The following is a 72,089-nucleotide window of genomic DNA, read 5'->3' on the forward strand; positions in this document are numbered from 1 at the left end:
CCTTTTGAATTAGTGACTGGATGGACTATGCAGATGCCACAGGTATGGTAGTGGAGGGGGGGGGGGGGAGCAGAGACATGTGGTAGTGGGAGGCTGGAGATGTGCAGTGACAACGATAGGGTTAAACCATTTGTGAAAGAACTTGCAAAGCAGCTGCATGAGCTGAGAGAATCCGAGACTGGGAAAGGGAACATGGAAATATCCGAGCTGACATTCCAAGTCCTGAAGTTCAGGTCAGGGGGAAGATATTACTGGAACGTATGAAGTAAACACATCAAAATGCTGGACTTATCTGGGGGAGCCAGAGACAGCCCTCTCCCATCATGTATTAGTAAGGACCTCTGATTAAACGTTGGTCATGCTGCTCAACACAGTACTCAAGGCTCCTCTTTGATATTTCTCCCAGCAACAGTTGTGCAGGGGCATGTTGCTGGCTTGAGGTCTATGGCTAGTGCTGTTCCACAAGAATCAGAACTGAGACATCTGTTGCTTGTAATGTATATAAACGAAAAGTTTGAAAATGTAAACGATTTAATTAGCAAGTTTGTAGATGGCACAAACTGTTGAAGTTGTGAATCGTGAAGAATGATGTCAAAGGATACAGCAAGAAAGAGATGAGTCAGAAAGTTTTGTGGAGAAATTGCAGATATATTTTAATTCAGACAAATGTGAGGTGATGGGTTTTGGAAGACACATAGCAAGAGGAATGTATACAATAAACGGAAGGGTCCTGAGCAGCACTGATATACAGAGGGATCTTCAGTTGCAAGCTGAAAGATCCCTGAAAGTGGTGAAGGAGGTGAATGGCAGGATTGCCTTCTTCTGTCAGGGGAGTGAATATAAAACTATAATCAGGCCACCTTTGGGGTATTGTGTGCCGTTTTGATCTAAATATTATAGGTAGAATGTGAAGGCTTTTGGGAAGGTGGAAACAGGTTTACCAGGATGTTGCCTGGATTGGGAGAGGTTGGAAAATCTTGGATTGTTGTCTTTGGAAAGGCAATGACTGTGGGGTGACCCAACTGGCACAAACAGAGTTTGTAAACCATGGTTTACTACAGAAATTGCATCTCTTGTTAAGGAGAAGAAAGAGGCTTATGTGTTCATGAGGCAAAATGGTACAGATGAAGCAATAGAGAGTTATATATCAGCTAGGAAGGATTTAAAGAGAGAGCTAAGAAAAGCAAAGGGAGGACACGAGCAGTCTTTAGCAAACAGAATAAAGGATAAGCCTGAAATTTCTATAGGTATGTGAAGAATAAAAGAATGATTAGGGTAGGAATAGGGCTAATCAAAGACAGAAGTGGGAAGTTGGGTGTGGACCCTGCAGAGATCGGAGAAGTGTTAAATGAACATTTCTCATCGGTGTTTACACAGGAAAAGGAGAATATTGTAGTGGACAAAAATGTGGTACGAGATATTAGACTAGAAAGGATTGAGGTTAGTTAAGCACAGGTGTTATCAATTCTAGAAGGAGTGAAAGTAGACAAGTCCCCAGGTCGGATGGGGTTTATCCGTGGATTCTCTGGGAAGCTAAGGAGGAGATAGCAGAGCCTTTGACTTTGATATTTGAGTCATCATTGTCTATGGGTTTAGTATCTGAGGACTGGAGGATAGCAAATGTTGTGCCCTTGTTCAAGAAGGGCAGCAGAGATGACCCAGCTAATTATAGACCAGTGAGCCTTACTTCCATTGAAGGAAAGGTTTTGGAAAGGATCATAAATGATAATAGTTATAATCATCTAAAAAGCAACAATTTGATTTCAGATAGTCAACATGGTTTCGTCAAGGGCAGGTCGTGTCTCACAAACCTCATTGAGAGTTTTGAGAAGGTGACCAAGCATTTAGATGAGACGAGGGCAGTTGACGTGATATACATGGACTTCAGTAAAGCCTTTGATAAGGTTCCACATGGTAGGTTGATGGAGAAAATGCAGAGGCATGGAGTTGAGGGTGATTTAGCTGTTTGGATTAGAAACTGGCTTTCTGAAAGAAGGCAGCGAGTGGTGGTTGATGGAAAATATTCAGTCTGGAGCCCAATTACTTGTGGTGTTTCACAAAGATCTGTTTTGGAACCACTGCTGTTTGTCATTTTTATAAATGACTTAGACGCAGGCATAGGTGGATGGATTAGTAAATTTGCAGATGACACTAAAGTATGTGGAGTAGTAGACAGTTTGGGAAAATGTTGCAGGTTGCAGGGGGATTTAGATAAACTGCAGAATTGGGCTGAGAGGTGCAAGTGGAGTTCAATGCAACTAAATGTGAGGTGATGCCCTTTGGGAAGAATAATAGGAAGGCAGAGTACTGGGTCAATGAAAAGATTCTTGGTAGTGTGGATGTGCAGAGGGATATCGGAGTCCATGTACATAGATCCCTGAAAGTTGCCACCCAGGTGGATAGTGCTGTTAAGGCGGCATACGGCGTGTTAGGTTTCATTGGTAGAAGGATTTAGTTCTGGACCCGCAATATCATGCTGCAACTATACAAATGCTGGTGCGGCCACAGTTTTAACATTGTGAACAGTTCTGGTCGCCCCATTACAAAAAGGATGCAGAAACATTGGAAAAGGTGCAGAGGAGATTTATCAGGATGGTGCCTGGTCTGGAGGGAAGGTCTTATGAGGAAAGGCTGAGAGACTTGGATCTGTTCTCATTGGAAAGAAGGCGGCTAAGGGGGGATTTGATAGAGACATACACGATGATCAGAGGATTAGATATGGTAGACAGTGAAAGTATTTTTCTTAGGATGATGACGACAGCTTGTACGAGAGGGCACAACTACAAATTGAGGGGTGATAGATTTAAGACAGATGTCAGAGGCAAATTCTTTACACAAAGAGATTGGTAAGTGTGTAGAATTCTCTACCAGCTAAGGTAGTCAACTCAGCCACATTAGGGAGTTTTAAACAATCCTTAGATAAGCTCATGGATGATTTTGGGATAGTGTCGGGGGACGAGTTGAGAAAATTCCACAGGTCGGCGCAACATTGACGGCCGAAGGGCTTGTTGTGCACTGTATTGTTTAATGTTCTATGTTCTATAATCTGAATCTTTTTCCAAGGTAGAAATGACAAATTCTAGAGGCCATAGATTTCAGGGGACAGAGGGAAATTTAATGAAAATAAAAACCGAGAGAACAGCAGATGCTGCAAAGCAGAAACAAAAACAGAAGCTTCTGGAAATGCTTAACAAGTCTGGAAGCATCTGTAAAGAGAAATCAGAGTTCACGTTTCTGAGGAAGGACCCGAAACATTAACAGATTTTTATTTTATCAGATGCTGCAAGACCTGCTGAGTATTTTCAACAACATGTGAAAGTTTAAAGGGAGTTATGTCAGGCAAGGTTCTTAAGCAAAAGGTGGTAGATGACTAAAATGTACTCTCCTGGGAGGTGGTAAAAGCAGAAACAATCACAATGCTTTAAGAGGCATTTGGGCAGGCGCATACGCTGGCAGGGATTGGCAGTTTTATGGATCATGTCCGGGCAGGTGGAATTAGTTTGGAATGGCATCATGGTCCGCACAGACATATTGGGCCAATTATTCCAGTGCTGCACTGTTCTGTTTTCCAGGGGGTAGAATGTGTGGAGCGAGAGATAATATTTTGAGTGGAATATGCCTCTTCTTTCGAACACACAGTAAGTTGATGCATTTTGAAGAGAAGCAATGTAGAAAGGGAATATATATTTGAATGGCACAGACACAGAGAGCAGGACAGCATGAATAGAGGACAATGTCTACCAATCCTTAAAGGAGAGAAAACATAAAGTGTTTTGAGTAAAACAAATGGGATACTGGGCTTCATTAATGGGGGGAATGATAACAAACTCACGGAAAAGACGCTGACCCTTGACAAAGCTCTCGTTAGGTCACAGTCAATCATTGCATTCAATTCTGATCAACTGGTCAGATTCGTGGTCAGAACGAGGAAGTTAAGATACCATAGAGGGACCAGATCCATACCTTCTGCTTCTCTTTCAGGGCACCGTGGGGTCTCAAGGGTTAAACATTCTCCTGCCAAAGTCCTTATTTCATCAACTCTTAGAATACAGACAGAACATCTCAGAATGGGGGAGGCTGACAGTATCTCAAAATAGAACCTCTTACAGCCACACATGTGGATTGCCCCGTAACCCCAGACAGAGGAATTTGCCCTTTCCAGACAAGACTGAGAGCACTGGGCACAACCCTGATAAACTGTCTCCCACTCCCATTATCTTACCTCCCCTCCATATGAGCATAGGTAAGTGAATCCCCCATTTACTGAAGGAAGAACCCTTCTGCCTTAATCTTTTCCCATCAACACATAATCATGAACAATATGATAATCAATTTCTGTAATCCATTCACACGTTATCACAGGACATCGTCATTCATCAAGCTTTGTAAGGTCATAATTATCTACTTTAAACTATCTGTTGACAATCGCCCATGTGACTGATATGCCTTTGTCTAATTCCTATTAAATATACTGTCTCTGTGGGCAGAGATTCGTGAAGAAGAGTCTCTACAAGTAGACACTCGGCTACTTTAGAGACGCTTTGAAACTCTCGCCGGCTGTCCAATAATAAAGCTACTGCTGTTGTGCAGAAAACTTGCATCGTCTGGCTTTGTGGAACAAAATAGGCATCAACAATGAAGGATATGAGTGATCTTCAGTCTGTGGCATACAGACTTACTGGAGTGGTTCACTGATGAAGAAAATGCAGTCACTGGATTGATTTGAAGAAATTGCGATTTTCTTTGAAGTGAAGAAGTTGGATATATTTTGGTAGAGCTGTATAAGATTATAACAGACCTAGATATAGCAGACAAAAATATCTGTATTTGACAGGTGATGGCAGAAGAGTTAAGGTCAGATGTAAGGTTTTGAGACAGCGGGAGATGAGCAAGTGTTTCTGCTAACTGTATCGGCTGGAAATCTGCAGAACGTGTTTCCTATTATGGTGGTGCAAGTAGAGAAGATCAATGATTGATAAAAACAATTAGATCAGTTCTGAGGGAAATAAACTTGCAGAGTTTGGGGTACGGAGGGGGAATGAGAATATTGGATTCTGCTACAGAGAGCCAGCTTGGATTTGATGGACCTCTTTCTGTGCTATAATGCATTTTGTTTGGACTTGCTTAACTTGCTCTGGTCACTGCACTGATTAAGTTGTCATTTAGGTAAATCTGCTCAGTGTTCCTACTCAGACCAATACAGACTGTCCCTCCACAGCAGGAGATAATGTTTACTGTTTTATACTGGGTTCTTTGGGGGGGCGGGGGAGAGGGTGAGGGCTAACGGTGTGCGTAACAGTCTGCTAGCATTTATCTGATATGGCAAAACACCAGTGCAGCCACACTCGGGACCGACTCTGGAAATGTGGGGAATGCCAGAAGGGAATTCTTTACCCATCCCACCTGGAAACTGGCCAAACCAGTCAGACTGGGGAGCTGTTCACCTGCCCTGTGTCTGTGTGTGTGTGTGTTGGGGGTTGCGGGGGGGGGGGGGGGGGCGGGGGGGTGGCGGTGCTAAGAGATTCACTCAGGCATCCTTCCTGCTGAGACACCAGTCAATTTACTGATAGCCACAGTTGAAGGATTTTTTTCTCTTTTTCATGCCAAGTAATGAACAATAGTTTTGGCAGCTCATAAAGTTGTGCACATAGAGATCTTAGCTGTGGAAATGTTCACAACATCGTTGAACATGCACAGATTCACACTGGGTACAGACTTTTATTTTCCTTTATTCATTCAGAGGATGGGGGTGTCGCTGGCCCGGCAGCATTTCCTGCCCATCCCTAATTGCCCAGAGGGCAGGTAAGAGTCCACCACAGTGCTGTGAGTCAGAAGTCACAATGTAGGCCAGACCAGGTAAGGATGGCAACTTTCTTCCTGAAAGGGCATTAGTGAACCAGATGGGATTTTCTAACAATCGATTAATGGTCATCATTAGACTCGAAATTCACAAGTTTTTTTTATTGAATTCAAATTCCCCCATCTGCTGCAGCAGGCTTTGAACCCAGGTCTCCAGAACACTATCTGGGGTTTTAGATTAATTGTCTCGCGACAATACCACTCGGCCAATACTTCCCCACATCGCTGTCCATCTGCCCAGAGTGAACAGTGATTTTCTGGTTCATCAGAACTGGGTAATCACGCATACGTTTGCTCAATGATTGCAGGAGTTGGATGTTGATTGGCAATTGACATCCATCTCGGAACCATGGATCCTGGGGTTTGTTTCTGGTGATGATTGGAAGCACCACCAGTCTTGTTATCATTTGGGGATAAACAGTTTCAGTTAGCTTTCTGTGAAATGCATCACAATCAAGCCGATCCCATAACGCTCAGGCAGATTAGTTTCTTTTGAAGGACTCTCCATCTCCCCAACCTCCTCCACCTAACCTCCAACAATACAATAATCTCACAGAGTCTCTTTGTGACTATGAATGAGACAATCTGATCAGCTGCTTCTTCCCCAACTCGTTTGTCAAGTTGGATCTTAATCTCCTCTTGCTGCAGTTGTGATCCTGCATCATTGTACAGTGTTGCTTGTATTTCATGTGTTGGCCTAATAGAGTTCATGATACTGCATGTAGCATCTTGTGTATGGGGCCAACAGTGTAAGTGTTTAGCTCTTTCCTTCCACCAACAGCAGTAGAATTGTACTCCAACAAAACTCACAGAATCACGGCCCCGCATATTCCCCAACTTACCTCTTACCATCAAACCAGAGGATCAATCCTCGTTCAACTGAGAGAGTTCAGGAGGGCATGCCAGTAACAGCAGCATGAATACCTAAAAATGAGGTGTTAACCTGATGAAGTTACCAAAGAAGACTACTTGTGTGCCAAACAGCATAAGCAGCAAGTGATAGACAGAGTGAAGCAATCCGAGAAACAACAGAACAGATCTAAGATCTGCAGTCCAACCAAATCCAGTTGTGAATGAAGTCAGAACACAGCTGGAGTTCTGAGGACAGTTCTCTTCAAGATATTAACCAACAAGAATGTCAGACTGGATTAATTATCATAAAACTCAAGTCCGTTTGATATTTATATATTTACAATCAGTGTTCAATTCACCAAATGTAGCTGAAGGTAAAGATAAAGTTAGGAACATGGCATCAATTTCCAAGGAGGGTGTCTGTAAACAGGAAAGTGGCTTGAAGTGTGTATACTTCAATGCAAGAAGTATACGAAATAAGGTAGGTGAACTTGCAGCGTGGGTTGGTACCTGGGACTTCGATGTTGTGGCTATTACGGAGACATGGCTAGAACAGGGACAGGATTGGCTGTTGCAGGTTCCAGGATTTAAATGTTTTAGTAGGGTCAGAGGTGGGGGTAAAAGAGGGGGAGGTGTGGCATTGCTTGTCAAAGATAGTATTACAGTGGTGGAAAGGACGATGGATGAGGACTTGCCATCTGAGGTAGTTTGGGCTGAGGTTAGGAATAGGAAAGGTGAGGTCACCCTGTTAGGAGTCTTTTACAGGCCTCCTAATAGTCCTAGAATCATTGAAGAAAGGATAGGGAAGGTGATTCAGGAGATGAGTGACAGTAATAGGGTGGTTGTTATGGGGGACTTTAACTTTCCTGATATTGATTGGGAAAGCTATAGCTCAAGTTCGTTAGATGGGTCAGTGTTTGTTGAATGTGTGCAGGAGAGTTTCCTGACACAATATGTAGACAGGCCAACAAGAGGTGAGGCCATACTGGATTTGGTTCTGGGTAACGAACCAGGCCAGGTGTTAGAATTAGAGGTAGGTGAGCACTTCGGGGATAGTGACCATAATTCGGTGATTTTTACTCACGTGATGGAGAGGGATAAGTGTGTACTACAGGGCAAGAGTTATAGCTGGGGTCAGGAGAATTATGATGCGGTGAGGCATGACTTAGGATGTGTGGCTTGGAAAAGCAGACTCCAAGGCAGGAGTGTAAATGATAAGTGGAGCTTGTTCAAGGAGCAACTATTGAGTGTCCTTGATAATTATGTACCTGTCAGGCAGGGAGGAAAGGGTCGTGCGAGGGAGCCATGGTTTAATAAGGAATTGGAATCCCTTGTTAAATGGAAGAGGGCGGCCTATCTCAAGATGAGACGTGAAGGTTCAATTGGGGCGATTGAGAGTTATAGGGTAGCCAGGAAGGACCTGAAGAGAGAGCTAAGAGCAGCAAGGAGGGGACATGAAAGGTCCTTAGTCGGTAGGATTAGGGAAAACCCTAAGGCTTTCTATAGGTATGTTAGGAATAAAAGAATGACTAGGGTAGGAATAGGTCCAGTCAAGGATAGTAGTGGGAAGTTGCGTGTGGAGGCGGAAGAGATTGGGGAGACACTGAATGAATACTTTACTTCAGTATTTACTCAGGAACAGGGCATTGTCGTCGATGTGAATACTGAGTCACAAATAAGTAGAATGGATGGCTTTGAGGTATGTAGAGAAGAGGTGTTGGAAATCCTGGAAAAGGTGAAAATAGATAAGTCCCCTGGGCCTGATGGCATTTATCCTAGGATTCTCTGGGAAGCAAGGGAGGAGATTGCAGAGCCATTGGCCTTGATTTTTATGTCCTCGTTGTCTACAGGAGTAGTGCCAGAAGACTGGAGGATAGCAAATGTGGTTCCCTTGTTCAAAAAGGGGAGTAGGGATAACCCTAATAACTATAGGCCAGTGAGTCTCACTTCTGTTGTGGGCAAAGTCTTAGAGAGAATTGTAAGGGATAGGATTTATGCACATCTGGATAGGAATAATGTGATCAAGGATAGTCAGCATGGTTTTGTGAAGGGCAGGTCGTGCCTCACAAGCCTTATTGAATTCTTTGAAAAGGTGACGAAGGAGGTTGATGAGGGGAAAGCGGTAGATGTGTTATATATGGATTTTAGTAAGGCGTTTGATAAGGTTCCCCATGGTAGGCTACTGCAGAAAATACGGAGATATGGCATTGAGGGTGAGTTGGAGGTTTGGATTAGGAATTGGCTGGATGGAAGAAGACAGAGGGTAGTAGTTGATGGCAAAGTTTCTTCATGGAGTGCCGTCACTAGCGGTGTTCCGCAAGGATCTGTTTTGGGACCATTGCTGTTTGTCATTTTTATAAATGACCTGGAAGAGGGGTTAGAAGGTTGGGTGAGCAAGTTTGCGGATGATACGAAAGTCGGAGGAGTTGTTGACAGTGAGGAAGGATGTGGCAGGTTACAGCAGGATATAGAGAAGCTGCAGAGCTGGGCAGAAAGGTGGCAAATGGAATTCAATGTAGCTAAGTGTGAGGTGATTCACTTTGGGAAGAATAACAAAAAGATGGAGTACTGGGTAATGGTCGGATACTTGGTAGTGTGGATGAGCAGAGGGATCTTGGTGTCCATGTACACAGATCTCTGAAAGTTGCCACCCAGGTAAATAGTGCGGTGAGGAAGGCATATGGCGTACTGGCTTTTATTGGTAGAGGAATTGAGTTCCGGAGTCCTGAGGTCATGATGCAGTTGTATAAGACTCTGGTGCGGCCGCATCTGGAATATTGTGTGCAGTTTTGGTCGCCATACTATAGGAAGGATGTGGAGGCACTGGAACGGGTGCAGAGGAGGTTTACCAGGATGTTGCCTGGTATGGAAGGAAGATCGTATGAGGAAAGACTGAGACACTTGGGGCTGTTTTCATTAGAGAAAAGAAGGTTTAGGGGTGACTTGATTGAGGTGTACAAGATGATTAGGGGGTTAGATAGGGTTGACAGTGTGAACCTTTTTCCGCGTATGGAGTCGGGTATTACAAGGGGGCATAGCTTTAAATTAAGGGGGGGGGTAGATATAGGACTGAAGTTAGGGGTAGTTTCTTCACTCAGCGAGTCGTAAGTTCATGGAATGCCCTGCCAGTAGCAGTGGTGGACTCTCCCTCTTTTTGGGCATTTAAGCGGGCATTGGATAGGTATATGGAGGATAGTGGGTTAGTATAGGTTAGGTGGGCTTGGATCGGCGCAACATCGAGGGCCAAAGGGCCTGTACTGCGCTGTATTCTTCTATGTTCTATGTTCTATAATCTTCAAGTGATTGTAACAGTGGAGACATCTGAATACTTGTTCATCAAATTAAAGCCTATTGTGTTTAGATAGTAATAATTTTAAAGATATTTTTAAAAAGTTAGGTGCTTGAGTATTATGGAAGAAGTTGATTGGTGGGTAGCTGATAATCTTGTTTTAATCTGAAGTTAATTCAGGATTAATTAACAAATAAACATATGGTAGGAAATCCCAGCCCCATGGAGTGCACATCCAGTTCCATGTGCGAAAACCAGGATATTTCTTGTGTAAGCGACACCCACACAAGAAATGACACGGGAAATGTCAGGAACACTCGTTTGATCGTGGTTAAAGTACTGCACACACTTCTGATCCCCACATTCCAGGGTTGATGTGATCACACCAGAGAGGGTACAGAGGAGATTGATCAGAATGTTTCTACAATTGGAAAATTTCTGCTCTGGGGAAAGGTTGGATAGGCTGGGGATAACTTTCGAGGAGGATGAGCTGAGATTTAATTGAGGTGATAAAATTTTGAGGAATCCAGATCGAGTGGATAGGAAGGAGATATTCATTAACTGAGAGCTCAGAAACTGGAGGTTTTAGATTGAAACCAATTCCCAGAAAGAAGGGGAAGGGAGAATTCATTTTACGGAGATGGTGGGGAGCTGGAACTCACTGATGGGGTGGCAGAGGCAGTAACCAGCATCACATTAGAATAAAAGGACATAGAGGTAACTGAAATGCTGGTACATGCAGGGCAATGGACTAAAGTCTGCAGAATGGGATCAATGTGATTTATTTGACATTTCTCCAGAATATTAAATTCAAGTTTAATTTGAGAATTTATGAGCATCATCAGTCTTGATATCCAAATGTCGGAATAAATTTATCAGAAAGTTGCAGCACAAATATAGACCACTTGGCCCATCCTCTATGTGTTGGCTGTAATAGAACTATCCAGGCTTTCTGTACTCACCAGTTGCCGCAAGAATTTCAGACTCTGAACTCGGCCCTTTGTGTTATGATCTTTTTTTTTCATTGACAGCTGCGCACCTTGTTTCCTTGTATCTTTTCCAGCCCTAGCTCCATTCCCATGGACTTGAGGGACTACCATTTCTGCTGTTTAATCTCTCGTGCCTTCCCCCGTGTGACACACTGTCTTTTTGTCCTTGTCTGACCCCAACCTTCCTCACAATCTGTTACATTTCTGATGTTTCCCAGGCCTCTGTGACTTCACTGTGTCCCCTGGGTCAGTGGCACGAGTTTTGAATTCTCTTCCTCCAGAGATAATTGGAAATCTTCCTGGTTGCAGTTCCCGCAGATTTTATTTTTAAAAACAGAGCATTTGTGTCAGAGTCAAATATTCGTGAGCCTTCATCCACAATTCCGAGCATTTGGATGTAATCTGTGACCCTCCCACAGATGTGCAGGTTTGCTCTATTGGCCGTGCTAACATGGCCTGTAGTGTGCAGGTTCAGCGGGTTTGGTAAGCCATGGTAAATATGGGGATATGGAGGTCGGGTGGGAAAGCAGGTCATTGCAGGCTCGATGGACCGAATAGCCTCTTTCTGCACCTATGGGATTCAGTAATCCTAACTAATTGTGATTGTCATCACGTTTTCCTAATGCCAAGTTCATTCAGCTCAGGTACATACGCTGCCTTTGTGTTTCTGTTGGTTCTCACTCAATCCTTTCCTTCTGTTTTACAGCAATTTCACACTGCACGTGAGGGTGAGCATGAATTTGTAAATACAAATACTCCAACCGAAATCCGCACAGTTCAGGAACTGTTTCTGCTCCTGACATCACTCAAAAGGAACAGAAAAATAATAAAAGGATCATCACAAATCTTACAGGAACATAGAGATTATAATCACCAGGAAAGGCTTAACAGCTCAAAATGTTTTTTTCTCAAGGAAAGAGGAGGCTGAGGGACAACCTGGCATAAGCAGGAAGCTTTGTTTGTGTGGGTTCAGAGATTTGAGGTTGGAATCATTGGTTCTGAAGCATGGTTCATTACCCCAGATCAAAGTTGCTATCTAAATGTGTATCTTTCTTTTGTCTTTCTGTCTGAGTTAACAATCAGATGGGTAGGTCAGTGTCTGAGCGATTTCCCAAATCCCTGATTGAATCAGCCTCCTCCACAATCTCAGGTGCCTCACCACTCACTGGGTCACGGAGAAACTCTACCGTTACAATGAGAGCTTTATTTGCTGTCAACACTCCTCTTGCTTCCGCCTAATCCCAACTTCCCTTCATTAAATCCCAGCTGTCTTTAGCCCACCCACATGGGCATGTTGAAGAGCATGACAGGAGAATGGATTGAAACCGAGAGTTCAATAGCCAGAATGAGAGAGGAAGGAGGAAATAAACAGGGTTTGTGGATTGCAGGGGATACAGACTCCAGGATTAGTACTTGTGGGAATTCCCGCAGTAATACGAGACAACATTCCATGATGAGAGTTAAACCCGGGTGGCAAGACAGGGAGCCACTGAACATGAGCAGGTTTAGTTCAAACACAGGAGGTTTGTTCAGTCAGTAACAGTGTGTTAGACATGGATATGAAGTGAACAGTGAGGGGAAATGTTGCCAAAAGCTGCAGATGGATAACTTTCATTGGAAAAGGAGGAGACCATTCAGCCCCTCAACCCTGCTCTGCCATTCAATGGATCATGGCTGATTTTTGGCTTAACTTGCAATTTTCAAAACCCGCTAAATTAATCAATAAACTCCTCTGCAACACACAAGATGAATATTGAAAAACTAACCATCTGCAAATGCTGGGCAATCAGAAACGAAAACAAACATTGCTGAAAAAATTCAACAGATATGACAGCATCTGTGGAGAGTGAACCAGTGACTGGTCAGGTCACCAGCTGCAGCTGACCATTCTGCCTTTTCTGTAACACTCTTTGGAACAGGTTCTGGTGCGAGGGAAATGAGACTGTCAATAATAACTGAGAGAAACAGGAGGACGTGCTCAATCAGAATAAAACCCATTTTGGTCTTGCACTTTTAATTCAACTTCAAACATTATTCATTACTATTTCCAAAATAGGATAATAGACCAGAAATCGGCTCTTCATGTCATTGGGCCTGTGAAACTGTTAATTCTGACCTTAACCAGTCTACATGCGAATCCAGACCCTGAATAACGTGGTTGACTCTGACCCATCTCCTGGGCAGTCAGAATGGATGACAAATGCTGCCCCGGCAAGTGATGCTGTGATACCACGAACAAACAAAACAAATCCAATCGCTGTGGTTACTTGTGAACTCGCCGGTGTTTCATCAAGCTGGATATCTGAGTGAATTGCTTCCCACACTCAGAGCAGGTGAATGGCCTCTCCCCAGTGAGTGTTCACTGGAGTACAGTGAGGTTGGATGGTGTACTGAACCCAGTCCTACAGTGAGAGCACCTGAATGGTCTCGCACTGGTCTCCTGTGACAGGAAGAGATGACACTCACCAACCCGGGGGATGGTGGGTACAGATACCTCCAAGAGGGATCCAGTGAGAGTAGATCAGGACAAACTGTTTGCATGCATGGTAGAATCAATAATGAGGAGGCACCGATGTAAAGGGATTGACAAAGGAAGCGCATGTGACATGAGACAAAACAATTTCATGCAGAGAAAGTTTATGGTCAGGAATGCGCTGCCAAAGAGTGTGGTGAGTCAGGGACAATGAAGAGAATCGAATTGAACAGTTATTGGAAGAGGACGAATGGGAAGGTTTATGGGGTGAAGGTAAAGAATGGCATTCAGTGAGGTGATGAGCCAATCAGCCTCCTTTTGTCCTTCTGTGAACTTTTCATTCTGAGCCCCCTAAGGAAATATCAGAGCAGGGATTGTGAAGGGGTCAGATTGAATGACGGTCTCGGTGAACAAAAGTGAGACACCGACACAGAGGGGTTTTGGGATGGATTGAATCAAATGTTATCAATTTGTATGGCCCCCAACACTACAGCAGTTACAAACGGGAGTGATCAAGACAGTGGAATTAGAGCAGCAAATACATCTTAAACATTACACAGCTAAAGAGGACGCTGCGTAAAGATACCACAGTTAGTGCTGACTTCATTCCAGATACACCAGCCAGGGAGCACATCCTTCCTGTATCTATCGAGCTCTTGAAGAATTTTGTTCATTTAAAGTGTTTCTTAGATACACCAGAGAAGACAGTTTCATGCTCTTCAATCCCTCCTGCCAGGGAAATGCTGTCGTAAGAATTCAAGTCACTGGTGCATGTAACTGGCTGCTTCATGGACTGGAAATGACAATTGAGATTGTAAGGTTACTGTATAAAATATCTTCAATTGTATTGCCAGATTGCCAGATGCATGAGGGGCTTTAAGAAAAAAAAAACACAACTTACGGGCATTGAGTATTAGAGCACTTCCTGTTGTGGGACATCCTGTCCAGGTACAATTTATTGATAACTGTTAGAATTGACCTGCACTGGCTCCGTAGAAGTGGTCAGAGCATTATAACTGTCATTGGAGCAGGTAATAAATTTCTCATGGGTTAAAACGTTTAAATGATAGAATAGGTGTGGGTTCTTCTGGTAAAGTGTGCAAAGTTATTCAAAATGGTCCTAATTTCCTTTCAGAAACAAATGAGAGAAAGGCACATTACTGAGGTCATTGCATTCGTCCAAATTTAGAAGTTCAGGAGAACTGAAGGGAGAGCTGGTGTTGGGAGGTGTAATAATGATTGGGAAAAATCGTTTTACAGAGAGAGAGAGAGTTCCCAGATGGGAAACTCAGCTTTAACATCACAGCAACTGCAGAGTCATCCAATTCCGCAGGTCCTGATCCTTATTGTTAATAAGGAAGGGAAAAGCGGCATTCCCAGCCCAGAGAAATCATTCCCAATTTCGCATGTGGTCGAATATTTAACTGGTCATGTGATCTGGGAAGACACCATTATGACGGGACCAGGGCGAGGGTATGCAAACATGAGGATTGTGGGAAGGAAATTACCTACTCCTCCCAGTGGACACTCACTGACACACTCACACTGTGGAGAGGCTGCTCACCTGCCTCATGTACGGGAAAGGGTTTACTCGATCTTACAATCTGCTGAGGCACAAGAGATGGCACATGGATTTAGACCCCACACCTGCTCAATGTGTGAGAAAGTATTCATTCAAATCTCCCATCTGCGGAGGCATCAGTGCACTCCTATCGGGGAGAGGTCATTCACCTGCTCAGGGAAAGGATTCACTCAGAGACCTGCTGAAATACCAGCGAGCTCATTCTGGGGAAAGGCCATTCACTTGCTCCCAGTGTGTGGGGAGAGATTCACTCAAATGTATCACCTGCTGAGCCCCCAGTGTGAGAGACGATTTCGGTACAAATAGTTAAGATGTGCATGACCTCAGAGTCTAAGGGGAATAGAGCCGTGGGGGTAGGGTAAAACATGCTTCTCTATAATAAAGGACGAGACAGAGTAGAAAAACAAGTCCTTGATTGATAAGACCACTAACTCTGACAGAGAAGAATAAGTCCTTGACTGATAAGACTGCAGGCTAGAAAAACAACTAGGGAGACATATACTGCAGACTTTGTGATAAGGGTCCAGAATGGAAAAATAATGAATGTTCAGAATGTGAACCTCGTGACTCTTTAGAGCTATAGAAGGGAGGAGCTTGAACTGTATTTAATCGAAAACTTTGTTAGCCTGGCGCGCTTTTCTCAGAAGAGTGCCCAACTCTGCAGACTTGCTAATAAAACTTTGTTTTCCTGAATTTGTCTAGAGTGGAGAGGCTGCTCACCTGCCTCATGTACGGGAAAGGGTTTACTCGATCTTACAATCTGCTGAGGCACAAGAGATGGCACATGGATTTAGACCCCACACCTGCTCAATGTGTGAGAAAGTATTCATTCAAATCTCCCATCTGCGGAGGCATCAGCGCACTCCTATCGGGGAGAGGTCATTCACCTGCTCAGGGAAAGGATTCACTCAGAGACCTGCTGAAACACCAGCGAGCTCATTCTGGGGAAAGGCCATTCACTTGCTCCCAGTGTGTGGGGAGAGATTCACTCAAATGTATCACCTGCTGAGCCCCCAGTGAGCCCACACAGGAGGAGAGGCCATTCAGATGGTCAGAGTGTGAGAGAGGATTCAGTGATTCATCCTGCCCCACTGAGACCCCAGCAAGCCCACACAGGGGAGAGGCCATTCAGATGCTCAGTGTGTGAGGGGGTTTAAGTGATTCATCCTGCCCCCTGAGACCCCAGCAAGCCCATACAGGGGAGAGGCCATTCAGATGCTCAGTGTATGAGAAGGGATTCAGTGATTCATCCTGCCCCCTGAGACCCCAGCAAGCCAATACAGGGGAGAGGCCATTCAGATGCTTAGTGTATGAGAAGGGATTCAGTGATTCATCCTGACCCCTGAGATTCCAGTGAGCCCACACAGGGGTAGAGACCATTCAGATGGATGTGTGTGAGAGGGGATTCAGTGATTCATCCTGCCCCCTGAGTCCCCAGTGAGCCCACAGAGGGGGAGAGGCCATTCAAATGCTCAGTGGTGGGAAGGGATTCAGTGATTCTTCCCACCCCCTGAGACCCCAGCGGGTTCACACTGGGCATGAAGTGTTCAGCTCTTTGTGTTACAAGGGATTTGTTGAGTCTTCAAGACAACTGAAATTCCAGTAAGTGGTCATCCACCTGCTCCGTGTGGGGTAGAGTTCACACATCACTGCAGGACTCTGATTCTGACGTGACTGTTCATCAGAGTCAGGACTGTTCATGATGACACTGCTGGAGTACTGATGTTGTGGTTGTTAATCACATTAACTGGGCTGGAGTTGACAGAATTTATATTGCCACTTTCTGAACCTCAGGGTGTCTCTCTGGGCAGTAAGTCTCTACAAACAGCAATGTGACAATAAGCAATGCTCATCTGTTTTGATTTGAATTATGATCGTAGCACTGCTGCTTCACAGAACCATGTACAAGGTTGGAGACCAGCCTTGGTCAATGTGGAGTTCCCACATTCTCCACATGATAATGTGGTCCCCTCCAGGTGCTCTGGTTTCCTCCAACAGCCCAAAGATGTGCAGGTTAGGCAGACCAGTCGTGCTAAATTGTTCACAGTGTCCAGGATTGTGCAGACTAGGTGGATCAGCCATGGGAAATACAGTGTTACAGGGATGGAGTGCTCTGGGCGTGATGTTCTTCAGATGGTCGGTGGGATTTGATGGGCCAATGCTCTCCTTCCACACTGTTGGGATTCTATTCTATGATTGAGCATAAAGGCTTCACAGCAGGGTGTCCTTGCAGAAGGAGCATGTGGTCTGTATCAATGCGCTCGATGCCTTCAGATAGAGGTGGGCACCGCAGGGGATACAGTGCTTTATCTCTGTCGCTGCCCCCTCACACCCAACTCTACTTTGATTTAGTCCCTTCTCACTCTTCCACTTGTAATGGTTTGCTTTGCCAGTCATGGGCCTTGTTTATAAATATTCAATTGGTTACACGGGTGGTTTACTGCGGGAGATTAACCAAAAGCAAAATGGGGTAATGATGATTTTGATGTTGGGAAGGTTGTTCAGCTGTGTGTGATAACACTTCTGGGTAGGAGAAATGGGGGGAAAAGAACGCTTCACAGCTCACAGAATGAGAACTGAAAAGCAGTTAAATCAAACCAAAGGCTCAGACAGCGAGGGAATATTTCCCTGGAGTTTGAGTAACTGGAAAGTGATGGTGTCCGGGAATAGACATGATTTTGTCCTAAAGGGCACTTGAAATTTTAAAAACTGTTATGTTCAGATAGTTTCAATTCTTTTACTTTTATTTATTGTGGAATAATTTTTAACACAAGGTTTGCAAATTTGTTTTTTTTTTTAAACGTAAAAGACAATAGTTAAATAAAATCCATTAAACCAACCCTCACTGAAAACTATTGTGGAGGTGCAATCTCCTGGAGAATCCCTGCCCACTTCTTCCTACCCGGGCACCATGGCTATATATATACCTGGGAGATAGCAGCAGCAGGAGACCATTCGGTCTTTCAATCCTGCTCCACCATTCAATGGGAAACAGCTGACCATCCAGCTTAGTCTCCTGTTGCTGCTGTGCTCCAATCCCCTTTCATGGCTTTACCTCGAAGAACTATAATTAAGTCCTCCTTTGGTTTCACTGCCTTTTGTTCCAGTGACGTTGCAGTGTTACTGTGTGGGTGTAGGCAGGGGTAATGTGATGGTGCCTCCTCCTGGAGGATGCACGCAGCATCCCTCATCATCCTGCAGTCACATCAACTGGGGTTCAGCAACTAGAGATAGAAACCGTTTCCAGGATATGGGCATCACTGGCTCAGCCAGCATTTATTCCCATCTCTGATTACCCTTGAGAAGATGGTAGTAAGCTGCTGTCTTGTACCATTCACGGTCCATTTGGTGCAGATAGACTGACAATGCTGTGAGGAGAGTTTACAGGATTTTGGCCGAGTGTTTCTCTATCTTTGGTTCTTCAAATGCTGGTTAACTTAATCACGATCGGCACATGATTTTGAGATTTCAGTCTGCAAATCTTCACCATCTAGCACCCTGTATAAAGGAATATGTGCAGGTTAGAAATTCAGAACAGACAATTCTAGTTGCTCTGGAATATTTTTTCCCTTTCTTCCCCAAAAGCTGTAACCCTCCAGCCCACTTATTCTCTCCCATCATTCTAACTCTGCTACCACCTAACGTACACCCTCCATATTCTCATGGAGTAACTGATAAACAGATCCATGCCACCACTTCCCGTCCCTGGTGAGACTCTGCACCCATTCTGGGTTCACTTCCTTTCCTTTCAGTTGCTGCAAGTCAATAATGTAACAGCAGAATGAAACAAAAGGAAACAGAAAGGGAGGTGTCAGATCCTGGACAGAAGAGGAACCTTCAGTCTGGGAGAATGGGTCAGATCCTTCTTTGTTTCCTATTAGTTGATTCCCACCATTACAATGAATTGGGGATGGAGAGTGGTCCGCCATGTGTTTATTGACACTTTGACCCCCTCCCCCAACAGATCAATACTATAAGCAGATGCATTACTCCTCCAGCCAATCGCAGTGTGAAAAACTTTCCTCAAAGTATTCTTTCCCAAAGCACAAGCTCGAAAACCTGCTCACATTGTGTACATGTACAGTGCCGGATTTCCCCACACACGTGTGGTCCCTGCCTCAGGGATTGTGGGAGTTGTAGTCCCTATGAAGCCACTGGAGCCCTGTCTCTGGAGAGTGATTGAAAAGTGTGGACTGAGGGTGTTGTGTATAGGATCCCCATACAGACACACAGAATATATGGACTGTCACAGAGTTTTACTGAGACATCTGCTTCCACAACCTGATTTTCTGATATAAGGAATATAGATTCCGCCAACTGGGGTGTGGGGTGGTTAATAGGAGGAGCAGATTTTAAGCAGAGGAGGCTCAATGGTGAGCATTGCTGACTCACAGCATCAGGGACCTGGATTTGATTCAGCATTAGGTGACTGTGTGGAGTTTACACATTCTCCCCGTGTCTGTGCGGGTTTCCTCTGGGTGCTCCAGTTTCATCCCACAGTCCAAAGATGTGCAGGTTAAGTGGATTGGTTATGCGAAATTCCCAGCGTCCATGTCTGTGCAGGTTAAGCCATTAACCATGGGAAATACAGGGAATGGGTGAGTCTGAATGGGATGCATTATAGGGATGGTGTGGACTCCATGGACGATTACCCTGTTTCTGCACTGTAGGGATTCTATTCCATTCTAATTAAGAAGAATGTACTTATCTCAATGTGCTGTGAATGTGTGGAATTCCCTATTCAAAATGCGGTGGATGCCAGGACAATGAACAAATTTACTGAAGAGGTACAGATGTTGAATTTGCAATGAGTTGAAGCGTGAAAGCGAGCAGGCAGGAAAATCCAGCTGAGACCGAGGTGAGCTCAATCATCATGGTATTAAATGGTGGAGCTGGTTCGAAGGGCTGCATTGCCTCCCCTGTGCCCAGTGCTTATCTTCTTACGGTAATAACTGGAAAGCTGAATCCAAAACTCACCACCTTCACCAAAGGAGATTATCGGAAACAGCAGGATAGTCAGGTGGATTAGCAATTCAAACTTAGATAGTGAGGAAGCATGTGGGAGATAATGATTTTTCAATTTTAAACTGAGGTGAGTTAAATAGGTTATAGTCCAACAGATTTAATTGGATCATGATGAAGGAGCAACGCTCCGAAATCTAGTGTGCTTCCAATTAAACCTGATGGACTATAACCTGGTGTTGTGAGATTTTTAACTTTATACACCCCAGTCCAACACCGGCATCTCCAAATCATGTAAACTGAGGGGAGACAGATATTTATGGTTTTAGACTGTGTAGTACATTCACATTGTTTAGAATACTCTGTTGAGAATATCTATCCTGTACTTTATTACAAAGCCAAGGTCTCTGACGATGAAAACCAAAACACGCAGGTAACATCGCCTCACCTCGTAATCTGATAAAAGACTTGTGATAAGAATTTAGAATACAGTTGGAAAGCGGGAAGATTAAATCCAATCCCAAGGTCCTGTGCTTAAGCAAAGGAGACTACAATAGGATGAGGCAGGAGTTGGCTAATGTAGACTGGAAGCAAAGACTTTAGGGTGGGACAGTTGACAGACAGTGGAGGACTAACAAATATTTTTTTCAAACTGCTCAGCAAAAGTATATATCAGTGAAAAGGAAGGACTGTAGGAAAAGGAGGAATCTGCCATGGGTGTCTAAGGAAATAAGGGATTCTATCAAATTGAAATTGAAAGCACACAAATTAGCAAAGACCAAGGAGAAACTAGGAGATTAGAAAAAGTTTAAAGATCAACAGAAAGCTAGATGGGATTGGGGGAGAAAAGCAATTAGTAGCTGTCCCCAGGGCCAGAATAGCAGTTCACACTTCGAGAGGGGAACAATTGTGTGGGGAACATATGGCCTCTGTAATTGTTGAAGCACTTAACTGTTACCATATAGATAATCCAGATCAAGTTAAAACTCACAGCACACTCCTAAAGCCTGTTCTTCCAAATGAACCTGTTGGACTATAACCTGGTGATGTGTGGTTTTTAACTTTGCCTACCCCAGTCCAACAACCAGTACTTCCACATCAGAATCCTGACAGACAGCCCCACTGACACTGAAGTGCCTGTCAGATACCTGAGCCACAGGGGTGTGGCGGAGGGGTATGTGGTTTAACCACAAAGTGTTGACCTGAACTGTACTTTTTCACTGCCTTTGCCATGGAGATAATACTGACAGACAGCGTCAATTCAAAGTCCCAAACCACAAAGTTATAAGAATGGGAGCCATACATCGGACAGGCGGGGAGTTACCTGATGCAGCCTGGAGGTGTTCTGCATGTACACTATCCAGGTAACTGCCATGTCTCATCAATAAAAGACTCAAAGAAGACGTCTCAGACTTCTGTGCCCAGTTATTCCTATTCAGCAGGGTTTACGAATATGTGTACACAGCAGTCAGACTTCACAGTGGAGAACACGAAGAAAATGCCAGTAATTGACAAGGAGACTGAGGAAGGTGAGGACCAAGAAATAACTGTTATCACGAGAGAGTTAGAGCTGGGCAAGCTAATGGAGCTAAAGGTGGACAAGTCTCTTTGCCCTGATGGAATACATCCCAGGGTACTACCAGAGATAGCGGGAGAAATAGTAAATATACTTGGAGTCAGAGTCCTACAGCAGAGACAGGCCCTTTGGCCCAAACTGGCCCATACTGACCAGAATGTGCATCCACGCTAACCCCATTTCCCTGAACTTGGCCCATCTGCTTCTGAACCTTTGCTATCCATGTATTTTTCCAAATGTCTTTTACATGTTGTTAATGTACCCACCTCAACCACTTCCACTGGCAGCTCAGTCCATATACATACCTCCCTCTGTGTAAAACAGGTGCCCCTCAGGTTCCCTTTCATAATTTCTCCTCTAACCTTGATTCCCTGGGAAAAAGACTGAGTGCATTCTCCTTAACCAAGCCTCTCATGGTCTTATACACTTCCAGAAACCATCACACCCCCCCCCCCCCCCCCCCCCCCCCCGCCGCCCCACTATGTTTCCTCTGCTCTAAACAAAAAAAAATCCTCGCTTGTCCAACCTCTCCCTATAACTCAGACCCCTGAGCCCTGGCATCATACTTGTAAATTTCTTCTGCACCTTTTACAGTTTAATAACTGAAACCTACATTACATTCATCATATTTCCAGTGTTTTCCCATGGCATTGGAACTGACGTGACAACGCCAATGAATTACAAACCATGATCGAGAATTAACTCCTTTTCAACAATCCAGTTTTCATAGCATTTTCCATACTGCAGGTATCCTTGTGTCTTTCTGGTTGCATGATTAATTTAAAACTTGTCCTCATACAAAACAAATCTGTAGCTTAATTGTTCCTGGGAAATGTGCCATGTTTTTTCAGACTTTTAACAACAAATCAACTCTCTCTCCACAGTCACCATGCTAACATGGAGTTGGCTGCGTCTTTGTACTTTTTCCAGTCACAGTGACATTTGAAATATTCGCCCACGGACAGAATACACACCTTTCCTTCCATATGAAAAGGCCAATGATATTCAGATCGGCACAGATCAAGTAACCATCAAAACGGAACAGGAAGTTCAATTTGAATTTCTCATCCACAAATCCGCCCTTTCAGAACCCTACAACAGAGAAAACAGGTCACCACCGTTAACACAGAATAGAAATTCATAAGACAGTGATAGTATTAAATTGTAGTTTCTTTGTTTCCCCCAAACCTTTAAATCTCAGTCTCACAATTGCTCTCTTCTGTGAACTGAAATCCAAACCAAACTCCTCACTCCTTCCCTCCACACCTAGTTCGAACACTCTCTCCTCTCTTTGAATTCAGTTTCCTCGCTCCTGTCTGCAGACTAATAACCAAAAAAAGGGCGGCACGATGGCACAGTAGTTAGCACTACTGCCTCACAGCACTAGGGTCCCAGATTCGATTCCAGCCTCGGGCTCATTCTCTCCGTGTCTGCGTGGGTTTCCTCCGGGTGCTCCAGTTTCCTCCCAAAGTCCAACGTCTGACAGTGCAGGTCAGGTGAATTGGCCATGCTAAATTGCCCATAGTGTTAGGTGCTTTAATCAGAGGGAAATGAGTCTGGGTGGGTTGCTCTTCGGAGGGTTGGTGTGGACTGGTTGGGCCGAAGGGCCTGTTTCCACACTGTAGGAAATCTAATCTAATCAATGACTCTGACTCTGAGCCTCCGGGGTGTTGATAAATCCTCTCCCCACCTACCAAGCTTTCCTTCCTGGTCAGACCCGCATTGTTTATTTTCCCCAATCTGGAACCTTTTATTTATTTACCCCACTCCGACCTCTGATGAGAACCATCCTGCACACACTGGCCAAATCATATCTGGGTGAACTAAAATGAAACAGATTAGAACTCTAATTACAGCCCCACCCCTGTCCCTCTCCATAACATTCCTGAATCTTCACAAGAGTTCTGATAACTTTCTTCAAAATGCTTCCCCATTGATACTTTGACCACTCGTCAGGATACCAGGCGAGGGGCCATTCTCCTGGGTCCTGCTTTCAGAGGGAGGAACTGCCAATGACAGATTAATCCCACACACCTACAGCCTCCCTGGCACTGACCCATACTGCACATACGCCAACAATTGCCCAGCAGTGCGGCTGTGCACTGGTCTCCCCTCCTACAGTACATGGTCCAGATCACGCAGAAGCCTGGGTGATTGATAGCAGCTGCTGCCCAATAGGGTGGAAGGGGCGGGGCTGGAGGACTGGGACAATGGGATTGTAAACAATGAACGAATGTGGAGGACCCTGGGGGATGGACAGGTCAGTGAGGGACAGGAGCAGTGCAGCAGCAGGAGGGGCTCCTGGACAAACTAAGCAATGGGAGAGTCTGACAGGAGAGAAACTACAGGAAGGTTCTGCTGAGGCTCAGGCAGGGACAGGTGGGAGACAGTATGGACTGGTGGCTTGGGCATGTTTTCCAATCAGCCTCTTCAAAGATGGTGTTACTCAACTCTGAACCCGATCCTCCTGGTCCAGAGGTAAGGACACTACCACCATTTCTTGGTGGGCTTGTGGAAAGAAGGGATGATGTTCTCAATCTCACTCGCATGGAAACACCATGAGCTCCTCCCACTTACTGTCTACGGTGGGGATGGAGGAGACAGAGCAGGTGGGATGGGGTTAGGGATATAGGGACTGCGTTTCAAAAGGAACTCACCGGCATTGGTGTTATTAACAAGACTCAATACACAGTCACTAACACAAAGTTGGTGTCTGTGAACTTTATCCAGAATTTTAGCATCTATAACTGTGCGACGCAGAGTTACTGAGTTAAGGCCTGGATATTATTAACAGCTTTGTGTGTGAGACATCACATCTCATGAACTTGAGTCAGTTTTTTGAAGAAGTAACAAAAAGGATTGATGAGGGCAGAGCAGTGGTCATGATCTGCATGGACTTCAGTTAGGCGTTTGACAAGGTTCCCCATGGGAGACTGGTTAGCAAGGTTAGATCTCATGGAATACAGGGAGAACTAGCCATTTGGATACAGAACTGGCTCAAAGGTCGACGACAGAGGGTGGTGGTTGAGCGGTGCTTTTCAGGCTGGAGGCCTGTGACCAGTGGAGTGTCACAAGGATCGGTGCTGGATCGACTACTTTTCGTCATTTATATCATTGACTTGGATGTGAACATAAGAGGTATTGTTCGTAAGTTTGCAGATGACACCAAAATTGGAGTTAGAGTGGACAGTGAAAAAGATTACCTCAGAGTACAAGGCATCCGGATCACATGGGCAAATGGACTGAGGAGTTCAGTTCAGAAAAATGTGAGGTGCTGCATTTTGGAAAAGCAAACATTAGTAGAACGTATACAGTTAATAGTAAATTCCTGGGGAGTGCTGCTGAACAAAGAGACCTTGGAGTGCAGGTTCTTAGTTTCTTGAAAGTAAAGTCGCAGGTAGACAGGATAGTGAAGGCGGCAGTTGGTCTGTTTGCCTTTATTGCTCAGAGTGTTTAGTATAGGGGTTGGGAGGTAATATTGTGGCTGTACAGGACATTGATTAGGCAACCTTTGGAATATTCCATGCAATTCTGGTCTCCTTCCGATCAGAAGGATGTTCTCAAACTTGAAAGAGGTCAGAAAAGAATTAGAAGGATGTTGCCAGAGTTGGATAGGCTGTTTTAACTAGAGTGTCGAAGGTTGAGGGGTGACCATATAGAGATTTATAAAATCAGGCCGGGCATGGATAGGTTAAACAGACAAGGTCCTTTCCCTGTGGTGAGGGAGTACAGACCTAGGGAATAGGGAGATGAGGGAAGGCAGGGATGGGGTGGCAGAGGGTGGGGAGACAGAGAGGCTGGCAGAATACAGAGGGGTGGCACAGAGACAGGTGGGGACAGAGAAGGGGGAAAAAGAGAGATGGGAAACAGACAGTGGGGATAGAGGAAGCGACGGGGACAGGCGCGGGGGCACAGACAGACAGATGGGGTTAGATAGAGAGGGGGAGACGGGGGGAAAACAGACAGGGGAGACAGACAGAGGGGGAAGATGAAGAGAATTTTTACAGATCAAAATTCAACCCTGTTGCTGTTTTCTCTCCATCCCCTTCAATCCCTCTGAAGGGCTCAGAACAACTGCATAGTTCCTGCAAAGTAGAGTTTCAGGGAGATCATTTGTTGACGTTTGGGATGGTGATCATTATTGGTTAGGGCACTGATTAATAAATGGACTTGGTTCAATTCCACTGTCTGTGTGGTGTTTGCACGTTCTCCCAGTGTGTGTCTGCGTGGCTTCCTCTGGGTGCTCTGGTTTCCTCCCTCAATTCAAAGACTTGCAGGTAAGGTGGATTCGCTGTGGGAAATGAGAGGTTACATGGATAGGGTGGGATGCTATTCCGTTGATTGGTATGGTCTCATGGGCCGAATGGCCTGTTTTCACACTGTAAGGATTCTGTCACTGAGTGTAGGAGTTAGGAGGTCACGTTGTGGCTGTACAGGGCATTGGTGAGGCCAGTTTCAGAATACTACATTCAATTCTAGTCTACCTAATTTCAGAAAGATGATACCACAATAGGACTCAACCTCAATGACAAGTTCCTGTCATTGTGGGTTGATAGCTCCTTGAAAGTGGGATTGAAGGTAGACAGGTCAGTGAAGGTGGTGTTTGGTATGCTAGCTATTATTGGGGAGTGCATTGAGGATAGGAGTTGGGAGATCATGTTTCGGTTGTACAGTTTATTGGCTTGGCCACTTTTGGAATTTCCATACTGCTTTCAATTCCAGTCTCCCTGCTATAGGATGGATGTTGGGAGACTTGAAAGAGTTCAGAAAAGATTTCCAAGGGTGTTGCCAGTATTGGAACATTTGAACCATAGGGAGAGACTGAATAGACTGAAGCTATTTTCTCTGGAGCACTGGACGCTTGAGGTGGCATTGTAGAACTTTATAAATTTATGAGGAGCAACGATAGGGTGACTAGTCATAGTTTCTTTTTTTCCCCAGGTAGGGGAGACTAAGAATAGAGAGCATAGGTTTAACATGAGAGGGGAAACACTTCAAGGAGATTTGGAGGCTTTGGAGGGGGTGACAACAGGTTTACCAGGATGTCGTCTGGATTGGGAGAGGTTGGAAAAACTTGGATTTTTGTCTTTGGCGAGTCAGTAGCTGCGGGGTAACCTGGGGGGCACAGAGTGAATAATGTGAATCTTTTTTCCAAGGTGGAAGTGACAAATTCTAGAGCCACACATTTAAGAGAAGAGGGGGTAGTATAAAGGAAATGAAAACCAAAACAACCGCAGATGCTGTAAACCAGAAAGAGACACAGAAGTTTCTGAAAAAGCTCAGCAGGTCCAGCAGCATCTGTGAAGAGAAATTAGAGTTAACGTTTCTGAGGAAGGGTAACTGGTCCCGAAACATTAACTGATTTTACTTCACAGATGCTGCATGACCTGCTGGGCATTTCCAACAATACCTGTGCAATTTTAAAGGGAGATATGTTTCTTAAGCAGAAGGTTATAGTTGACTAGAATGTACTCTCCTGGGAGATGGTAAAAGCAGAAACAATCACAACGTTTTTGAGGCATTTGGGCAGATACAGAAGCAGGCATGGGTTGGCAGGGATATGGATCATGTACAGGCAGATGGAATTAGTTTGGAATGGCATCATGATCCGCACAGACATGGTGGCCTGATTATTCTGGTGCTGTAACTGTTAGGTTTTCCAAAGGGAAGAATGTCTTTTGAAGAAGTAACAAAGGATTGATGAGGGCAGAGCGGTGGACATGATCTACGTGGACTTCAGTAAGGTTCCTCATGGGAGACTGGTTAGCAAGGTTAGATCTCATGAAATACAGAGGAAACCAGCCATTTGGATACAGAACTGACTCAAAGGTCGAAGACAGAGTGGTGGAGGGCTGCTTTGCAGACTTAAGGCCTGTGACCAGTGGAGTGTCACAACGATCGCTGCTTGATCCACTACTTTTCATCATTTATATAAATGACTGGGATGCGAACATAGGTGTATGGTTAGTAAGTTTGCAGATCACACCAACTTTGGAGGTGTAGTGGACAGTGAAAAAGATTACCTCAGAGTACAATGGGAACTTGATCAGATGGGTGAATGGGCTGAGGAGTGGCAGATGGAGTTTAATTTAGAAAAATGTGAGGTGCTGCAGTTGGGACTTATACACTAATGATAAGGTCCTCGGGAGCATTGCTGAACAAAGACACCTCGGAGTGCAGATTCATAGCTTCTTGAAAGTGGAGTCGCAGGTAGATAGAATAGCGAAGGCAGCATTTGGTATGATTTCCCTTATTGGTCACAGCATTGAGTACAAGTGTTAGGAGATCCTATTGCGGCTGCACGGGACATTGCTTAGGCCACTGTTGGAATAATCCGTACAATTCTGGTTTCCTTCCCATCAAAACAATATTGTGAAACTTGAAAGTGGTCAGAAAACAATTTCAAGGATATTGCCAGGACAGGAGGATTTGAGCTACCGGGAGAAGTTGAATAGGCTGTGTTCCCTGGAGCGTCAGAGGCTGATGGGTGACCTTGTAGAGGTTTATAAAATCATGAGGGGCATGGATAGGGGAAATATACAAGTTCAGATGGTTGGCATAGTCTCATGGGCCATGATTGTAGGGATTTGGTCACTGAGTATAGGAGTTAGCTACAGTTGTGGCTGTACTGGGCATTGGTGAGGCCAGTTTTAGAATACTACATTCAATTATATTCTCCCTGATTTCGGAAAAATGTTACCATAATAGGACTCAACCTCATAATGACAAGTTCCTGGGAAGTGTGCACGAACAAATACACTGTGCAGTGTGGGTTGATAGTTCCTTGAAAGTGGGGTTGAAGGTAGACAGGTCGGTGAAGGTTGTGTTTGGTATGTTAGCTGTTATTGGGCAGTGCATTGAGTATAGGAGTTGGGAGTTGAAACTTTATTGCAGGAACAGCACAGCAGATCAGGCAGCATCCAGGGAACAGGAGATTCGACGTTTCGGGCACAGGCCCTTCTTCAGGAATGAGCAGAGAATGTTCAGCAGGAGAAGATAAAAGGTAGGGAGGAGGGACTTGGAGGAGGGGCGTTGGAAATGTGATAGGTGGAAAGAGGTCAAGGTGAGGGTGATAGGTCGGAGTAGGATGGAGGCGGAGAGGTCAAGAAGAAGACTGCAGGTCAGGAAGGCGGTGCCGGGCTGGAGGGATTCGGCTGAGACAAGGTGGGGGGAGGGGGGATGAAGAAACTGGTGAAGTCCAAGTTCATCCCCTGTGGTTGGAGGGTTCCCAGTCGGAAGATAAGACGCTCCTCCTCCGACCGTCGCGTTGTTGTGGTTTGGCGGTGGATGAGTCCAATGACCTGCATATCCTCGGTGGAGTGGGAGGGGGAGTTGAAATGCTGTGCTACAGGGTGGTTGGGTTGGTTCGTCCGGGTGGCCCAGAGGTGCTCTCTGAATCGCTCCGCAAGTAGGCGGCCTGTCTCCCCAATATAGAGGAGGCCACACCGGCTGCAGCGGATGCAGTAGATGATGTGGGTGGAGCATCCGCTGCATAGGTTTAACGTGAGAAGGGAAAGACTTCAAGGGGATCCTAGGAACAACTTGTTTGGTACATGTATAAATGAGCTGGTTGGCATGGACGATTAGGACAGAGGGTCTGTTTCCATTCTGTACATCTCTATGACTCTGTTTTACAAAACTTGAGGAGGGTTTTAGAAAATATCTGCAAGGCTATTGTTAGGACTGTGGAGTTAGTGGGAAAGGCTGAATAAGCTGTGGTTTTTCCCTAGAGCGTCAGAGACTGAGGGGTTACCTTATGCAGAAGCACAGACAGGGTGAATAGCCAAGGTCTTTGTTTCCACCCAGTGTCAGGGAGTTCAAAACTACAGGACATTGGGTTTTAAGTGAGAGGGGAAAGGTTTCAAATGTACCTGAGGGCCAAACGGTTCACTCAGAGGTTGGTGAGCGTATGGAATGAGATGCTATAGGAATGATGAACGCAGGTCAAATTAAATTTAAAAGGCGTCTGGATGGGTACATGAATAGAAAGTGTTCAGAGTGATATAGGCCAACTCTCCCAAATGGAGCTGGATCAGTTTAGGATATCTGGTCGACATGGACGAGTTGGACTGAAGGGTCTATTTCCGTGCTTGATGACTCTCTGACTCCAAGTGCCTCAGCAAAATGGTGGAAATCCACAATAAAAACAAAAAGCGCTGGAGATCCTCAGCAGGTCTGGCAGCACCGGAAATGGTGACAGATGCAGGAAACATTGCAGCCTCGAAGAAGTGTTCAGATGACTACCCCAAGCACTACAATATCGTTTACACGCTGAGTGCCAGAACGTGGGACGAGAATAAATAGGTGCTTGATGACCAGCATGAATACGATGGGGCTGGAAAGCTGACTTTCTGGGTCAGGACTCTTCATCAGGACTGACAAAGGGTCCTGCTCCTCTGATACTGCCTGACCTGCTGCACCTCCCCAGGTCCACATTGTATAGACTCTGACTTCCAGCAATGCCTCATCTTATCCATAATGATCATTGTGTTCAGGTCAGGCAGCATCAGTAGTGCTTGGTGTGACCATCTAAACACTTCTTCAAGTGCGCTATCTACCAGCGCCTCTACTTTCGAGGAATTATGAATCTGCACTGCAAGGTCTCTTTGTTCAGCAACACTGCCCAGGACCTGACCAATATGAGTATCAGTCCTGCTAAGCTTTGCTTTTCGAAAATGCAGCACCTTACATTTATCTAAATTAAACTCCATCTGCCACACCTCAGCCCATTTGCCCATCTGATCAAGATCCCATTGTAATCCGAGGTAACATTCTCCATTGTCCGCTACACCTTCAATTTTGGTTTCATCTGCCAACTTACTAACTATACCTCCTATGCTCATATCCAAATCATTTATAGAAATGACAAAAAGCAGAGGTCACAGCACCGATTCTTGTGGCACTCCACTGATCACAGGCCTCCAGTCTAAAAAACAGTCTTTCACCACTACCCTCTGTCTTCTAACTTTGAGCCAGTTCTGTATCCAAATGGCTAGTTCTCCCGGTATTTTGAGAGATATAACCTTGCTAATCAGTCTCCCATGGGGAACCTTGTCGAACGCCTTACTGAAGTCCACACAGATCACATTTACCGCTCTGCCCTCATCAATCCTCTTTGTTACTTATTCAAAAACAGCTCAATCAAGTACGTGACACATGAGTTCCCACGCACAAAGCCATGCCGACTATCCCTAATCATACAACATAGACAGGTACAGCACAGATCAGGCCCTTACGTCCACGATGTTGTACCGAAATTTAATCCTAATGTAAAACTTAACCTACGCACACCTCAACTCACTGCTATCCATGTGCATGTCCTGCAGTTGCATAAATGTCCCCAATTACTTCGCTTCCACCACCACCGCTGGTAACGCATTCCATGCATTCACAACTCTGTGTAAAAAAACCTACCTCGGACACGTCCTTTATACATTCCTCCTAATATCTTCACAGTATGACTTCTCATACAAGTCAATCCTGCCCTGGGGAAAAGTCTCTGGCTATTGACTATATCTATTCCTGTCATTATTTTGTACATCTCTATCAGGTCTCGTCTGTTCCTCTTTCTCTCCAGAGAGAAATGTCCGAGCTTATTCAAACTTTCTTCATACAGGAAGTCCTCCCGTCCAGAAAGTATGCTAGTAAACCTTGTTTGCACCCTCTCCAAAACCCCTGTACATTTCCTATAGTATTGAGACCAGGACTGGACACAAAATTCCAAGTGTGGTCTCACTGGGACTTGGAGAGCCCTTAAACTCTATTCCCATGTTAATGAAAGCCAAAAAAACCATTTGTTTTGTTGACAACCCTATCCACTTGGTTGGCAACTTTGAGGGATTTATGTACTTGCACACCCAGATCCCTCTGTTCCTCCACACTGCCAAGAATCCTGTCTTTAACCCTATATTCAGCATTCAAGTTCGCATTTATTCAGGTTTACCCCTTCTGCCATTTCACAGCCCAGCTCTGCAGCCTGGAGTAGCCCTTTACATTATCGACAACACTTCCAATCTTTGTGTCATCGGCAAATTTACTAACACAGCCATAACCCTCCTCATCCAAGTCATTTATAAAAACTACAGAGGCCCAAGAACAGAGCTCTGCGGGACCACACTCCAAACTGTCCTCCAGGCTTTCATCTACAACCACTGTCTGCCTTCTGTCAGCCAGCCAATTCTGAATCCAGATAGACAAATCTCCCTGTATCCCATACTTCCTGACTTTATGGATGAGCCTACCATGGGGAACCCTAACAAATTTTTGAGGAGAAAGTGAGGTCTGCAGATGCTGGAGATCAGAGCTGAAAATGCGATGCTGGAGAAGCAAAGCAGATCAGGCAGCATCCAGTGAACAGGAGAATCGACGTTTCAGGCATAAGCCCTTCTTCAGGAACCCTAACAAATGCCTTGATGAAATTCATTTATACCACACCCACTGCTCTACAGTCGTCGACCTATCTTGACACCTCCTCAAAGAACTCAGTAATCACACTATGCTTTGACAAATTATCATTAATCCTTTCCCTCAGAATTATTTCCACAACTTTGCAGACAACAGATGTAAGACTGACTGGTCTGTAATTGCCACCTATTTCCCTTCTTGAAAAGAGGAACATTTGCCTCCTTCTAATTCTCCGGTATGACTCCTGTAGAGAGTGAAGAGGCAAATATCCTTGCCAGCGGCAGAGCAACCTCTTTTCTCTCTTCCTGGAGCAGCCTAGGATAATTCTAGTCTGGCCATGGGGACTTATCAATCTTAATGTTTTCCAAAATTTCCAGCACATCAACTTCATCAATCTTGATCTTTCCTTGCTTTAAAAATTCATGTAAATCCTATCCCTCAGGGTTCATTCCAACAACTTGTCTAGCACCAACGTCAGGGTCAGGCATCTGTAGTTCCCGGGCTTGTCCAAACCGCCTTCCTTAAACAGTAGCACCATATTAACCAACCCCCAGTCTTCTGGCACCTCAGCTGTGACTATCAATAAAACAAAAATCTCAGCAAGGGGCCCAGCAATCACTTCCCTAGCTTCTTACAGAATTTTAGGGTACACCTAACAGATCCTGGGGATTTATCCACCTTTATGCGTTTCAAGACATCCAGTTCCACCTTCTGTGTAATATGAACATTTTTCAAGATGTCACCATCTATTTCCTGACATTCTATAACTCCCATGTCCTTCTCCACAGTAACCACTGATGCCAAATACTCGTTTAGTCTCTCGCCCTCCAACACCCCCAACCGCATCGCCTGCAACTCCACACATAGGCCGCCCTGATGATCTTTGAGGAGCCCTGTTCTCTTTCTAGTAACCCTTTTGTTCTTAATGTATTTATAAAAACCCTTTGGATTATCCTTAACCTTATTGGCCAAAGCTGTGTCCTGTCCCCTTTTTGCCCTCCTGATTTCCCTCTTCAGTATTCTCCGACTGCTTTTATACTCGAAGGATGTTTTGGATTGGAATAAGTGCAAAATATTACATTTTGATAAAAAAAAAGGCAGGATTTACACTCATTAAAAGTCAGGCCATGAGAAGTGATATAGAACAAAGAGACCTCGGTATTCAAATTTTTGAAGTATGTGTCACATGGAGACAGCGTGGTTAAAAATGTGTTTAGCACATTTATCTTCATTGCTCAGACCTCAGAGAATAGGAGTTGGGGCGTTATGTTGGTGTTGTACAGAATGTTGGGGAGGCCTCTTCTGGAATACTGTGCCCAGTTCTGGTTGTGCTATCAAGGGAAGGATATTATTAAACAGGAGCGGGTTCAGAAGAGTTTTACCAGGAGGTTGATGTGAATGGATGGTTTGAATTTTAAGCAATCTGGATAGGCTGGGTCTTCTTTCACTGGAGCGTAAGAGGCTGAGGGGTGACCTTATTAGAGATTTATAAAGTCCTGAAGACTATCAGTAATGTGAACAGCAGGTGCCCTTTCCAGGAGCGGTCGCTTATCAAGAGTGGGTACATATTTTAAAGTGAGAGACGGAAGGCTTTAAAACGAAGTTTGGGATTTTATTTTTTATTTTTCATAGAGAGTGGTTCACGTGTGGAATAAACTTGTAGAGGAAGTTCTAGCTGTGAATGCAATTACAATTTCAGGATGGCACAGTGGCTCAATGGCTAGCAGGGCTGCCTCACAGCACCATGGACACAGGTTCCAATCCTGCATTGGATGGCTGTCCGTGTGGAGTTTGGATATTCCTCCCCATGCCAACGTGTGTTCCTCCAGGTGCTCCCGTTTATTCCCACAAACCACAGATATACAGGGTAGGTGAACTGGCCGTGCTAAATTGCCCATAGTGTTCAGGGATGATTAGGTTTAGTGAAATAGTCAAGGGTAAATGTAGAGTAAAAGGGTAGGGGCATGGGATTCTCGTGAGGAAAAAACATTTGGACCCATATATCAATAGGGAATGCTAGGATGGATTTGGACCAAGTGGAGGCCTCTTCTGGAGGCCTCCACTTGGTCAGTTCAAACTGATTAGTTCAGTTCAAAATTATGTTCAACATGGACTGGTTGGACCAAAGGGTCTGTGTCAATGCTGTATAACTTTTGACTCTAACGCTCGCTACCTCTGAAAATTCCTCTATGCTCGGAACTATCCCTGTCAATGCTACCTCATCCAGCCTTACAATTCTTCCATATCTCAATAACTCCTCTCCAGCCTCAAAACTCAAAAACCTCTATTACAAATATCTATCTCTGTAATATCCTCCATCCTCACAATCCTTTCCATCTTTCATGTCCTCCAGCTTCATTATCCTCTCTATCTCTATTCCCCTCCCCTCTCTCAAAACTTTGCTATATGTGCCTTTCTTTATTTCCTGCCTTCAGGACACCCAAAATCTATTTCTCACTTGATGATGGCCCTTTCTGATTCCTGAGCTGAGCTTCTGAATTTCCTCTTAAAACTCTCCGTCTCATTTTCCTCCCAAAAACATCGACCAACCAAGTGTCATCTATTCTAGTATCACCTTTTCTGACCTGATGTCCAATAGAGCCTGTCATATTCCTATAATAAACATCTCAGCGGTCTACAGAACAGAAAAAGACTCTGGTGATCCATCTGTGAGAAAGAAAACTACCACCGAACTATCCTGATCTATTTTCCAGTACTTGTGGAAACGTGCCATCTATCACGACATCGCAAGTGCACACTAAATACATCTTAAATGCCACTGGGATTTATGTGTCTCCCACCATTACAGACAGTGAGGTTTATTGCAACTGTTGCTCTATGACGACATCACCCACAGGAACACAGAGCTGCTGGGTCTGTGCAAACCAGAGGTCGCACATACAATGGGACGGATGTCAGGTTCGCTGAGAGGAGGCACAAGAGATTTACTAGGATGGTACAAGGAATGGGGGATTTTAGTTGCAGGGACATGGGTGATAATGGCACATATCAAGAATATCCATCTACAATAGATGGACTCTCCTTTCCAACCTCTCCACTTGCGTGGGCTGGGTAACCTTCACAAAAACCCACCACCAGTCATTTCTCCCTAATGAGAGAGCAGCCCTACGGTCTGGTAGGACAACGCTGACTTTAACTTTTACACTGTGATGCCACTGTGCCTCGGGGGTGGAGAGAGGGAATGCTGAAGGTGGTGGATGGAACACCACTCAGGCACAGTGCTTTGTCCTGGAGGATGTTGACTTTCTTTAATATTGTTGGGGGCTGCACCGATGCAGGCAAGTGGACACCGTTCCAAAACAATCCTGATGTGTACCTTATAGAGAGCAATCAGAATCAGGGGTTTGGAGAAACAGATTGTTCACCTTGTAACAGAGGAAATTGTGGCTGCACTGTGACAGAGGGGTTTACAGAAGTTATACATTATAATAATCAACCTTTGACTCATTAGCTCATCACAAACTGTTGACAAGACATATATGGCAGACTTGGGGGAGATCTATTGACAGGATGGTTTGTATCAAAGGAGTACTTTTATGCATCAAATAGGAATGAGCTGGAACAAAATACTCACAACTAAATGCAAATATCCAGGTCCCGATGAATTGAGTAATTCTGTCAGAGTTTGGTGTTACAAATACTGAGGTTACCATCTGAATGTCCACCTGTAATATAGGTTTATAATGTCCTGTCAGATCAGGTTAGAAACTCACACCATCCCCTCCTCTTGTCCCAGGATGACTGTACACATTACCCCTTGTGGAGACCAGCAGTCAATTCAGGGGGAAATCTATCTGGGTTTCTATGAGCTTCCACCTTGGGACTTCATGTGACTAAACAGGGCAGATCTTTGACACATGGGACAGAATTTTGACACATGGGACAGTGTTAGTGAGATGTGGAGAGCAGGATTTGCTTCTTCTTCTTTCCTTCAGTGCTGCCGCTGTGCCTCATCAATAAGACATGGGGTGTGAAAGGCTCATGCAGCTTGATGGGCAAGTTGTCTCCATTATGACCAATGTGCAGCAAGCTCATCCCAGCCATCCCATAGAGTATCCCGTAAAAGACAGCAACTCTGCATGCTTCCCACTCCCCAGTGTTCCCAGGGAAGGTTTAGAAGAATGATGGGGGAGATCTCCTCGAAAAGGCAGAACAGTAGAGTTCCAAAAGGAATATAAACAGTTTACACAGAGGGATTCGTTGGAGAAGTGGACAACAAGGTGAGATACAGGAGGGGCCAAGGATTGATCCTTGAGGGACACCAAATACAAGGAATTCAGAAAGGAAAGGGAGACTGGAGATGGAGCAGGATTTCCCAACAATCTTGAAGTCAAATATTAGTTAGTAGCAGAATGGCTGAGCTGAACATAACCAGAAAAGACAGAGAGAACAAGGAAAAATACCTGTGAATTGGTGAGGGGCAGTGATGATGATGATGATGATGAGGAGGAGGAGGAGGAGGAGGAGGAGCCTGACTCCAAAATTGCTATTTCTACATTAGTGAGATCACCCAACCCCACCCTATTCTCAGCTAATTTACTGAAATACTTGTCTATCCCTGTGTTATCTCCAGACTTCATTATCCAAACACAATCCTGGCCAGCCTCCCATATTCAAATTACATGTAATCTCAAGAATATCTAAAACTCTACTGCCCAATTGCTCACTTGTTCGAAAACTTGTTGATCCATCAAAAGGCTCCCATTTACAAGCAACTTAAAATTCTCACTCTTGATGTAATTCCTGGCATGAACATCCGTGTCTCCCTGCACCACACAACCTGTGAGATCTGGACAACTCATTTGCTTTCAGACATCCCAACGATGCATTTACTCAGTGCTTCACCGGACTGGCTGTTTCTACTGTTGCCAGGACAACAACGTCTGGAATTCCTATCCTAACACTTTCATATCTGTTTTCCTCCTTTAAGGTATTCCCAAAAGCCTGCTTGTATGGCAAATCTTTTGATTACCTGACCTAATATCCCAATCTGTTGCCTAATGACAAAAATTATTCAACGTATTTCTATGAAATTATAAAATGATAAAAATACAAACGGTTGTTGATTTGCACACACATTGTCAACGTTTCACTGTCGCTGAGTGAATAATCTGTAACATCTCTTACCCAACCACATTGTGGGAGCACCTTCACCATACAAACTGCAGCTGTACAAGGAAGTCAAATATCACCTTCTCCACAGGCAACAGGGCTTTGGCATTGATCGCTGGTACCTGTGGAGGGAGAAACACAGTTGATATTTCAGGGAGTGCAAAATGCATTACAGGGAATGAAAATGTTGCAGAATTTGATGGTCAGAAATGGAAGGAAAATGCACTTTTTTGTTGTAAAAAGGAATTATTCACTGGCAAAGTGATTGTGGAAAATTCAGTCCTTTTAGAGAGCAGCACATTGTCAGGGGTTGGGCAGCAGAGGAAAATTAACTTACAAAAGGTCTGTGAAAGAAACAGTAAAACACTGAACAACCCAACCACCCTGTATCCCAAGACTTTAACTCCCCTTCCCGCTACACCAAGGACATACAGGTCCTGGGCCGCCTCCACCGCCAAATCCCTGGCATCTGATGCCTGGAGGAAGAACGCCTTATCTTCTGTGTTCGGATCCTCCAACCACATGGGATCAATGTGGATTTCACCAGTTTCCTCATTTCCACTCTCTCCACCTTATCCCAGATCCAGCCTTTCAACTTGGCACTGCCCTTTTGACCTGTCCTACATGTCCATCTTTCTTCCCACCGATCGGGTGCTGACTGACCGGGTGTGCTTTTCCAGCATCACACTCTTTGACATTGAAAACATCCTGACTCTGACACTCTGTGTAAATCCTGCCTTATCACTCCCTGTCAGGGAAGGCTGCGCATGCGCCCACAAGCAGCTTGCCCCTCACAAAGTTGGTGGCCACACACATGTCCCGCGGATCCTGCCCCCAATGAACATGGCGGCACTAACTCACGTAATTCACCATTTGAAGCATTTACCAGTTTGCCACAAACACGGGCCTGGGATTTTCAAATTTGTCTTTTCCGATATACACTAAGTTCTGTTGTATGTCTCAGCCCATTACATTAAAATTTGCTTCCCTTCCTGGTCAATAGATCTTTCATTAACCGTGCCCTGCACCTTCACACATTTCCAATGCCTTGGTCACATCAGCACTGTGCTGCCAGTGAAGCTTATCACGTGGTTGAGTATAGTCACACCCCTCATTCACTCAGATTGGTTGGAGAGCCAACTGGTACTGCCTGGTCTTCCAGACCCATCCCCATCATCTTATTGGTCCTGCACTGAGATCAATCACCAGAGGCCCTTTGTGGGCTGGAGCATGCTCAGTGTTTCCTGCTTTTGCTGCTGTTTATCAGGTATAAGAGAGAGGGTTAATTCCTGTTTCTTCTAATGTCAGACATTAACAACAACTTCCTGCATTGTATGGAGCCTTTCACACTGACAATTCTCCTAAAGTGCCTTTATGAATGCTGGAAACGTTGGCTAAAGAGAACAACTTTAAGATACATCTTTGAGGATTACAGAGGCGGTTAGGAATGATATTTAAGAGGATATTTTTTAGATTAGATTACTTAGACAAACCGGCTAAAGAGCAACCCACCCAGACCCATTCTGCTACATCTAACACTACGGCAATTTAGTATGGCCAATTCACCTAACCCGCACATTTTTGAACTGTGGGAGGAAACCGGAGCACCCGGAGGAAACGCACGCAGACATGGGGAGAATGTGCAAACTCCTCACAGCCAGTTGTCTGATGCGGGAATAGAACCCGAGATTCTGGAGCTGTGAGGCAGCAGTGCTAACCATTGTGCCTCCGTGCCTCCATTCTGCAGCTGTGTCCTCTGCAGTTCTGCCACACCCAGTTGTGAACGGTGATGGACAATTAAACAACTCATTGGAGGAAGCATCACAGATAGCCCCATTCTTACTGATGAAGGGGCCTCACATACCCATGCACCAGATAAGACAACAGCATTTGCAGCAATCTGCAGCCGGAAGTGCAAAGTGGGATGATCCATCTCAGCCTTCTCCAGTGGTTTCCAACATCACAGATGTGAGTTTTAAGCCAGTTTGATTCAGTTTGAATAACATCAAGAAATGGTTAATTAGTGCAAAGGCTACGGGCCCTACCAATATTCTGGCAATAATACTGATGGCTTGTGCTCCAGAACTTGCCACCCAACAAACCAAGTACCACTCCAGCACTGGCACCTACCGATAATGTGGAACATTGCCCAGGCATGTTCAACACAAAAACATAGGGCAATCCAACCCAGCCAATTTCCATCTATCAGTCCACACTGATCAGTAGTAAAGTGATAAAAGATATCATCAACAGAGCTACCAAGCAGCAGCTGCTCAGCAACTGCCAGCTGAGCGACACTCATTTTAGGCTCCACCAGGATCACTCAGCTTCCGATTGTGTTACTGCCCTGATTCACAACCTGACAACCAGCTGAATCCCAGAGGTAAGTTGAGGGTGATAGCCCAGTCCCACTCCAAAACCTATATTTCTAGCTGTGTCCACCCTTGTCTCAGCTCATATACTCTAATCAACCTTGTGTTTTCTCCAGACTTCATTATCTAAACACACTGCTGGCCAGCTTCCCACATTCAACCTCCCTGTAATCTCAAGGAAATCTAAATCTCTGCTACCGAAGTACTCCCTCGTACCAAAACCTGTTGATCCATCAAAAGGCTCCTACTCATAATCAACAACATAGAGCCACAGAGATGTACAGCATGGAAACAGACCCTTCAATCCAACCCGTCCATGCCGACCAGATATCCCAACCCAATCTAGTCTCACCTGCCAGCATCAGTCCCACATCCCTCAATTTAAAATTCTCACCCTGGATTCAAATTCCTGGTTGTGATCATCCCGCGCTCGCTGCAACACACACCATTTGAGATCTCGATAACCCATTCTGTTCGAGACTCCCAATGACCTGTTAATTCATTACTTCACCTGTGTGGCTGCTTTTACAGTTGCCAAAGCAACAAGGTCTGAAAATCTCAGGCAAAACCTCTCAGGTCTGATTTCCTTCTTTAAGACATTCCTCAAAATCTGCTTATTTGGCAATGCTTTTGGTCACCTGACCTAATATCATCCTTCTCTGTCCTCATGTTTGAAGTTCCCACTAATACTTTTCTGAAATTACAAGCAGGATAATAAAATTACAAACTGTTCTTGATTTGGACATTATCTTCAAATCATCACTGTCGCTGAGTGAATACCCTGTAATGTCTCTTACCCAACCACATTGTGGGAGCACCTTCGCCACACAAACTGCAGCTGTACAAGAAAGTCCAACATCAACCTCTCTCCAGGCAACAGGGATTTGACATTAATCACTGGTATCTGTGGAAGGAGAAACACAGTTGATGTTTCAGGGAGTGCAAAACGAATTACAGGAAATGAAAATGGTGCAGAATTTGAAAGTCTAAAATGGAAGGAAAATACACTTGCTTATTGGAAAAAAATAATTCTTGGCTGTCAAAGATTTTCCAGAAAAAAATTAAAAAGCAGCACATGGTCAGGGGCTGAACGGCAGAGAAAAAAATAACTTACAAAAATGTCTGTAAACGTAATCGTAAAATACTAAACAGTCTAAATATACACCCATTGTTCAAGATTGAGGAAGCTAGATATTGACAAAGTGGTCATGAGGGCGCCCAGAGATGAAGCAGAGCAGTATAAGCTGTTATGATCCCACAGTAATAGAGATGTATAGCACCGACACAGACCCTACAGTCTAACTCATCCAAGCCAACCAGGTATCCAAACCTAATCTATTCCCATTTGCCAGCATTTGGCCCAATTCCCTGTAAAAGATTCCTAATCATATCATGTGTCTATTTAGATGCCTTTAACAAATTTTAATTGTACTAGCCTCCACCACTTCCTCTGGCAGCTCATTCCACCCACTGGATGAAAGAGTTGCCCTTTTGGCCACTTTGAAATTTTTCCCCGAACACCCTAAAGCAATGCCTTCTACTTCTGGACACTCCTACATCAGGGAAAACACCTTGTTCATTTACTCTACTCAAGCCCCTCATGATTGCATAAACCTCCATAACATCACTGCTCAGCCAGTGGTACTCCAGGGAAAACAGTCTCAGCCTTTTATGCCTCACCCTACAGCTCAAATCCTCCAGCCCTAACAACATCCTTCTAAGTCTTTTTTGAACCTTTCAAACTTCACAGCACCCTTCCGATAGGAGGCAGGCCACAATTGCACACAATATTCCAAAAGTGGCCTAACAAATGTCCTGTACAGCGACATGACCTCCCACATCCCATGCTCAATGCTCTAACCAATGAAGGAAAACTTGCCAAACACCTTCTTCATCATCCTATGTACCTGCAACTTGACTTGCAAGGACTATGAACCTGCAGTCCAAGGTCTCTTTGATCGGCAAGCATCTCCAGGGCCTTGCCATTCAGTGTATACGTGCTGCCCTGATTTGCTTTTCCAAAATGCAGCACCTCACATTTATCTAAATTAAACCCCATCTGATCAATATCTCATTGTAATCTGAGGTAACCTACTTCCCTATCCACAATATCTCCAATTTTGTATGATATGCAAACTCATTTACGATACCAAATCATTTAAATGAATGACGACACAAATCCAGAAATAAACATCTATTTTTCTGAGTTTCAATGTGCTCTGAGTCAATCCTGCCCAATGTCTCAGTACCAGGGAAAGGCTGCACATGCGCTTGCTGCATCTTGCCCTCTACAAAGATGGCGGCCACGCACGTGTCCAATGAGTCGTTGCCCCGAATAAAGATGGCGGCGTGCACGCAGGCTTGCAGCCGCGCTGAGGCAATTCCCCGTTTACTGCAAACACGAACCTGGGACGTTCAAATTTGTGTTTTCCGACGTGCACATTTTGTTTGTAAAACCTCTCCGCTCTTAGCAACACGGTTTTTCTCCCGTTTTCCTCTGTTTATTTCTTTCCTTACCGTATCCTTTCGCTCCATAACTTCCTGAGCATTCATTACAGTGACTCTGCGCCGCACCCGAAGGTGATCACGCGGTCTTGTTCCGCCCTACATTCACTTTGAATGGTTGGACCAACCTCCCGCCAGGTCCTCCAGCTCCGCCCACCGTCCTTTCATTAGTCCGGTGACATCAGTCACCCGGGGTCCCTTTGTTGGCTCGAGCATACGCTGTGCGTCCTGCGTTTGCTGATATGTTGGGTAATGTGAGAGTTTACTGAGGGGAAGGACTCCCTTTGTGTGAGCTGTGCAGTAGCTTTCCTTTATTCATGGAGGGAATTGTCTGCCTTCTCATGACTGCATAGTTGTGATTGTTGAATCAATGCCATCTGAATCGATACATAAACACCCCATTTTTACTCGTTCACAACATCTGAGATCTTTACACATTATATCACGCTCTTCTTTGGAGACAACAAAGTATGAAATGAAGCCTCAAGGAATCGGAGCAGGAGTAGGGCATTCATCCCCTCCAGCTTGTTCCCCCATTCTATCAGATCATGGCTGGGCCAACCCAGACCTCAACACCTCTTTTATGCTTGATCCGCATAGCCCTCAACTGCTCAATATTTCAAAAATCTATCTGCCCTCTTTTAAAATAATTTGAGATAGAATCATAGATTCCCTACTGTGTGGAAACAGGCCCTTCAGCCCAACAAGCCACACTGACGCTCCAAAGAGTAACTCAACCATTCCCCTTCCACATTTAACTTTCACAATTGTTTGGGCTAGAAAATTATAGCCATTCACAGGGAAAAAAATCTTTACATTTTTTTAAAATAAAGGTTCCTTTATGTAATGTCCCCTGGTTTGAGATTTCACTGGTTCGAGAAGATCGAGTCAACATCTACCCTGTCAAGCGCCTCAATGTTATTTTTTTACATAAGATCACCCCTTATTTATCAAGATTCTATTGAATAATGTCCTAACCTGCTTATCTATTCTTGGTAGGTCAACCATTTCATCCTCGAAGCAGCTAAGTGAATCCTTTTTTAAATGGTCACAAATGTTGGTTTATCCTTTATTAAATATGGGAGCTAGCATCGTATATACAGTACTCCAAGTGAGGTCTCAGCAACAACCAGTGTGGTTAACCAATTCTCAGTCCATGCTAAGTATGATTCCCCTCTCTTAAGTCCATGCGGACTCTGTCCAATCCTGTCATTGTTCTGTAAGAAACTTGACTGTACTCCAATGTAGTTAGTAAATGTATCTGTATATATTTTCAAAAATCGATCACTTGTAAATGCTGGACCCATGCAATATCAATGAATTAGTGACTCTGAATTTGGGTTATAATTTTTTTTTGTTAATTCCTTTTCATACTGTGTTATGCAGACAGCACTAAGCGAGCACTCTTAATTGTGAGTAACTTTGAAAACAATATATTTTAAAAATGACATCCCAAAATGCTACCTCATTATTGTGCAAGGAGGATTTCGCATTCAGTAGTTTGCAGATAAAATTGAACAGATGTTTGCTGCAATTTGGCCAGATTGAAGATTACATCAAAGTTGCAACTCTGCTCTCAAATGTTTACCTTGACACTGCCCAAGGCGATACTGTTGGGACGTCACTTTGCCATTCTTGTTCACCAACTTTATATCCAGGTTTAATGCTACAGTCATTCTCGTGCTTGTAATTTTTGACAACTTCTCTTTTAGGTACATATGTAATTACCATACTGAAATGTTGCACTGAATGGTACCAAATCTGAGATTAGTCTCTAATCTGATAGTAACATGCTCTGACCCTTTTACGTATGTATTGGCATAAGTCTATGCCAGTTATTTTTCTGAGGCCTATGATTCCTGATGAAGGGCTTATGCCCAAAACATCGACTCTCCTGCTTCTCAGATGCTGCCTTTGCTTGCAGTGCTTTTCCAGTATGACACTTTTCGACACTGAAATCCAGTTTCTGCGTCGTTACTTTCTCCTTTGAGTCGATTAAACCAAGAATAATTTTTATTGATCAAAGTGCAATAGGAACCAAATCATGAAATTCAGATATCGCACATTTACCCTAATTCTGTGAAGGCTAAGACATTAGCAAATTATTGTCAGTAATTGAAACCATACTGACAAACTCGTGCAGTATCAGTGATTCAGTAACCTTGTATTATGCAGATCGCTGAAATAGTCATTTTTGTACCCACCTTACCCATCTCCTCCTGTTGATTTGTTGTTCTTTTCAAACTTCATGTAATGCCATTCAACTATTGTTAGGTTACATAAAGCTGTGCCATGGGGCAGTACCAATTGGGTCATTACACACCCTTCCAAATTCTACTTTCCTTCTGCTTTGCCTGTATGTTGTAATTCGCGAGTACAAGATCATTGACCAGAAAGATTAATACTGCCTGACCTTTAGAGTGTTTCCAGATATAGCACAGCTGCAGTATTTTGTTTTGCACTCAGCTATTTGTTGTTCTCACTTGTTTCTTTGTGAAAGATTACAAAATTAACTTGGATGAATGAACTTACGATTTCTTTAACCAATGTTGGGAGAAAAAACGTCAGTGTTTTAAGTGCTAATAAAGTAAAATAAACTGATACTCAGTAGAAAGGGGTTAAGATCGATATGGAACAAATGCTGGCAAATGGGACTAGATTAATTTAGGATAAATGAACATTGGCAAGTTGGACTGAAGGGTCTGATTGTGTGTTGTACAATTGTGACTTCATTCTCTCAATTATTCAAGAAGTTGAATACTTCGAGGAGGAAAAGGATTTATGCATAAAATGCACCTGAAATGGTTATTGAGGTATATCAAACTCACATTGTTTCATTACTTTTTCCTCTGGATTCTTCAATGACCAAACTTGTTTTGTTATCTGAATAACTATCTATCATGTGATTTATTTCGTACAAAATATTTCGTTAAGATCTAGTGAACTATTAAGAAGTGTTCATCTTTAAAATTTAAGCAGTTTGATTATTAAGCAAGAAAAGGTTAGCGATTTACTCCCATTGAATCATTGCTCTATCTTTTCTGAGCACTGAATATATGGAAGTCAATTCTGAAGGAAAAAATCCTAGTCAGTAATGTTCCCACATTTGTGGACTAATTGCTTCTGGTCAATCTTCAGGCTATAGAGGCTAAGAAAGAAATGAGTTGGCCAAAGTTGGAAACATCATTCGGATGGACTGTGCTCATTGGGGAAACTTGCAGGATCTCTAGAAGAAACAAGTGATTCGGAGAGTATGCAATAAACCTGAACATTGTTTTTTTTTCATAGAGCTTGGGACCTGTCTGGAGCATCACCGAAGTTAGTATTGTTTGTCAAATTTCCAAACTTGCCAAATTATTGTTGCTAAATGCAGGTGAAACTATCAAAATACATTTCACACTCCCCAGCTAGGAATCTGGTTCCTGTTTGTCGGTCCATACATTTCTATGGATAAGAGATATTTTAAATGTGAGCACTCCATTTAACTATTTGAATTCATCATTGAAGTATTTAAGTCATCTTGCATTCTTAATTTTCGAATTACTCAATGTGATTTTTTGTCCCCCCTGAATTTTCCAAGCACTGGGCAGTTCTGGAATATTCCAAATATTTACAATAGATGCATTTACACTATTGAAGCAACCTGGCAGATTTGAATACCATTCAGGTCGTCAAAAACAATACATAAATAATGTTTTGAATTGCTTACTGTACACCAACAACGTAACCCAAGTACTATTCAAACCACAGATAGTCTCCCAAGGATTCCAAAATCTAAACAGTGCATCCCAGATATGCTCACTATCACCATCTGGGAGCAATGTCCCAAAATCCTCCCAGAATTTAGAAAGCACACACACTGCCCTCCAAAGCTAAATCTGCTGTCACAGGCTTCACTGCTATTGCATACAATGATATTTATTGTCCAGTTCTTTAACGTGACAACTATTTTACAAACAATTTATATAATACTTTAAATCCTGAAGAAATGTGATGTCAGCCCTTTGTAGAAGTGAATGGAAAGTGTGATGTTTGCTTGACCTTTGGCTCTATGTATCAGACCGAACTGAACCTTTAGCAAGATGTGGGATGTTTCCCACACACTTTGTTTAAAAAAGCAAAGATTATGCTCTGAGGTTTAAATGTTCAATCAGGTTTAATAAAAATCCTTCCAAAAATTGAGAGTTTGATTTCAGCTCCTTTAAAGAGACATGTTCTCGGCCTTCAATTTTGTGACATATGATCATTCTTTGGTAAAGGTGGCTGTGTGCAACACTGCAGGATGTTGTACTGAAGTGCCTCATTGGGTGGATGAGCTTTATTACTGGTGTAACTCGGCTAATTTTGAGATGGAATGTCAATTTGAGTTAAATCTTGTTTTTAAACCGAGGCGTGCTTGTGTAACTCGAGTGTGGAAACTGTGCTCGTGTTTGCATTGAACCTTTCACATTTGAAGATCAATATTTTTCCGATGTGCTTTGTAAATAAAGCTCAATATCGAAAGCACAGTGCTGGAAAACCGCAGTTCCAGCAGCATCTCTGAGGGGAATAAAACATTGTAATTCAAAGTCTCATGACCTTTTGTCCGTTCAGACGAAGAGTCAGTAAACTTGAAATGTAACATGTTTTTCTCTTCACCGATGCCCTCAGAACTGCTGAGATTCTCCAGCACTTTGTTTCTGGGGTTCAGATCTCCAGCACCTGCAGTTTATTGTTTTGTTATCGATCATATGATTTGATTTGGGGAGCGAGCCGCAGCAACTGTGATCAACTGGGATAAAACTCCCCAACCATGGAAAACAAACACACAGTTCTTTATACTTTGCAAAACACGACTGTAAATAAGAAATGAAATTAAGCTAAGTGCAAGATGGCATATCACGGGCCTTGTCTCAAACCTGCTACTCATCTTTGAGGACTGACCTGTCAGAATTGTGTTTGCTCTCTTCCTTTGAGATCACAGTCCACAAATGTCCCAGTTCCAATTCCTGGGCCAGGCCCGGTTACCACATTGCAATGGGGTGGGGAGCTTTGTGTCAGCCTGAAGTTTTTGTTAAGAGCAACATTGCAGGTTGAAGTTGACGGTTTTGACTAATATTGCGTCATCAAACTTGGAGGAAATCCTTCCGAATGTATTGATTAACTGCACTGAGCCTGTTTACATGCAGCCCTGTTAGTAGTGCTGTAATATTATAAGTTAAGAATCACACAGCACCAGATTTTAGTCCAACAGGTTTAATTGGAAGAACACGAGCTTTCGGAGCGCCGTTCCTTCATCAGGTGATTGTGGAGGGCATAATTCTTAGGCACGGAATTTATAGCAATAATTTACAGTGTGATGTAACTGAAATTATCTATTAAAAATACCTTGATTGTCTGCTGAGTCTTTCACCTGTTCAAATACCATGATAGTTTCACTTCTTTCATGTGTAAATCACAAAATCCTTTTTAAAAACTTGCATTCCTGACAGTGGCACACCCAATCACTCACTGTATTATTCACTGCACAGTCTCAAAAAAGGAATGAAACTGGATGAACCACATTACATCTACCAATGCACCAGAAAATACAACAACACAATCAGCCCTCGTGACCCTGCAACTTCTGCCTCACTGTGGGCCAACAACAGCAGCAGAACTGCTGTTTATGGAGTTCAACATGGATAAATGCGAGGTGATGGATTTTGAAAGGTTGAATTTGAAAGCTGAGTACAGGATTAAGGATAGGATTCTTGGCAGCGTGGAGGAACAAAGGGATAATGGTTTGCAGGTACATAGATCCCTTAAAATGGCCACCCAAGTGGTCAGGGTTGTTAAGAAAGCATATGGTGTTTTGGCTTTCATTAACAGGGGGATTGAGTTTAAGAGACGTGAGACCTTGTTGCAGCTCTATAAAACTTTGATTAGACCTTACTTGGAATACTGCGTCCACTTCTGGTCACCCTATTATAAGAAAGATGTGGATGCTTTGGAGAGGGTTCAGAGGAGGTTTACCAGGATGCTGCCTGGACTGGAGGGCTTACCTTATGAGGAGAGGTTGAGTGAGCTCGGACTTTTTTCATTAGAGAAAAGGAGGAGAAGAGGGGACCTAATTGAGGTATACAAGATAATGAGAGGCATAGATAGAGTCGATAGCCAAAGCCTATTTCCCAGGGCAGTAATGACTAATGTGAGGGGTCATAGTTTTAAGCTAGTTGGAGGAAAGTATAGAGGGATGTCAGAGGTGGGTTTTTTACGCAGAGAGTTGTGAGAGCATGGAATGCGTTGCCAGCAGCAGTTGTGGAGCCAGGGTCATTGGTGACATTTAAGAGACTCTTGGACATGCATATGGTCACAGAAATTTAAGGGTGCATACATGAGGATCAGTGGTCGGCACACATAGTGGGCTGAATGGCCTGTTCTGTGCTGTCCTGTTCTATTTTCTATGTTCTAACTGTACTCCAACCCAATCTGAAATCTCATGGCTTGGTATATCCCCCATTCAACCATTGACATCAAGCCAGGGGATCAACCCTAGTTCAATGGAGAGGTCCACAGCGCATGCCAGGAGCAATACCAGGCATACCTAAAAATGTGGTGCCAACCTGGTGAAGCTACCCAACCCGCATGCCAAACAGCACAAGCAACACCAAATAGAACTGTATGATCCAACAACCAATGGATCGGATCTGAGCTCTGTAGTTATGCCACACCTAGTCAGGAATGGTGATGGGAAATTAAACAACTCACTGCAGGAAGCATCGCAGATATCCCCAACCTTACTGATGGAGGGGTCTCACAACCCATGCAATAGACAAGACAACAGCATTTGCAGCAATCTTCTGCTGGCAGTGCAAACTGGATGAGCCTTCTCCATTGGTCCCTCACATCACAGATGTGAATCGAATTGGTTTAAAACTTATTTCAAATCAGATCAAGAAATGGAGAAGTAGTGTGAAGGCTGTCGGCCCTGCCAACATTATGGCAATAATACTAATGGCCGTGCTCCAGAAATTGCTGCCCACCAGACAAGTACTGCTCCAGCACTGGCACCTACTGCCATTGTGGAACATTTCCCAGGGATGTTCAACACAAAAACGCAGGACAGCGCCAACCCAGCCAATTTCCCTCCATCAGTCGACACTCGCTCAGCAGTGAAGTGATGGAAGGTGTCATCAACACTCCTGTCACGCAGGTGCTCAGCAATAACCTTCTGTGACACCAAGTTTGGGTTCTGCCAGGGCCATTCAGCTCCTGATCTTGTTACAGAATCAATTCACAAGCTGACAAACAGCTGAATTCCAGAGGTGAGGAGAGGGTGATAGCCCAGTCCCACTCCGTGACCACTATTTCGACTTCAGTGATATCACCTGACCTCACCACAGTCTCAGCTCATTTACTGAAACTCTCATTCATTCATTGTGTAAACTCTAGATTTCATTATCTAAACCCACTCCTGGCCAGCATCCCACAATCGCCCTCCCTATAATCTCCAGAATATTGAAAACTCTACCGCCCAAGTGCTCACTTTTACCGGAACTTGCTGATCCATCAAAAGGCTCCCATTTATAAGCAACAATAATTTACTTTCACATCCTTGACTTAATTCCTGGCTGTAATCATTCCTATCGTCCTGCAACACACACCCTTTCATATCTCAATAACTCATTTTAGTTTAGACTCCCAATGATGTGTTTATTTTTGAGTTCAGCTGTGTGACTGTTTCTATAGATTCCAAGGCAAAACGGTCTGGAATTCCCACCCTCGAAGATCTGCTTTCTTCCTTTAAGGCATTCCTGGAAAAATGCTTATTTGGCAATGGTTTTGGTCATTGGACATAATATTCTCCTGCTGTGGCCTTATGTCAAACGTTCTCAATATTTTTGTGATATTAAAAACATATTTATTTGTACAGATATCTTCTACTTTTCACTATCGCTGAGTGAATAATCTGTAATGTCTCTTGCCCAACCATGTTGTGGGAGCACCTTCACCATTCAAACTGCAGCTGTACAAGGAAGTCAAACATCGCCCTCTCCACAAGCAACACGACTTTGGCAATGATCACTGGTATCTGTGGAAGGAGAAATATACATCATGTTTCAGGGAGTGCAATATGAATTATAGGGAGTGAAAACGGTGCAGAATTTGACTCTCAGAAATGGAAGAAAAATCCACTCACTATTGGAAAAAATTCTTGACTGTCAAAGATATTGTGGAAAAAAATAACCTGATAATGGAGCAGCATTCGGTCAGGAGTCGGTCAACAGTGGACAATCCATTTATAAAAAGGTCTGTGAACGTAGGAGTAAAATACTAAACATGGCAAAAATACACATGTCAGACTGAGGAAGCTAGATAATGAACAAGTGGACATCAAGGAGCCCAGAGGTGAATCAGAGCAGTGTTCACTTTTATGATCCCACAGTCAGAGATGTCTAGCACAAAAACAGACTCTTCAGTCCAACCCATCAATGCAAACCAGATATTCTAACCTAAACTATTCCCATTTGCCAGCACTTGACCGACATCCCTCTGAACCCTTCCTATTGAAATGACTTTTAAATGTTACAATTTTGGTTGCCCTTTAGGCTCCTTTTGAATTTTCCCCTCTCACCCTAAACATATATATCCTCTAGTTCTGGGCTCCACCACCACAGGGTAAGCACCTTGTCTATTTACGCTATCCATGCCCTTCACGATTTTATAAACCTCTTCAACATCACACCTCAGCCTATGACACTGCAGGGAAAATGGCCCCATCCTATTATGCCTCTCCCTGCAACTCAAATCCTCCAAACCTGGCAACATCCTGAAAAAATCAATCCTCAAACCTTTCATGTTTCAGTGCCTCTTTCTGATAAGAGGGAGACCAGAATTCCAAAAGTGGCCCAACCAATGTCCTGTACAACTCCTTTATTCAATGCTCTGACCAACGAAGGGAAGAATCCCAAACAATTTCTTCACTATCCTATCTACCTGTGACTCTACTTTCAAGGAACTATGAACATGCACTCCAAGGTCTCTTTGTTCAGCAAGACTCTCCAAGACCTTACAATTCAGTGTGAGTCCTGCTCTGATTTGGTTTTCTAAAATGCAGCACCTCATATTTATCTTAATTAAACCCTATCTGCCACTCCGCAGTGAAGGGCAATTCTCACTTTCAACCTACTGGCAGATTCGTTTCCCCCTAACACAACTTAGAAGCCGTGGCCCTGATGCCAACTCCCTTTTGTGTCGAGCTGGTACAAATGGAATCCCCACGGTATTGTTGGGCATGATGGTGGGCTCACATCACATCGTCTCCATCACATCCCAGGCAAGGGGCACCGAGGCTCCCTGCTTTACCTTCGCCTGTAACCAGCTCAGATGCTGAAACTAACCTGTGAGATTTACTGCAATACCCACTTGTCCTGTCATCTTCAATAATCTGTTCTGATATACACTCTGGTCCTTCTGTTCCTGCACCTCCTTTATAACAGTACAACCTGTTTTATATTGTCTTTCAATGTCCTTCCTCCCAAAGAGCATCGCCTCACACTGCGCTGCATTGATCCTCATCTGCCATACACCTGAACACTACACCAACATATAACTTTACTGTTGGAGTTCCACACCGTCCTCAACAAACTTCACAATTCTTTCAGGTTTGGTATCTGCAAATATTGAAACTGTCATACAGTCACACTCCACCCAAAAATACTGACACACACCAGGCAGAGCGAGTGAAATATTGACACACTCTCCATGTCTGTATTACTGTCAATGTATAGTGAGTGCCTCTATGTGTCTGTATTCGTGTGTGTATCTGTGTGGGGCAGGTCTGGAAGTCTCTGTGATGTTTAAAGTGATGTAATATCTCACGATATGGGTTCTGAGTAAGGATCACTCGATTCAAAACGTCAACTTTCATTTTTGTCCAAAGCTGCTTCTCGAGCTGCGGAGATTTCAGTTGTTGTCAATCTCTGTTGTACCCCCATCCCGATCCCCCATCCCACTGTAATCGTGATGCTGAAATGTGTACACGATCAGGGATTCAGTCTGGGAGGGAGAGAGGGAGGGCAGCAGCTCACAGCACAATCCAACCTGAATTTTGATTGCGCCAAGCCCAGACACACACGCATACACACGCGGGTGAACATACACACACGCACATGCACATGCACACACTAGGTTGGTTTGGAGATGATTGTCATTGTACTTAGGCCCTCAGAGTGGAACATGTTCATGTGCAGAAATGCCTGCGCTCCTTCTGCAATGTGGAAATGGTTTGTCACTGGGTAGTATTTACAACACACAGTGTAAACATTAAAGTATATTTCCAGTGCAATTATATCCAAGCAATTCCGAGTGAGCCACTTTCCAAGGCAATGAGATTAATTTTAATGCACTTCCAGTAACTTGGAATTTTTAATGTTTTACTCTTACATGTGAGAAAGGATGGGAAAGACCTAAACCAGACCAACAGAGTGTGGGATTGTATCACTTTAAAGAAAAGTGGGAAAGGGAAAAGTAGGGAGAGTGGTTTTGACCCAGTTTCAGTGATTCACACCAAAAACAAGAAGAGTTTCCATTGACCAGAGATGCACAGACAATGATCCACACAGTAATGCAGAAACACGTGTAAATAGCACAGAGCGATAGACATGCACACAGAGGTTAACAGAGACATATATAGAAACACAGGAATAGACCAACACGAACAGAAATATGCAGACATAGACTTGGACATGCAAACACACATAGAGTCATCGAGTTATACAGGGTATTTGCAAACAGGCCTATCGGCCCATAAAGTCCCTGCTGACCATAATCCCAAACTAAACCAGTCCCACCTGCCTGCGCTTGGCCCAGATTTGTCCAAATGTTTTCTTATTCTTGAACTTAATGCTTAATTCTTGTACTTAACCAAATGCGTTTTAAATGCTATAACTTTACCCACAATCTATCACTTCCTCAGGAATTTCATTCCCTTCAAGAACCACATGCTGTGTAAAAAATGAATCTCCTCACAGGTAATGATCAGTTGAACCAATAAATTTGTAGGAAGCTAAGGAAGTGATTGTTGGGTCCCTTGCTGAAATGTTGTTTTCATCAATAGACACAGGTGAGATGCTGGAAGTCATGAGTTTGACTAAAGTTTTGCTATTAAAGAAAATGGAAAGAAAAATCCAAGAACTATAGATTGGGGAGCCTGACATCAGCGGTGGGCATGGTGTTGGAGGGAATCATGAGTTACCTGATTTACATGCATTTGGAAAGGCAAGGACTGCTTAGGGATAGGCACAAGTGAGGATTGCAGATGCAGGAGATCAGAGTCGTGATGAGAGTGGTACTGGAAAAGCACAGCAGGTCAGACAGCAGCTGACGAACAGGAAAATCGGCGATATGGACAAAAGCTCTTTATCTGGATAGTGAAATAGAGTTGTGTGGATAATCATGTCTCACTAATTTGATTTTGTTTTTGTTGAGAAGTAACGGACAGGATTGATGATAGCAGAACACTGGATGTGACTGATATGGACTTCAGTTCCGCATTCGATTTTGCTTCACATGGAGACTGGTTAGCAAGATCAGATCACATGGAATTCAGGGAGAATTACCCAGTTGGATATAGAACTGTCTCAAAGGTAGAGGACAGAGGGTGGTGTTCGAGGTTTGCTTTGCAGACTGGAGGCCTGTGACCAGTGGAGGATCACAAGGATCATTGCTGGGTCCGCGCCTTTTCGTCATTTATATAAATGATTTCGATATGAACATAGGAGAGTTAGTAAGTTTGCAGATGACATCAAAATTGGAGGTATAGTGGCCAGCAAAGAAGGTTACTTCAGATTACGACGGGATCTTAATCAGATGGGCCAATGGACCGAGGAGTGGCAGACAGAGTTTAATTTAGATAAATATGAGATGCTGCATATTGGAAAGGCAATCAGAGCAAGACTTGTACACTTACTGGTAAAATACTGGGGAGTGTTGCTGAACAGAATGACCTCAGAACAAGTTTATAGTTCCTTGAAATGGATTTGCAGGTAGATAGGACACTGAAGAATGTACTTGATATGTTAATGGTTAAGTGCATTGTGTATATGCGTTAGGAGACTGGATTGCGACTGTACAGGACATTGGTTCGGCCACTTTTGGAACACTGAATGCAATTCTGATCTCCCTGCTCTGTAGGAAGGATGTTGTCAAACTTGAAAAGGTTCAAGAAGGGCTTACACTGAGGTTGCCATGGTTGGAGGGTTTGAGTTACAGGGAGAGACTGAATACGCTGAGCCTGTTTTCGCTGGAGCATCAGAGGATGAGGGTTGATATTAGATGTTAGTAAAATCATGGGTGCAACGGATAGCGTGAATAGCCTAGTTCTTTTCCCTAGGGTAGTGGAGTCAAAAACTAAATGGCAAAGATTTAAGGTGGGATAGGAAAGACAAAAACGGGGTCTAATCGGCAACATCTTCATGTAGAGGATGGTCCATGTGTAATGAGCTGCCACAGGAAGGTATTGAGGGTGGCACAATTACAACATTTAACAGACATCTGGATGGACAGATGAATGGGAAAGGTTTAGATGGAAATTGACCAAATGCGAGAAAATGGGAGGAGAATAATTTTTGCTATCTGCTTAGCATGGACACGTTGGACCAAAGGGTCTGTTTCCATGCTATACAGCTCTATGACGCTATGTCCTTTAAGAAACTTCCTCCACTTATCTTAAAACAATTCCTCACTCGAGGAAAAACCTCTGCAAGGCGACCTCTCAGCCTCCTACACTCCAGTAGAAAATGTACGAGTCTGTTGAGCCTGTCCTTATAATTCAAACACTTCATTCCCAGCAACATCCTGATAAACCTCTTCTGAACTCTCCCGAACTTGATAATAGTCTCGATATAACAGGGCGACCAGAACTGCACACAGTCCTCCAGGACACGCCTTACGAATATCCTGTGCAACGTCAACATACCGTCCCAACTCCTGTACTCAAAGGACTGTCCACTGTTATTTGTCATTTATGTAAATGATTTGGATGTGATCATAGGAGATATAGCTTTTAAATTTGCAGATAGACACGAAAATTAGAGGTGCAGTGAACAGATAAGAACGCTACCACAGAGTCAAATGGAATCTTGTTCAGATGGGCCAATGGACTGAGGAGTGGCAGTAGAACATATATTTAGATAAATGCGAGGTGCTACATTTTGGAAAAGGAAATCAGAGCAGGACTTATACACTTAATTATAAAGTACTGGAGAGTGTTGCTGAACAAAGAGATCTTGGAGTACAGGGTCATATTTCCTCGAAAGTAGAGTTGCAGGTAGATAGGATAGTGAAGCAGGTGTTTAATATGCTTTCCATTATTGTTCAAACCACTGAGTACGAGAGTTGAGAGGTTACATTGCGGCTGGACATGATATTGGTTAGGCCACTTTTGCAATATTGCGTACAATTCTGGTCTCATTCCTATCGGAAAGATGTTGTGAAACTTGGAAGGGTTCAGAAAAGATTTACAAAGATGTTGCCAGAGCTGGAGGATTTGAGCTGTAGGGAGAGCCGGAATAAGCTGGGGCTGTTTTCCCTGAATCATTAGAGGCTGAAAGGTGAATTACAGAGGTTTATAAAATCATGAGAGGCATGCATAGGGTAAATAGACAATGTCTTTTCCCCGGGGTGGGCGAGACAACAACGAGAGGGCATAGGTTTAAGATGAGAGTGGAAAGATTTCAAAGAGACCTCAGTGGCAATTTTTATACATAGACGGTGGTATGTGTATGGAATGAGTTGCCAGAGGCTGGTCAAATTAAAGTATTTAAAAGACATCTTGATGAGAACATAAATAGGAAGGATTCAGAGGGATATGGGCCATTTTTGGCAAAATTGACAAGATTAGGTTAGGCTATCTGGTCGACATGGACAAGTTGTACCAGAGGGTACGTTTCCATGCGGTACATCTCTATGATTCTATGTCTATATAATGAAGGGCATCAAGTCAAACACCTTCATAACCACCCTGTCTATGAATGAAGCAAACTTCAATGAATTATGCCCGAACCCCTAGGTTGCTCTGTTCTACAACACTACCAATGACTCAGCATTTGTGGGCGGCACGGTGGCGCGGTGGTTAGCACTGCTGCCTCACAGCGCCAGAGACCCGGGCTCAATTCCCGCCTCAGGCGACTGACTGCGTGGAGTTTGCACATTCTCCCTGTGTCTGCGTGGATTTCCTCCGGGTGCTCCAGTTTCCTCCCACAGTCCAAAGATGTGCAGGCCAGGTGAATTGGCCATGCTAAATTGCCCGTAGTGTTAGGTAAGGGGTAAATGTAATGTTATGGGTGGGTTGCGCTTCGGTGGGGCGGTGTGGACTTGTTGGGCCGAAGGGCCTGTTTCCACACTGTAATGTAATCTAATCTATTTAATTGTATACGTGTTTCTTTTAGTTTGTTTTACCAAAGTACAATACCTTGCGTTTATCAACATTAAACTCCATTTGCAATTCTTTAGCCCAGTGAGTGATAATACTGGGGAAGGAAGGCTGGAAAGTAATCAGTTACCTTGTACCATTTAATGGTTTTAGGAAGAGGGCAGTCACACGTGAGAGCTGGGAAACAGTGATCGGCGTTTCAGGCCAGAAATTATGCCCTGTTTTTGTCTCTGATGTTCAGTATTGATATCTATTCGAGTTACTTCACAGTGCAGTGTGGGTCTGCAGGATTTCATTCCCTCATTTTGCAAACTACAGATAATAGCCATTTTATCTGGAAATAATAGCCAAGTATTTAAAGATGTTCATAGTTTATCTCGAAGGCAGAGCACATAAACTCGACATCCTAGTGTTGAGGCAAGTGTCTTGCATTTTTTAACAACGTTGTTATTTTAACTGGGTAATTCAGTAAAGTGAATCAGATTTCAATGGATCCATGCCGATCTGAAAGCTGGCATTTAAAGTTTAAAAAAATTGGGCATGGTTTAGATATTGTGTAGTCGGTAGTATCCCTGCCTCTGAGGCAGAACTCTGTATTCTATTCCAATTCCTGAACTTGTCTGGTAGTGTCCCTAGCTCGAGACCAGATTGTCTGGATTCAGGTGCAGCATGACAAGAAAGGCTGATGAACAAACACACAGGAGAATAATGTTGCAACTTATGGGGCTATTGTGGAGATGTGGTACTGTCCTTAACTCTGGCCCTCTAAATTCCAATCCTACTGGGGTGCTTTATAATATGCCTGAACGCGTTGACTAAAATGATTTTAAAATTGTGGTTTGATCTAGGTGAAAGAGGTGCCATTATCGAATTTCACAACTTAAGCCCCAGATGACTGAAAGCACAGACCCTGAGTGGGAGGCACATTTGCACATTCTAGAGGTTTATAAATTCAGGAAGTGCATGTATAGGGGTGAGTAGTGAAGATCGTTTCCTCATGATTGGAAGTCCAACATTAGAAGGCATAGATTTAATGTGAGAGGGGAATGATTTTAAAGTGACCTCGGGACAACTTTTACACTCAGAAAGTGGAGCGTGTACATAATGAACTGTCAGAAGAAGTGTTGGAGGTTGGTATAATTACAACAGTTAAAAGGCACCCAGATTGATATATTAATATGAAGGATTTAGAGAGCTGGCAAATAGATTAGATTCCCTACAGTATAGCACAAGTCCACACCAATCCTCTGAAGAGTTACCCACCCAGAAGCATCTCACTATATATACCCCTGACTAATGCACCTGACATTATGTGTTATTTGGCATGGCCAATTCACATAACCAGCACAACTTTGGACTGTGGGAGGAAACCCACGCATACACAGCGAGAATATGCAAATTCCACAAAGTCTGTCACCTGAGCCAGCAATCAAACCCAGGTTTGTTGGTACTGTGAGGCAGTAGTTGCTAATCACTGAGCCACTGCACCAACCCAAGTAAGGCACGATTAATTTCAGAAATCAGGTTGGCATGGACGAGTTGGTCAAAAGTGTTTGCTGCCGTGCTGTACAACTCTTAAGATTCATCAAGTCATTTGATCTAGTTCCCTGTGTAATCTTCATTGTCCACTATATAGCCAAACTTGGTTTTATCCACAATCTTTCTAACCACGCCTTCTACAATTATCATCTGAATCATTTGCCTAAATGTCAAACAAAAATGGATTGTCCCTGTAGAACACCACGTGCACAGTGTCACAAAGCTGGTCCCTTTTCTCTAAAAGCTTCCTTTTCTCAAAGATACTGTTTCCTTGATGTTTTATTTCCAGAGGGGTCATAAATAGTTCCCGGCTCCAAGGTGATTGGTTTGGTACAGAAATTAAACGGTTTTGTGATTAAAGGTATAATGAAAGGGGAGTGGTCAGCTCTCGAGGTGAGCAGTTCAGTCCTGAACCAGTTTGTAGTTTAGCTGTGTGGACAGGCTCTCTCTCTCTCTCTCTCTCTCTCTCTCTCTCTCTCTCTCTCTCTCTCTCTCTCTCTTTCTCTCTCTCCCCTCTCTCTCTCTCAGTCTCTGTCTCTCTCTCTCTCTCCTTCTGCCCTTCTAACTTTAACCTATAAGCATTTGTTCCATTTGTACTGTTTTTAAGGGGGGTTTGCTTATTGGGATGGCTGTGTACTTCCAGAACAGCTAATTAAGTCTAGCTTGAATAGATTGAGTTCTTAAGGGTTTCTTTATTGTGTTGTTTGTGTTTCATTATGTAGTTTTGTGAATTTTCTTTTTGTCTATTTTAAAACCTGATAATTTTCACTGTGCACTTTCTGAAACAAATTACAAAGTTATGGTCTGCGCTGCCTGCTCAAGAATATTTTGAGCGGCCTTGTCTAGTCCATAACAACAGGCCTCCAGTTTGAAAAACACCCCTCCTCAATAATGCTGTCTCCTGCGATTAGTTAAACACACGCACGCATACACAGACACGTACACGACACACACACACACTCGCACATACACATGCACCCAGACACACACACAGAGACACACAGACACATACACAGACACACACACACACACAGAGACAACACATGCACACAAACACACACGGACCCACAAAGAAACGCAAACACACCAAAATACACACACACTGTCAGACACACAGACACAGACACACACGTGCATGCGCGTGCCGCACATTCACACATCATAGTGTCTTTAGGATATAACTCGATAAGTTATGATTAAAGATGGGCTCAAGGCTTGTTGTGAGAGGGTAGTAGAACTGGCTTAAAAGACATGTCAGCCATGAACAATAGTTCAGTAGACTGGATGGGCTAAATGGCCTTTTTACTGCTCTAATTTTGTACGCTCTATGGTATGTGCATTCGTCTGTGTTAGTGTGTATTTGCATGTGCATGTGTGTCTGTGTGTACGAGTTTTTGTATGTCTTTGTTTTTGTGAGGTTGAGTGTGTCTGTGTGTGTGTGTTTGAGTGTGTCTGTGTGTGTATGTCTGTGTGTGTCTTTGAGTGTGTCGATGTGTACCTGTCTGTGTATGTATCTCTGTGTGTGTCTGCACGTGTTTGTCCTCTTCATCACTTTTAGAAATGGAAATATCAATGTACATTTTTGTAATTTCTATACTGTTTGTCAATCATCTTTCCATCATAGCTTGAGGAACTTTGTTTCCGTCATGAATTTGTTATTTTAACAGATGAAGGAAATCTACCTGACTTCTTCTTAGGACGATCCTGACCCATTGTGAGACCTATATGAAAGGCCATATCACCAAACTGGATACACCGATACTTTACTGTGACTAATGGCAGTCGAAATGAAAACAGTTACTCAACAACCCAGAAAACTCTGGACCGGTGAGCCTGACATCAGTGGTGGGTAAGCTGTTGGAGGGGATTCTGATGGATAGCCAATTGCATGCATGTTCAAAGGCAAGGTTTGATTGGGGATAGTCGCCATGACTTTTTGCATGAGAAATCATGTCACACTAATTAGACTGAGTATGTTAAAGAGGTGACAAAGCAGATTGATGAAGGCAGTGTTGCAGATGCTTTCCATTTGGACTGGAGCAGGTTCTTCGGCAAGATTCTGCATATTAGGCAAGTTATTAAGGTTAGGACACATGGGCACCAGCGCACCCAAGCCAATTGAATAAGAAAATTAGGTTGAAGCGAGGCGACAGAGGTTGGTAGAGGATTGCTTTTGAAATTGAAGGCCTGTGAACGATAGTGTGCCACAAGGATCAGTGCTGAGCCCATTGCTTTTCGTCAATTATATAAATGATGTGGATGTGACCATAGGTGGTAAGGGTAGCAAGTTTGCAGATTGCACCAATTTTTTTGGTGTTGGGGGTAATGAAGAAAATTATCTCAGAGTGCAATGAGACCTTGATCAGATGGGCCAATAGGCTGATGAGTGGCAGATGGAATTTAATTCAGATAAATATGAAGTGCTGCATTTTGGGAAGCATATCGGGGTAATGAATTGAAATTCACTGAAGGATGTTGCTGAGCAACGGGAGAGAGAGATGTAGATGCAACGCTCCTTCAAAGTGAACAGGATAGCGAACAAGGTGTTTGGCATGTTTGCCTTCATTTGTCAGAGCATTGAGTTTCGGAGTTGGGATGAGTTTCGGAGTTGGGATGTCATGTTACAGCTGTACAGGATGTCAGTAAGGCCACATTTTGGAATACTGTGTGCTGTTCTGGTCTCCCTGCTGTACGAAGGTTGCTGTGAAACTTGAAAGAGGTCAGAAAAGATTTATCACGACGTTCCCAGGTGTGGAGAGTTTGAGCTATAAGCAGAGGCTGAATGGGTTAAAGCGGTTTTCCCTGCAGAATTACGGGCTTAGGGCCGACCTTATAGAGGTTTATAAAATCATAAGGGGCATGGACTTTGTAAATAGATAAGGTGTATTTCCCAGAATAGGGGATTCCAAAAATAGAGGGTATAGGATAAAGATGCAAGGGGAAATATTTTAAATGGAACTTAGAGGCAATGTTTTCACACAGAGGGAGGTGTGCATATGGGATTATCTGCCAGAGGAAGTGGTGGAGTCTGGCATCTTGATGGGTATCTGAATAAGGAGGTTTAGAGGAATATGAGCCAAATCAGACTCGATCATACTGGGATGTCTGGTCAGCACGGACAAGTTTGCGTGCTATATGACTTTATAAGAGGGATGAGGAGACATTCTAAACAGGCATTTCAAGTGGGAATTCTCTTCCCCGCAAGTTTGAGATGCCTCTTTGTTTACATTGATTCAAAGCTGAGTTAGTTAAATATTTGACAGAGAAGTGAGTCATGGATAAGGGGATACAGTCAGGGAAGTGGGGCTGTGATCATAACCTGATCAGCCACAATCTTAGTGCCTGGTGGAGAAGGCTCAAAGTGTCTAATGGCCCACTCCTGCTACTCAGTCCCATGTTTCTATGTTCCATTCAGTCCCTCAAACCTGCTAGACAGGAGCAGTTAGAGGCTACTTACTGCGATACCCTGGTGCATAGAAACACAGGAGAACATTCAGCCCCTCAAAACTGTCCCACACAATTTGACCTGGTTTGGAAAATGTAATTGAAAAGCCCAGGCTGGGTATGAAAGAGGTCGCACATCTCTCTTTACAGAGCTTCCCCTCTCTGCAACTTGCGCTTCATTTGTTGGTCATGTTGTAGACCCAGTTTCACTGTGAATACAGTCCCTATACCTCAACCAGAGATGGTCAAAACAATCTGGCAACATTCAATAACAGACCTTCCAGGAAAATAACACCCTCTACTTTCCAATAATAGAATGTGAGAACCCGTGTGGGCGGCACGGTGGCACAGTGGTTAGCACTGCTGCCTCACAGTGCCAGAGACCAGGGTTCAATTCCCGTCTCAGGCGACTGACTGTGTGGAGTTTGCACATTCTCCCCGTGGGTTTCCTCCGCGTGTTCCGGTTTCCTCCCGCAGGCCAGGTGAATTGGCCACGCTTAATTGCCCGTAGTGTTAGGTAAGGGATAAATGTAGGGGTATGGGTGGGTTGCGGGGAGGTGTGGACTTGTTGGGCCGAAGGGCCTGTTTCCACACTGTAAGTATTCTAATCTAAAAACCCCAGAAACTGGTATATGTCATTCATCCACACCGCCCACCCCCCACCCCGCAAGCATGGCTTCACCCACAATAAGGTCTAATATCCTCTTTTATATCCAATTCTTCACAGCCCTGGTCAAAAAGCACTCCCTGCCCCCACACTGTGACCTATTGATATGAGCAAAAGACGTGAACACAAGGGCTCAGGGAAGAGTGACCGACCCTGACATCAAGGCAGCATTTAACTGATGTTGGTCTCAAGGAGCATGAGCAGGATTGCACTTAATGGGAATGAGTTGTAAACTTCCCTGGTTAGAGTGATTTAAAGCATAAAGCACAATAATTGTGGTTTGTGTACAAAATCCATGTAGTTCTGGACATGTCCGCAAAAGATCCTCAAGGTAGCTTCCTCAGCACAAACATCTCCAGCTGCTTCATAACTGTCTTACCCACACCGTAAGATTAGAAGTGGGGGTGTTCACTGAAGATCACACGTTATTCAGGAAAAATGCCCCCCTTCAGCTCCTGAACTAGTCTGTGTCCATGTGCAGCAAGACCTAGACAACATTCGGGCTTGTGCTGTTGGAAGTATCTGTAACATTCATGTAACAGTGCCGCTGGACACCGCACATTTCCACAGTTAAAAGGAGGAGATTATACAGCTCCTCACGTTAGCTTCACAGGAATATGAGGAAGTCATTAAGCTTAATTATTTTTTTGGAGAAATGCAGAGATAGCCCATTTAGTGCCTCCACCCAATTACACAGGAAGAGAAGGAATCACGTGTTATGGACGACAGCAGAGCTCCTTAAAAATATTTGAAGGTGTTGGCCTAGACGCTATTAATAATTAAGTGCTCTGGTACAGTTAGATCCCATAAACATGTACTTGGCAAAAAGGAAAGATCAGGCACAGATTCTCAAATGCAGTTCTCCAATCGAGGAGGGAAAACAAATCTAGAGAAAATTTAGAGAGAGTTGCAGCCAGAAGTCTTCCACTGAAGCTTCCAACTCTGTGGAGACCCCAATAGTTTCTGATTTTCCTGAGAAACCAAAACCCTCCCTGTATCGTGGCTGCCAGAACTGCACACAGTATTCTATCTATGGCCTAACCAATGTCATGTTTACCTCATATTATGTCGCCTCAATGAATAAGCACTATGCTTACAGTACCGTGTGATTTCTTAACTGACTATTACACTGTCCAGTCACATTCAGGGATGTGTGGAGAAACACCCTCTAACGTCCATCGTGTTCTGCTGCTCATTGAATTCTCCCTTGTCTGGTTACTTCTTACAAAGTGCATCACCTCATATTTATTAGGGTTCCATACCATCTGCCATTGATCTGACCATCTGACTATTTCACCTGTATCTTCCTGCAACATAAGGCCTTCCTCCTCGCTGCCAACTATCTGGCCAATCTTGGTGTCTAACACAAATTGCGTATTACACTCAGTCCCCAGCCCTCAGCACCACCCCTTCCACATTCACATTTATATCATTTATGAATACCACAATAACTAGATACACTGCATTGCTCGATGTGGTCCACCACCTGACACTGGTCTATCTCTACCATCTTTCCAGTATCTTGGCATGCCATAGCTGTTCTCCAGTCCTCTACCACCTCCCTTGTGTGGTCAGATTCGACTAAAACATTTAGGTCAGGACATTTCCTCTCCTGTCTCCAACAGAATCCTGCGATACAACTCATCTGGACTTTACATTATCCAAAACATCAATCCCAACTTGCATCTTATATCAATTTGTTTGAGAGCTTCCCAGTCCATCTTCTTGAATTCTGTACCTACATCTTCCTTCTCCCAACTAAACAGATGTGAAGCTCTCGTGTTACAGTCTATCAATGCTCCCCAGTTTCACATACTGATTACCCCCTTGGTTTCGAAATGGATCCTAATTTTTCCCTGTTTATTCAGCAATGTAGGAGACCTGAACCAAGCTGGAACTGATCTCAGCCAAGCTGCAGAAGCATGACTAGGAAATCCAGCGTCTCGGGCCACATGTCGTGGAGGTGGAAGAGTGGACCGCGGCTTTGGAAACCATGGCAGTATCCTCGGCGGGTCGGATCCAAGCCTTAGAATGGTAGGTACAGACCTTAGTAGAGCAGGTGGAGGACCTCGAAAATTGGAGCCGTCAGAAGAACATCAGCTTGGTCAGGCTGCCGGAACGGGAACAAGAAAGCCAGCTCGTCAGCTTCTTGGAACAATGGCTCACACAATGTTTGAAACTGGAAGTCAGGGCAGACTGGGTGTGGGTCGAGCGGGCCCACCGGGTCGCAGTGTGCAAGGCCCGGATCGGAATAGCATCTCTGTCCGGACCTTGTGCAACTCCAGCACGATAGAAAAAAACAGGTGCTGGAAGCTTCTTGAGCCTTGGGGCATATCGTACAGGAGACTTTAACTGACGTATGGACCCGGAGGTGGATAGGATGTCGAGGGGTATCGGACGTATTTCCCCGCCACCCAAGCAGCTGGTGGACCTGAACAGGGGCTGGGTTGGTAGATGTGTGAGATGTCTTCACGCTGAAGATAGGGACTTCACCTTTTTTTGTAACCCACATAAATGCTATACTAGGATTGACGTGTTGTTTGCCCATTAGTCTTTTTAAATTCGATGCTGTCCGTTAGAATTGGGAACCATTTCTGATCATGTGGCACTGTGCATGGAGGTCAAGGATGGTGGCAATGGGACAGGATCACGGCACTGGCATGAGGATTCTTTCCTCCCGAAGGATAGCAAATTCATTGAGTATTTTTGGGGGGAATTTAATTTTTTTTGGAACATGAACTTGTGCACGACCAGTAATCCGACGGTGCTCTGGGAGATTGTCAAAGCCTATACAAGGGATTTGATTATTTCTTACTCGGTGACTCAGAAGTTGCAGAAGGGAGAACAGCAGCGTATGCTTGAGGCTCAGCTGAAGAGAGCTGAGACACCATATTTTATCAGACTGTCTATAACTTAATTGCAGCAGATTACAGCCCTCCGGACGGCTCTGAATGCTGCATTCGCCCAGAGAGCAAAGAGAGAGATTTCCTTTGCGAGACAAAAAGTATTCAAACATGGTGATAACCAGGTAGATATTAGGCATACTTGGCCAGAAAGAAGATTGCTGCTATTATCACCCGAGATCCCAAAAAGATTAATGCAGCATTCAGGAAGTTTTACTCTGGGTTGTTCCAGTCAGCGGGCTGTGAGGACTGCTTGGCGACGATGGAGTCATTTATTAAGACCTTGGACCTCCCAGGTGTATTTTCAGAGGAGGCGTCTCTTTAGAATGCACTCTGATAATCCGAGAGATACAGGAGACAGTGAGGCAGCCCCAGAGTGGTAAAGCCGCCGGCCCAGTTGGATTTTCAGAGTGAGATTTAGAAGCAGTTCATAGACATGCTGGCTGGGCCAGTGTTGGATATGTACAATTATTGTACAGTCAGGACTGCCTCCCATCCTCTCTGAGAGAAGGAAATATTTATCTTATTCTCAAGAGAGGGAAAGTCCCAGAGGATTGTAATTTGTATGTGCTATTTCATTATTAAACGTGGACTTTAAAATTTTGTCGAAAATGCTGGATTTGAATGTCCATTGTGAAAGAGCACCATTTTTATTAGGGGCAGTCGGTCCTCTGATAATATTGGAAGAGTGCGAAATATGGTTCCAGTGTGCCAGCAAGGTTCGATTCCAGGCTCGGTAGTCTCCCTGGATGCAGAGAAAGCACTTGACCGAATGGAGTGGATGTGCACCTTTTATGTCCTTGAATGGTTTAGTATTGGAGGGGTCTTCGCCAGGTGGGTGGCAGTGTTATATAGTGACCCAAAAGCAGCGGATTTCACCAATGGTATAAGGTCTGACAATTTTATTATTGACAGTGGCAGCCAACAAAGTTGCCCCCTTTCTCCGTTACCATTTACATTAATGTTTGAGCCGTTGGCAGAAGCAACCCGGAGTGACGCCAAAATCACTGCTAAAGAGGTAAGATCAGGAAGGCATAAGACCACCCTTTAAGCAGATGGCGTTCCTCTCTTTGTAACTAACCCAATGATATCTGTGTCTTGCTTAGTACGAATGATTAATTTATTTGGATCTTTCTCAGGGTATTAAAATCAATTTTATGAAATTGGAGTCCATCCCTGTTGGGGGATTATTAGAGTACCCGACCTTGGGGTGGAATCTGATTCCCTTCCAGATGACCACAAGGAGTTATAGGTATTTTTATCATCCAAACCTTCAATCAATTATATAAAGCTAACTTCGTGCAGTTACGAGAGAAGATAAGACAGAATCTTCCAATATCCTCTTTGGGTTAGCTCTGGTTAAAATGAATGTCCTTCCTTGTTTATGATACCCCATGCTAATTCTCCCTTTGACGCTGCCCTGGAAGGCACTACGGTGGCTTAACAGTTGGCTTTGATCTTTCATCTTGCCTCACAGATGGCCTCGTATTAACCTGGACAAACTGCAGCTTCCACAGTGAATGGGGGCGTGTCGATTTTTCATACTTTTAAGAAATACCAACCAAGTTCTTTTCTATCAATATGGCTGATTGGGCTTGTCAGGACCCGGGTCAATTTGGCTGGACATCGAGGCCTTCTCGGCAAATTGTCCCCTCATTAATCTTTTGTTCATGGACAAGCTAAGGACTGTTATGGAGAGTTGCAGAAACCGATTGTCCTTAACACAGTGAAAGCATGGAGAATGATGGGACAAGTTGAGGGCACTTTACAAAAAAAAAACTTCGGCTTTCACTCTCATTGTAGGATTGATAGGATTCTAGCCGGGATTGATGGATTCTGGCTTTAGGCTCATGGAGTCCAGATGAGTTTCCTGTTTGGGAGAATTTTTTGACAGGGAGGTCATGATGAATTTTGAGCAACTGAGCCAGGAATATGAGGTATCTGGGAGGGACCTCTTTTGTTACTTTCAGCTTCAGGACTTTATCCAGAAAAAAATACTATATTAATGGTTCGTCTCTGCAAGTCAGATATGGAGACGAGAGTGCTTCAGAGTACGGGCACTCTCTCGTTCAGCATCTTCTGTCGTTTATTAGGAGGTAGTGCCTCGAAGGACATTGACCGTGTTACACCAGTGCAGGAAGAGACTATTCAGCCCCTGGAGCCTGATATACAGTTATGGGGGGAGGCCAGTCAGCTCCTCGAATCGATAACACTGGGCCCAGAGTAGGCCATGCAGCACAGTACCCTGTTATGCAGCAATAGTATCAGTCTATTCAGCCTCCTCAAGTCTGTAACATCGGAACTGAAAGAAGTCACACAGGGATTGGAGATTGGTGCCCTGGGATACCAGGAGGACATTCAGTCCCATCGAGCCTGTTGCACGGGAATTGGAGAAGGATGCAAACTATAAGATTTCTTACGGGACGGAGGAAGATGTTTACCTCACGGACAGGAGAGCGGACAGGCACGTGGAACTGAGGCTGCAATGACATCAGCTATGATTGTATTCAATGGCAGAACAGGCCTGAGCGGCTGGATTGCCGAACTGATGCTCCTCGTTCTTATTCAGCGCTTTGAATGTGTTACACATTAATGGGGGGGGGGGGGGCGGGCGGGGGGGGGGGGGGGGGGGGGGAACTGGTTATCAGACAGGAAGCAGACACTCTGGACAAATCAGCCTTAGTCAGGTTTGACAGAATATCACTGGTGGAGTCACACAGTGACCAGTGCAGGGTCCACAGCTCCTTACAATCTGTATAAATGATCAGGAGAAGTGGAACAAATGTACTGTAATTATGTATGCCGATTAAACTAAGATAAACAGGAAACTAAATTATCAAGGGAAGGTGGAGAGTCTGTAATTGGATATGGACAGGTGAAGTCAATGGATAAAAGTTTAGCAAATGGGATTAAAGATAATATATATTCTGTCATTTTCTTAAGGAAGAATGGTAGGTAGTATGTTACTGAAACGGAAAAATACTACAGGACTTAGTAATGCAGTGTGTACTAGAGGTTTCATTCTGACCCGATCAGACACGGGAAGTGTTCTCCGTCTTCCTGATGTTCCCAGGGACCCCATTGCTCTCAACCACCATATATATCCTCGGTCTCCAAATGGTGATGCTGACGTCGGCATACTGGGAGATGATGGATCTGTCACCCACTCCTGCCTGGAAAGTTCGGGATCACAGAAGCTGAGTGAAACAGTGACCCTGGCAGCAACGTCCTCCCCCTGGTGGGAGAGAGTGGATACAGCAGATCCCTTTCCCCAAGCACACTCACTTCGTGGTTTCAGATCTTCCTCTCCATTTGTTGTTCATCTTACAGACGCAGGTGTTGTAACTACAGTCCCTATTCTCCATCCAGAGTTGGGTCACCAAATCCTCAGGTCTCCCTGAATGTCTGAGGTGGGTCAGCGCACAACATCTCACAAACCATCCCCAGCACCTCCACTAACTTTTCAATAACAGGAGTCAGTCAGAAGCCCCTCAGCTACAAGTTAGATGCCTGCGCTTTTACAATTATACTCGAGAGGTTTCCTCGTGTTACTGACTACACAATCGTCTGAGCGGGACAAGCACAGGGGTTCAGTGCACGCGCACAGACCAAGGTTCAAAGGCGTGTCTACAGCTGTTTGAACCTCTGTCCAACGTGGAGCACCACATGGGGCAGACCGGTAAGTGAACAGCAGCCCAGCACGCACACACCCCTGTCCATGGATCACCACATGGGGCACACCAGGAAGTGAACAGCAGCCAAACACCCCGCCCCCCCCCCCACCCTGCCCATGGAGCAGTGCATGGGACACACTGGGCAGTGAGCAACAGTCAAACACATTCACCCCTGTCCACGGAGTACCACATGAGACACACCAGGAAGTGAACAACAGCCCAGCACACACCTCCCTGTCTATGGACTACCACATGGAACACACTGGGAAGTGAGCAACAGTCAAACACATTCACCCCTGTCCACGGAATACCACATGAGACACACCAGGAAGTGAACAACAGCCCAGCACACACCTCCCTGTCTATGGACTACCACATGGAACACACTGGGAAGTGAGCAACAGTCAAACACATTCACCCCTGTCCACGGAGTACCACATGAGACACACCAGGAAGTGAACAACAGCCCAGCACACGCACCCCTGTCTATGGAGCACCACATGGAACACACCAGGCAGTAAACAGCAGTCTGACACACACCATTTCATTGTTTCTGAGCCTCACAATGGCAGCTCTCGATACACTAGGGATCCAAATGGGACCCACACCCGGGACGTACAGGAGACCACGAGCCATATGTTTTGCACATAGTTTCTGATCTTCATAATGATTTCCCCGGGATTCCAGGGATATGAGCACCGCCGGCCAGGTTACGGGACAGAAGGACGGATATTCATGTTATAATTGGATGATTACTTGATTGACAAGTTCAGTAAACGTGGCTCTTCTCAGACAAATGGGATTAACTTCATGAGTAGTATTTTCTTAGGTCTAATAACAAAAATAAGAATATAAAGTAAATGTGCTGACAAATCAGCTGAAATCCACGACACAGAATCAGGCACCATAATCCAGATGATATATCTGTGCAGAATGTAGTAGTGTTCAGACCAGGCTAGTGTACTGCTCAATACAACCCAGCAATCTGTGCAGATCACACCAGTCCATGAACTACCTCTCAAGCACTGGGAGCTATGCAGTGAACAGCAGTGAATTGTTATATAAGGGAGGAGCATTTTTTTCCCCAGCATGTACAGCAGTGTACGCCACTCCAGGGCATGGTTCTGTAAACCAGGAGCAGTTACCCTCCCAGCATGTAGAGCAGTGTACGCCACCGCAGGGCATGGATCTGAAAACCAGGAGCAGTTACCATCCCAGCATGTAGAGCAGTGTACGCCACCCCTGGGCATGGATCTGTAAACCAGGAGCTGTTACCCTACCACCATGTAGAGCTGTGTACACCATCACAGTGCATTGAACTGTAAACCAGGAGCAGTTATCCTCCCAGCATGTAGAGCTGTGACAACTGCCACAGTGCATTGTTCAGTAACACTGTGTTAAATCACTGCACAGCGTGGGGAAATCTGCAGCCCATGCTGGAAGTGACAGGATGTGCAGCTCCAATCCATTTGCAACTCCATATCTCCATTGTATCAAAGGATGTAGAATATCTCAAGAGGATAGAGGAAAATGACTTAGGATTAAGTAGGCAAGGATCAGACAAGGCTCTAGAAGGTTACAAGGTAGTCAGGAAGGAAGTGAAGAATAAACTCAGGAGAGCGAGAAGCGGGCATGAAAAAGACTTGGTGAGTAGGATTAAGGTAAAACTTAAGATGTTCTATACTATTGCGAGGAACAAGATGATGGCTTTAGTGAGGGTAGGGCTCATGAGAATAGTGGAGGGAACGTGCACCAGGAGTCGGAGGAGGTAGGGGAACATAGAATATAGAACACTACAGCGCAGTACAGGCCCTTCAGTCCTCGATGTTGCGCCGACCTGTCATACCAATCTGAAGCCTATCTAACTTACACTATTCCATGTACGTCCATATGCTTGTCCAATGACGACTTAAAGTTGGCGAATCTACTACTGTTGCAGGCAAAGCATTCCAAAGCTCTCGCTTTAGGTCTTTCCTGGCTACCTTGTAACCCTCAATCGCCCCAACTGAGCCTTCACATCCCATCCTAACATAAGTCGCCGTCTTACTCTTGACCAGAGATTCCACTTCATTCGTAAACCACGACTCCCGCACTCTGTAGCTTCCTCCCTGCCTGACATACATATCTAGGACACACAGTAAATTTTCCTTGAATAAGCTCCACATTTCTAATGTGACCATTTCCTGCAATTTCCTTCCCCATCATATGCTTCTTAAATCTTGCCTAACGGTATCGTAATTGCCTTTCCCCCAGCTGTAACTCTTGCCCAGTGGTATACACCTATCCCTATCTATCACTAAAGTAAACATAACAGAATTGGAATTGCTATCACCAAAGTGCTCACCTACTTCCAAGTCTAACACCTGACCAGGCTCATTACCCAATATCAAAACTAATGTGGCTTCTTCCCTTGTTGGCCTGTCTATATACTGAGTCAGGAAGCCCTCCTGCACACACTAGACAAAATCTGACCCCTCTATAGTACTCGTACTATAGTGTTCCCGTTCAATATTTCAAAAGTTGAAGTTCCCCATTACATCTACCCTGTCTCTGTCACTCCTATCGAGAATCATCTTTGCTATCCTTTCCTCTACATCTCGAGAACTATTCGGAGGCCTACAGAAAACTCCCAACGGGATGACCTCTCCTTTCTGTTTCTAACTTCAGCCCATACTACCGCAGTTGACGAGTCCTGAAAAATCCTTTCTGCAACTGCAATACTGTCCTTGACCAACAATGTAATACCTCCCCCTCTTTTACCATCATCTCTGTTCTTATTGAAACATCTAAATCCTGGAACCTGCAACAACTATTCATTTCCCTGCTCTAACCATGTCTCCAAAATGGCCACAACATTGAAGTCCCAGGTATCAATCCATGCTGCAAGTTCACCCACCTTATTCCGGATGCTCCTGGCGTTGAAGTAGACACACTTCAAACCAACGTCTTGCTTGCCGGTGCCATCTTTCGTCCCTAAAACTTGATTTTGGACCTCCCTACTCTCAACCCTTTCTATACTCTAACTACAATTTTGGTTCCCATCCCCCTGCTGGATTAGTTTACACCCACCCCAATAGCCTTAGCGAATTCCACCCCCCTCCAGGATATTGGTACCCCTCTGGTTCAGTTGAAGCCCATCCTGCTTGTAGAGGTCCCACCTACCCCAGAAAGAGCCCCAATTATCCAAAAACCCAAAACCCTCCCTCCTGCACCATCCCTGTAGCCACACGTTCACCTACTCTCTCTCCCTATTCCTTGTCTCACTAGCAAGTGGCATGGGCAAGAAACCAGAGCCAACAACTCTGTTCGTCCTAGCTCTAAGGTTCCATCCTTGCTCCCTGAATTTCTGCCTTTAATCTCCATCTCTCTTCCTACCTATGTCGTTGGTGCCTATGTGGGCCACGACTTGGGGCTGCTCCCCCTCCCCCTTAAGGATCCCAAAAACACGATCAGAGACATCACGAGCTCTGG

General features: G+C 44.3%; 1 long non-coding RNA gene across 1 annotated transcript; it reads right to left on the reverse strand.

Annotated features, from left to right (window-relative positions):
- Window positions 1–17,915: 17,915 nt before the first annotated feature.
- On the reverse strand, window positions 17,916–37,237 carry LOC148138788 (uncharacterized). Its single transcript, XR_015753824.1, has 4 exons — window positions 37,135–37,237; window positions 35,582–35,672; window positions 22,557–22,674; window positions 17,916–18,542 (listed from the first exon to the last, which is right to left on the reverse strand). It is a non-coding gene; the product is annotated as an uncharacterized LOC148138788 (long non-coding RNA).
- Between the last annotated feature and the right edge of the window lie 34,852 nt (window positions 37,238–72,089).

The sequence above is a fragment of the Chiloscyllium plagiosum genome, unplaced genomic scaffold, assembly GCF_037043375.1.
Source record: "Chiloscyllium plagiosum isolate Xiang-an unplaced genomic scaffold, Cpla_swu_hap1 HiC_scaffold_39, whole genome shotgun sequence".
Lineage (NCBI taxonomy): Eukaryota > Metazoa > Chordata > Chondrichthyes > Orectolobiformes > Hemiscylliidae > Chiloscyllium > Chiloscyllium plagiosum.